Genomic DNA, 72,089 nt, shown 5'->3' with positions numbered 1-72,089 from the left:
TAAATACTGAACCCGACCAATAATGACAGTGAAAGATTGTTCATCATCGGGTTTGGTTTTGGGGAGATATTTTTAGGTGTCTACACCTGCGCTGCCTTACATTGAGCCTGCCTTCTTTGGAGGGCAGACGACTTACAATTTCCAGCCTATGGACTGGCAGCTCCAGCTGCAAAACCTTGGAGAACAACCCTCTGCGTTCTCCAAGGAGATAACCAAGGCCGAACAGTCGGCCAATGTTAAAAATGTGTTGGTACGGTGGATACCTGTGACGGTCACACCAACCCAGGAGATGACCTTCTGGCATACACCTACCTCATGTATCTACAAGGGTTTAATGATGTCGCATAGTGTCGCTGCTTCCCAGCTACCCTGAAGAGCATAGCCCAATAGTGGTTCGGCAACCTACTAGCTTTATGTATAAATAGCTTCAAGACGCTTGCGTTCTTGTTTGCTTCAAACTTCTCTATGAATATCTCTACAAAGAAAAAAGCCTCGATTTGAGCAATGTGCAGCAGGGAGATAGAGAAGGATTACGCTCCTACGTCAGGCGGTTCAATCTGGTGAGAATCCAGATTCAAGGGTTGTCTCACGAGGTAGCCTATATAGACTTCTTCAAGGGTCTGAAGGATGGGTCGACCTTCAAGTTCGACCTCGTCGGAAAGAAATTTTTTTACCCTATAAGGAACTCTGATGGAGGCGGAAGCTTATATACAGGCGACTGGACTCTGCTCCTCTAATAAGCAATCGAGCCTAAAAAGTCTGATAAGAAGAAAGAGAGTCGGACTACTCAGCCGGCTTAGAAGTCGTCTGAAAAGAGAAAAAAGAGAAAAGAGATCTGGGCGGTTGATGACTCTGATCAGCCGTCCCAGAAGAAGAACAAAGAATTTAAACTGTACGTTCCAAGGTACGAGTAACAAGGACAGCTACTCCATCCTCATGGAGATAAAGGATCATCCGACTATAAAGAAGCTGAATTTAATGGAAGGTTCTGCTGAATCAGAACAAAAACAAACACTGCCATTACCATGAGGATGTCAACCATGACACCAACGGCTATTACAACCTCAAGTGGATGCTTGACTGTATGGCTGACAAAGGAGCGCTGAAATTCTATATCTTTAAGTCCAAAATGACTTCCAAGACGAATCCGAGGCAGTCCTCCGTACAGACTCCTTAGCCTGCTTGTAGTTTGGACACCAATGAGGAATCGGTCTACACTATAGCAAAAGGATTCGTTGGAGGTGGCCCGACCATTCGGGGCACCAAGGACTATCTGAGAAAGATGGTCAATTCTGTTGATGAAGGGAAGGCGTCTGCCACCAGCGCCTTCCCAAATATCCTCATCACCGAACGAGACTAGGGCAAGGTCCACCGGCCGCATGACGACCTGGTGGTCATTGAATGTAAGGTCGCCAAACAATTGGTTGGCCGTATCCTTATAGACACATGTAGCTCCTCTGAAATCATCAGATTCAAGTGTATGTCCAAGCTCAAGTATAAGGAGGATATCCTGTGCACCGTCTCCCACCCTCTCATTGGTTTTGAGGGAGGAGTCATGCACCCAGTCGAACAAATTGACCTGCCCATATGGCTGGGGGAGAAGGAGAAAGGGTGCAATATGCTTCGAACTTGGCTAGGTATGTCTAGAACTTGTGAATGTGGAATTTTGTAAAAGGGGGAAGGCTTAGAAAGAGGGAGAAAGAACAAGCTTCTAGCTTTTTAGAGAGAGAAAGGATAGAATTAGATGGTTGTGAATGAACAAAAACGGGGAAATACGACCCCTATTTATAAGACAATAGTCCATAATCGATATAAGAAAATTAGAATTTTAATCAGAATGAAACTGACATATGTCGCCAGCGACAGATCCCAGCGCGAAACGACAAGGATCACGCATGGCGACAGGCTTTGTCGTTTGGCACTGGGATAGTTTTTTGCGGATTTTATTTTTATCATATATTTTGATCCAGATGTCCAAATAAGGAATATAATATGTCGTTGGAAAGATATTGAAGTATACTTTCCAACCCAATTAGAATCAGATTAAATTATTTTGTAGAATAAAAGATATGGCCAAAATAGTGGGACTGTGTTAGTTTTTGACAAAGTTTCGTATTTCTTTCATATCTTTTTCATTATAGCTCGGAATTAATATTATAACATATCATTGGAAAGATAATTTCAAGATCTATCCAACCATATAAGATTTGGATAAAAATTATGAGGCAAAAAAAATAATATCTGAACATCTTCCATTTCGCACAGAACAAGGACTCTCAAAAAGAGAAGTTTTATTTATTTTCGAATTCTTTGATCTTATATTTTCAAAAAAGGATAATTAAGATCTTTTAGAAACTTATAGAAACTTCTAGTTAATCCTAATTAGTTTAGGAATGGGATTAAGCCCTTGGACCCTCCACATGATCATTGGGTCGTAGGTAACATTCGGTTTGAGCCAATTAGTTTAGTATTTTGGTCATAACTTCCTCATTATTCATCGGAATTGGGCTTATAATATATCATTGGAAAGGTCTTTTCAAACCCCATCCGACTACACCATTACTAGACCCTTATAATGGACCAAACTAAAATAGAATGGACGTTTTTCATAAATAGAGTAAGAAAATAAGTGGTTTCGAAAACAGAAAGAAATATTTTATTAAAATGACCGCATCACAAGACTTTCGCACTTTCACTTCGTTCAATAATTAAACGACGTGAAAAGTATTCATCACTAATTTAATTTTTAGGGAGTCACATTTAAGTGTCTACAGTAATAAATATTGCAAGTAAAAAGAAACAATATTTTATAAGATTTTTCAGTGCGTGTTTAGCAAACTTGGCTTTAAATATGATACTCATCTTCACGGTCTAATGTTGTCCCATTCCATTTCAATTAGCCGTAAAGTAGATAGTCCAAAAGTTATTATAGTGGTAATAATAATCTTATTTTCATCAATGAAAAATAATTTTGATTTTATAATCAATAGTGGAAAAGTCAAGGGTCATAGATTCTAGTCGTTAGTCATCTAGTGTATAGTCATACAAAGAAAGAAGAAAGAAGAAAGAAGAAAAAGAGGTGATAAAATATTAATTAGGTAAAATGTTGAAACATCACACATCATGTGACCACCCTTAGCTTTCTTTTTTCCTTATCTGCTGCATTGCCATTTTTATATGTTCCCTTTTCTTTGGGCACTTTCGTTTTAGTTGGGTACATGATTCATAATCCTAATTAGAGTAGACCATAATAGTGACCATTGAATCACCATTAAAGAATATATATATATATATATATATATATATATATATATATATATATATATATATATATATACTTTATTCCTTTTTTAGGTACATCACTTTTTATAAATGAAAGTTTCAATTTGGATGTATCACTTTATTTTTTAATTACTCGATTCGATTCATAAAAATCACAGCACTGTAACTAGCACGTGTCAATATACAACTTTAATCATTAATATTCGTAATTTTACATTAATTACATGTATAAAAGGTTAATATAATAAAATTATACTAATGAGTAATGACTACTCCAAAAAAATGTTATAGAGTACATGGCAACATATCTTTTTTACAAGTTGATTAAAAATGTAGTCAAAATAAACATATGAATAGTAAAAAAGTCAAACTGTTACAATTATTACATCACGAAGGTAGTAATAAATTTTAATTTTTCTATCTTTTTCATAATTCATAAGTCCTTATTTTCTTTTTTCTCTCTATCTCTTATCAACAAAAGTTCGTGCCTTCTGAAATGATACATCTAAAAATAAACGTTGGAAGTATTTGTATTGCAAGATTAATAAATTATTTAAGCACATTTGGTATGATTAGTTCATGTTGTTCCCAATGCCGCTTAGACATGTGAAGGCAAATCAAAAGTGGATAAAAGTTTTGAATGTCTTGTGTGAGAGCTAAGACTAATCATTGTTATTATAATACTGATGATGAAGCTTTCTTGGCTTAAGCTACTTCAGCCATGTTGTATGCCGAAGTATTCGATTATTTTAAGCATAAGTTGATTGCACCTTTGACTTATTAGCCTTTCTTAGCTAGTTTTAGGGAGACAATACCCCACCTCTTTCTTAATCCTTTTCAATGCGCATAATGTGTTCAAAAACTAAATCGCCAAAAGTACCACCTCACCATGGAGTCGGGTCCTCAATTACTGAATGAATAGCCAAAGCATGCTTAATTAGTGGAATGGGGAAACTCCTGTGACTTTCAGGTCGTAAGTTTATTTTGATGTTTACTGTCTACATTTATTGCTTGAGTGTATGCAAAAGGATTTCTTTACTTTTACCCTCTACTCTAAATTCTCAAGTGTCATTGATTAAGTAGGCTATCTAACATTGTGAGAGGTGATGGTTTAGTACAATTTTTTTACTAAAATAAATTAATAATGATCGAGAAATTCGATTGTTTTTTATTTATTTTTGTGTTTATATGTAGATTATATATTGTTTTCATACTAAATTACACTTAAAATTCATTCTCTTTATTATAATATATTACAGGTTACCAAACAAGCTGTAAAGGTTATGGAGCAAAATTTTTGGTAGATTGATCATTACATAAGCTAAACTAAACCTTTACACAGGAAATAGTTGTACGTCGTAGAAAGAATTTAGGAAATCCTATGTACTTCACATCTGAATTATACACTGAACTGATCCACGAAGGATATTTATGTCAGCATATATAACTATTTCACATAAATCATTAACAGTACATGGTATTAGGTTTACATACCTTAAAAGGAGGAGGCAAATCCAATAATTGCATGTATTGTTTTCGGACAGTTATTTGTTAAAAAATATAATATTTTGTACTCTTAGGTTATTTTGTTTGTTAAGATTTTTCCATTTCTCTCCCTTAAAAAATTGCAAAGCAAAGAGGAACGAAGGAAGTAGTACGTAGTAGTTTTAATAGTTTTCAATAAGTTTTTTGTTCTTGTTTTATTTTTTCAAATTTATATATGTTGTGATTAGTCTTGATTTACTTTGACTTATATTATTTCAAACAAGCTAAATTTTTTTGTTTATAAATTATATAATAACTCGTGTTTAGACAATAAAAGTTTAAAATAAGTACTTCAGAGAATTTTACACAAAGGAAAGTTTCATTAACAATTCCGATCCATATGCAAAATAAAAAGGTTTGTATTAACAAACCTTATAGGTAGTTCGTCGTTGCACATTCTTTTCTGTAGCCGTGAACGATACTGTGTCAAGCCATTAGACCATTATTTGTATTTTTTTTTTTGAAACAATTATTGTATTTTCTTATGGTTATATATCTTATTAGTTATAAATTAGGAAAAATACACTTTATTAATCCTAACTTTGTCCAATTTACTATGAATAATCCCAACTATCGATTATTCTGCAATAATCCCTACTTTCACCTCCGTTTTCTTCTAGCGCGCAATCCCAAACCGGTCAAAAAAAGTCAACAACCTTCTATTGTAGGTTGCTGGACAGGTGTCTGCTTGCAATTGGTCAGAAATAAATTAAAAAATAAAAAGAAAGTTTTCAAAAATAAAATAGAATAAAATAAAAAGAAAAATTAATGCAGCCCCAGCCGTCCAGCCCCAACCGCCACCTCCTACCCTGTACCTGTCGCACGGCCGCACTCCTCAAACTACTCCCTTCCTCGCACCGGTAGCTGACGCTGTCGGTGTAGTCGTCTTCGAGGAATGAATCTAAGTTCTCCATCGAAAATGGTGGGTAGAGAGTGAGATTGGAACAAAGTACTGAAGGGAGTGGTTTAAGGGAACGGAGGTGTGGGCTTGCGGTTGTTCGACAAGGGGGTGGCGGTTGGGGTGGCTATAGGGGCCGATTATGGAGGCACAGGAGTTAAGAGGTGGTTTTCGGTGGGTCTAGGGAGGAGGAGATGGCGCTGGGGAAGGTGGTTTCCCGGTGGCAGTGGTTTTTTTTTTCAATTTTTTTGTTTTTTAATTTTGTGGACCGATCACAATGTGACACGTGGCATTTACATTTTTTTTAAATAAACCTTTTCAACAAGTAATCGGTTTTCGGGATTGCTAGAAGAAAACCGAATTGAAAGTTGGGATTATTGCAGAATAATCGATAGTTGGGATTATTTAAAGTAAATTGGTAAAATTTGGGATTTAATAAAGTGTATATTTCCTATAAATTATTATAAAATTTTGATACATTTTCTTTGAAAAATCACAAAGTCTTATATGTGTCTAGCCACATGGCGTGGCATTTCACATATAAGGCAATTAATTAAGTAACAGAGGGTTACGGTGAAGATCAAATGGGATTACAGTAACATATGTAGGTTACTTAAATGAGAAAAAGGGGATACTTTCTTAAATTAGTGGAATTATTCTTTTGTTTTTTAAAACGAAAAAATAGGGGTTACTTATTTCTAAATTACTTGATTTTACTTCTATAATGAATTTGAATTACTTTAATGGATTACATGGGCTTACCCTTATGAAAAAATGAGGCTACTCATACATATAAATGAAAATTACTCTTATAAATCAATGTGGCCACACCATGTCTGTCACATACAAGACTTGCCCTTGAAAAATACATTTTAGTGTGAATATAACAATACTTGCTCAATTCTACTTTTTGCATTATTCATTTGACCTACTTTGACTAATGTTTGTGATTTATATATAAGGAAAAATATAGTCTTGTGGGTACTTGTCGGAATTGTCTCAATGAATAGATTATTAATTTTCAATTTTTAGAGTTTATACTTATTGATAATTAAAGATATTATTGGATCAAATATTAGCATTGACATACATACTCAAAAGAAATGGAGCAAGTATTTAAAAACGAAGGGGGTATATTTTAATATATTTCTCATAGAATCAATACAACAAAGTAAAATTTTAAAATCAATAAATAATTTCAAATCATTTCGATTAAATAGCCTTAGGCCCTATTCTTTTGAGCTTCTGGACATAGTAGAATAGAGCAGGGGTCAGCAGAGCAAAACAGTTAAATTTCAACACAGCAGAGCAGATTTTAGGATAGTAGAGCAAAGAAGATTTCAACATTATTGTTAATACTATATTATTATTATTATTATTATTACTATTATTATTATTATTATTATTATTATTATTATTATTATTATTATTATTATTATTATTATTATTAAGTGAATATACCATTGATTTAGGTGAGTGAAAACATAAATAAATGTGTACCATATTTAACATATGTTACCATTGATTTAGGTGAGTGAAAACATAAATAAATGTGTACCCTATTTAACATATGTTAATAGTAGAAAGATAAAATACAACAATTTATTATATTTATTTCACAAAAATTTTAAAATAAAATGATTCAATGAGAAATAATAATTTTACTTATAAATATGTCTTAACCATATATTTTTAACCCTCAAAATAATAATGATATACAAAGTATTAGTTGAAAACAACCTCTTTTTTAAATTCTTAAATTGTATGGAAAGATTTGAAAAATAATTCAACTCAGTGAACTAACAATTAATACCCACATAAAATGTTTCTACACATTGTGATTCTAATATCAAATGTTTATAAAAAGAAACTGTTATTAACTGTTATTATTATTATTTATTTATTTGAAAGAATTTTTATAATTATTAGAAATTATTAATTAATAATATTATTACATATTAATTCTTAATAGTTTGAATTATTAAATATTATTATTGATAACTATTATTATGATTAATAAATATTATTTATTATTAAAATTACTTTTAATATTAATAATTATTCAAAATAATAAATTATTATCATCAATAAAATATTAATTATAATTATACAAAATAATAAATTATTATCATTAATACAATATTAATTATTATTATTATTAATTATTTGAAAATAAAACAGAGCAAATTTCTTTGGAGCAGAACAGATTTGATTCCAGCAGAGCAGAGAATGGCTCAGCAGAGCAGCTCTAAAGAACGGGGCCTTACTCCTACATTTGGGCTCAGGTCTGTTTCATGACAAATGGCTAGATTAAAGCACACTTACAAAGTACAACATAATTTTTCGATAATCATATAATTAAGAGCTAGTATATTAATATTACTATCTTGCATGTCTTGATTAAAAAGCCAAAAATTCGACTTTATTTACTCACGGATAGAAATGAACTAAACATACTTGTTTGATCTTGTTAGGTCTTGTTAAATGCTTTAATGTGTAAATTTAAAAGATCAAATATTCCTAACTTTTAATTAACATAATTAATGATGTACATTGTAGGATTAGAGGGATTCTCAATAAACTTGTCAAAACATATTTAACAATATAAAAGGTGTCTAATTAAACATTTTTTCTTTTTCATTTGTTTACAAAAAAAGGAAAAAAAAAAAAATAGCAACTGCTCCATTGGAAAAACTTGAAGCAAACAAATAGATTTTGCAATACCAACCATCTAATATTGCACATAACCTGGTAATACTGCATTATGCATGTGCTCATATAGTCATATGTAGAGAAATACATTTTAAAAATCCAACATGTTAACTTTTAAATATAATAGGACTCTCTTAGATATGCCAGGACAAATTATAATTGTTGCTTTTTAATTTGTTTGTGCTTATTCAATTTAACTCTTATGATCATAGGGCTCTAGATAGATATCTAAGCTAGATTTAGTACTTGTATGTTGTATCTCCACGCAAATTAAATTCAACTAGCATAAAATATATCAAGCCTAAGCTTTATGTATCTCATTTTTATATTCTCATCTCTTAAAGCACCCTTCTTTTCTAAGGTATTAGCTTCATATTGCCATAAATTTTCATTAATCATATTATATTAATTGATGTTGAAAAATAAACCCACAATAGTAATTATTTAACTAAATTTTACATCCCACAAGTAACTTCATGAACATACAGTCACATTTCTTATTACCATCTTAGCTAATAGAATTTATGTCGTCTAAGTTCACATAAATAAATAAATCTTTAAGTAAGCACAAATTTTAACAATTAAAAAACAATTATGTAGCTTAAAAGAATGAATAAAACGGAATATTTCAACAATTTCAAGACATACAGTGGAGAATTATTCTCTTAAACTCATCTATTTTAATAATATGATGTATTTAAGTAGTAGCCCAATGCAACGCTCAGACCACATACTGATATAAGAATATTATAAGATTTTTATTTTACCTTTTAAAATATTAGAAAAAATAAATGTTGTAACAAATTAAACTGGAACGAATAATATACAATCAAATTGATCTGGTGTACAAAAAATTGATATAACTAATATTATTATGTACATTTCACCTTTAAGAAAAAAAAAATTACTACTCATTTTCCTTAGAATCAAATGCTTTTAGATTACGAAAGAAAAATTCATAAAAGACTTGTAATCCCCTGTATTTTTTAAATATTTTATAAATGAAATTTTATTTATTTATAATATTTATTTGTTATTTTCCAAAATTTAATTTCAGAAGTTTCAAATTATTAATCTGGTTGAAAATTATTTGAACAAATTATTTTATGCACCTTTATTCTACAATTTATGCCCAATCAAACAAGCCTAACCCATTTGTTTACTTAATTGACCCATTATTTTTATGAGGCCCAATCTTTCTATTTATCCCACAACATTCTCTCCTATAAATACCCCATGAATCCCCAAAAATTTCCCACACAAAAAGGTTACTCTTATTTTCTCCTTTGTTTTATTAATTTGTGTAATTAAAATTATTGATTTATGGGTTTTGATTTTATTGTTTGAAATTAATTTAATTAGTATCAAATTGTATTTTAATGATTAAACTTTATAATTTCAGATTTTATAAATGTCATAATTTTCAGATTTTGTAAACTTTATAACCTAGGGTTTTTAATTATTGAAAATCACGATTTTAGGGTTTTTATGAACAATTGATTTAGGGCTTTTACAGTAATGATATTTTGAATTTTGATGATTATAACTAATGAGTATTTTAACTTAATTCCAGATTATTTTGAACACGTAAATTTGTTTTTTACTTTTTTGATTTCCGTTCGTTAATATTAATCCCGTTTTAATCCCGATCAGATTCTTAACTCATCTGATTTTGATGAAAAAGTAGTGTTTTTCATGTGAAAACAACGTTTTAAGAATATGATTTTAACGAAGTTTTTCATGTGAAAACAACGTTTTTCATCTGATTTTGATGAAAAAGTAGTGTTTTCGTGGCCAAATTCAGTCTCTAAATATTATTTTCCGGCAGTTTTTGATTTTAACGAAGTTTTTTTATACTTAAAATATTATCCTTGAGTTTGATTAATAAAATTAATTATGTTTAAAGTTAATTAAGCATAAATATATGTTTTATTGAAGTTTTAAGTGTTGGAAATAGTTTCTAAGTATTACTTTTGATGTTTTATAAAGAGGGTTTAATCACTAATTAAAAAGGGAGATTATTAGGGGTTTTAAAATAATTTTAAGATTTTTATTAAACTTTAAAGTTGTTGTAATTTCACGTATAAGAGTTTATTTAAGGTTTTTATGATGAAAATTTAAAGAACTATATATAAGCCTTTAATTTTAACTCAAGAGAAGGTTTTAAAGTGTTGTTTAATTTGGATTTTGAAGGTTTTAAAGTAAGTTTGTATTGCTGTAAATTTGATTGATTGGGTATTGATTCAGATGTTATTGTTTGGTTTAGGAGAAGAGTTTATTGAAGGTGATTTCTAGTTAGTAAAGTGGCATACCAATTCGTTTGCTCAAGGTACGTACAAGTTACGAAACCATTCTTTTAGGTGCATGTTTAAGGACGGATCGAGAACTTAGTATCATGTATAGGGATGACTGAGTTAAATTGTTTGGTTATACATTGTGAATTTCATATGATGTGCACTATTTTATATTGCAAGTATTACTTGAGCTCTAATTATGCAAGGTGCGCTTAGAGGCAAATGTATGCAATTGGTGTAAAAATTAATTTATTACTCATTCATGATTATGCAAACAGGATGAGTAAAGGAAGAATTCAAATCTTATAAGACGAGGTTAAGGTTTTGGGGTGCCGTATGCACTCAAGGTGTTTATACACCGAGGTAGTAAAGGAATAAATAATAAGTGTTGTTTGTCACTAATAAATCAAGAATTGAAATTGGAAACTTGTCTTGTTTGATTGGATTGTGTTTAGAATGTTTGTATTGTTATGCATATGAGTCATCACCAAGTCTAAACCTGCAAATCACGTAAAGTGCAAGATGGAGGAGCAATAAAACTCTAGATTGGTGCACTTCTGGAGTAATGACAATCAGGGGTTGGGGTACACGGGGTATTAGTCGTGTACTTTTATCGAGGTCGTCTGATCTACGAGTCTCCTATTTCAAATATTTTTTTAAAACTAGGAGTTAGGTGAGATCTCATACTAACTACGGTCACGGAGTCGCGCCCGTGGTCGTTGGATGTTTATTGATGTTTCCAAAAGGAGGCATGGGGTTTTTCTTTTATTGATGTTCCAAATGGGACATGGGTTGGGCAACCTTGTCTATTGCTAAAATCCAATGAAATAAATAAATGAGTTAGTTAATATCAACTAGTGAGGTCTTAATAAATTTGATAATTGAGCCATGTGTTGAGTCTGTATTTTAATGATGCTTCTGCTTGATTATTAGTAGCATGTTAGGTATTTCTTAATTTATTTTGCAGCTTGTATGTACCCAGCTTTGCTAATTGCGTGCTTTTGTGTGTGTCTTTCTTTGGTCATGGCCTTCGCCTTTCAATGACCCTGTGACGATCCAATTTTTACACTTGTAATATTGGGGAGCAGATTAACCACATGTTCTTACACATGTAGAATTCGCATCAGGGTTGTGGGATTTTGAGTGGAGAGTTGGTCATTATTCGCAGTTTATTTATTTTCATAAGTTTGAATTTATTTAAACTCTGGTTTTATTTATTTACTACTTTTGTTGGGTTTTGAATAAGGGCCTTAATGGTTCTAGCTTGTATCATTTAATTTTAATTTGTTTTGGTTATTGGTTTTGAAACTTATTTATAACTGAGTTAGTTTTTACGCTGCTAATTTCTGATATAGCCTTAACATTTGAACACGTGGCGGTAGCACGGCAGTAATTCTCTTGAATTTTGTTTAGGGTATTTACAGGTTTTAAGAGAGAATTATTGGGGTGTTCCAAGACTAGATCATATATTTTTGTGTTTGGTTATGCTACATGTATATGAAACTTCATATTATTGAAATTATCTACTTATCTAGGTACGTAGTATAGTACAAAAAGTCCAATTTACATTTGTTTTAGCTAGGTACGTTAGAAGACAAATTATCTTATTGAACCACAACTTTTCACAAGTTAATCTGGTCAAGTTTTCGGACTGGTGAACAATTTGAGAGTAGGGGGAATAGGGGAAGGGGAAGGGTAAGGAAAAACTCCACCCTTAAAGTATAGGTCGGGATTTCAAAATGGTTTCCCAATCGCATGCGGCACGACATAGGATAGTGATCAGCCGGTCACCGGGGACGGCTGAATCTAGAACTAGCAGTGCCGAATGCTTGGCCTAAGACCCTGCTTTGCGATCTTCTCCGAATCCGACCGTTTCCGTGTCTGTGCAGGACACTATGGCCAGAACCAAAAGAACAGCAAGACAATATAGCTCCGATGGAACTTTCTACCATTCGGATGGGTCGACTGTTTATTCAGACGGCTCAATAAGAGTACCTCGAAGTGAGAAGTCGGAGCATCCTAACATCCCTTCTTATCTTCCTCCAACCCCCACCTATTACCATTTGCCCACATCTAGTGGAACTCCCAGTGATGGAATCCTGGAGGAGGCGGATGAACAATATCAACACGGGCCTTCTGGACAGGCGCCGGAAGAGAGTCTGGGGGAGGACCCCGCTGGCACCAGTCGGCGGTCCCCTAGTTCTGATGAGAGCTCTGATGACGAGTCGGCCTCATCATCTTCTTCTGAGAACGCCTCCATAACTTTGGAGGAGGCAAGAACGAAAATAGATTCTGCCAGGGAGTCCCTGGCAGTGGATAAGGGGGAAAGATGGGCCGAGCCAAGCGCTTCCAGGCGCTTGGAGAGAGCCCCCTACTATCATCATGTTCCGCACAGCAGGCGAAACTCCATGGAATCCGGCCTTGCCAATTTTAGGCGCAAGGTCGTTCTGGGCTATGGCTATACTTTGTCGGTCCCTAACAAGGACGACACCATTACCTGGCCGAGCCTGGCCAGCTATGAGGACAGAGCATTCAGCTGCTATGAAGCGGCCTTCCAAGCCGGCCTCCGCTTCCCTCTCTATCCAACCGTGGAGAGGATCTTGGATGGATACCAACTAGGTATCTGGCAACTTGTACCCAACTCCTGGATTAATATTCTGGGGTACGTTGCCGCCTGTGAGATGCTGCAGGTGGAGGCGAGCTTTGAAGCGTTCGCCCACATGCACTATCTGAGCAGGGCGCCTGCTAGGGGCGGTGAGGGCTGGTACACCTTGACCACTTGCAAGGGGTACATGATGGCTATTGGCAAAGAGAACAAGTGGAAAGACTGGAGGACTAAGTTTTACATAGTCAAGTCTGCCGACAGACGCCTGAACCAAAAGTATATAACAGGTGGAATAAGAATCCACCTCTCCTAGCAGGCAGGAGTGCATTGCCGCCTCTTCCTAAGCGGGCAAAGGAGGAGATCATGGACAAAGGGTTGTTTACCGTGTCCGTGAGGACGAATGATGAGGGGGACAAGGAGGTCACCCCTCAATGCTATCTCCCTTTGTACAAATGGTTTGAGAAGGGAACGTTCTTAGCCGCCTGTGGGCTAAGCTCTGAAATGCTGAGAGGTAGTCGGTCGTCTGTTTAATATGCAATTTCATTTTGCTTTTCAATATTTGTTTGATGGTGCTAACACTTGTTCATTTTTGCAGACAAGGCAATGGAGAAGCTCTCGGCCTCAAGGAAGCCGGCTGTATCTGCTTGACAAGCGCACATTAGGGCGCGCTTTAAGGCATATAAATGGGTGATTTTGGATGTATTTAGGCCCGTTTTGGTCGTTTATTGCCTTGTTACACTCGTTTCCTTCATATTACGTGCTTCACGGGTTTCGGTCTGTTTTTGGTGTGTTAACAGGTATAGTTGACCAAGTTATGTCGAGTCCCGAACCATTGGTGCGTAATCAGGCTATTATCGATCCTAGTCCACCAAGCTAAGGCTTTGCTGCGGTTCTCAAGGCCTTGAAAGGTAAGTTAAGTAGCAGGCAAGGCAGAACAGTTCACAAATATGACACCTGTTCACTATTTTGCTCACAACTTTCGGTATACAAATGATAATGAAGTGATTCCAATTGAATTGGAAAGTAGACTTGAAGAGCTTTCCAACGATATATTGCACGCCTCAAACGGAGCTCTGGATAAGAAGTTGTGACTGTTTTAAGAAGACCAAAGTGCCTGCAACCTTCCTGCCTATGCTGCACGGCCGTGCCACTTTTAGCACGGCCGTGCCAAGCATTAGCACGGCTGTGCCAAGCCAATTTCCATGCCCGTGCCAGTGCCAGATTCAGCACGGCCGTGCCAGATTCAGCACGGCCGTGCCAAATTCAGCACGACCGTGCCATAATTGAAGATATTGCGGATCAGCTACTGCCATGCTTGCACGGCCGTGCCACTTCCAGCACGGCCGTGCCGATTCACGAAGGGCAGCCTGCGATTTACTTTCCGATTTAAAACATATATATATAGCCCGATTGTAAGGGTTAAGAGACAGTTTTAGAGATAGTTTTGAGAGCCTTTGTAGAGAGTTATTGGAGAACGTTCTTAGTATTAGAGATTCATTAGTTTTCTTAGAGATATTTCTAGAGATTTTAGTTTTCTTGGATTGATTTGAAGCAAGATTTGCGAAGATTCTTTGTATTATTCATTGACGACGGATATCAAAGTTCTGAACTTTTCCTTTGATTCGCATCAATACAATTGGTATTATTCATTCTTGTTTATTAATCAAGCTTTATTATTCCTTAATCAGAATTCATGTTTATATCTATTATGCTTTTGGAATTCATTATTGCTTTGATTATGAATATGTGTGAGTAGTCTCCTAGCTAGGGTTTCGGGATGAAACCCGGCCTAGGTAATCTATGTAATTGAGGGTTGATTTTGATAAACGGATTGTGATTAAATTGATTATATGCGATTGCATGTTAATTCATTATAATAGGAGTAGCTAACCTAGAATCTTGAATTTGATTGCATGATATTCTTGATTTGAACAAGAGATTGTGAATTGAGTATTTCATTATTGAATGTGGTTTGATTATGTATCGAGTAATGTTAAGTGCACGAGAAATCCAAGCTTAGTATTGCCCGTTGTCTTCCTATCACATGATATTGATCAGACTTATAGTCTTTGCATATCCCGTTTGTCTCTGTGATTCCTTGTTGCTTAGTTACCAATGGTTAGGCGGATTCCCGTTCTCCCTAGTGTCTTAGTTTATTGATTTATTCCATCTGATTAGTAGTATTTTAGAACACCATTTTCCATTGATTTCGAACTAGCTTAGGTTTAAGATTGATTTGCAATTACTCTCGTTCCTCGTGGACCGAACCTTTATTTGCCATTGTACTTGGTTATAGGGTGTTCGTATAAGTATTGTTTGATTGAAAGTTAGATTGTAGCGACCGATTTAACCCTCGTGAAAATGGCGTCGTTGCCGGGGAACGGTGTTTGTTAATTGCTTTTTGATTTCTTGAGTCTAGTTCATCATAAAAAAGCACAAAAAGATTTTTCCCTTTTGGCTACACTTGTAGCCCTGCTATTTAATTGGTTTGGTTAGTGTGTATGCGCAGGTCTAAACAGAGAGAATTAATACCCTTCGATCCAGAAATCGAAAGAACTTTGAAGAGCAATCGTAAATCTCGATTGACGTCATCAAACTCTAAAGGAAAGGAACACAACACACAACAGGTTCCAATGGAAGACATACCGCGCCAACCCAATCGGCCAGCAGCACGACCCCTTAAGGAGTTGGGAACTCCTGGGGCGTATAGAGCTTCAAGTGGGATTGGTCCACCCACTACTGAGGCCAATGATTTTGAGATCCGGCCGGCTATGATCACCCTCATCGAGAGAAGGCAGTTTAGTGGTGCCAAGCATGAGAGCCCTTTGGCTCATTTGAACGAATTTGAGAAGTACTGCAATACCATCAAGGTTAATGGGGTGAATCAAGAGTTCGTGAGATTGAAGCTTTTCCTCTTTTCACTTACTGGGAGAGCTCTCGAATGGTTAGAGAAGGAGGTGAAGCCGAACTCTATACACACTTGGGATGATGTCACGACAGCATTTTTGGGAAGATTCTATTCTCAAAAGAAGACGGCCGATGCTAGAGCCTTGATTCAAGAGTTTCGGCAAAGGAGTGGGGATTCGATCTATGAAGCATGGGAAAGGTACAAGGAGTACCAAAGAGAGTGCCCACACCACGGAATCCCAACATATCAAGTTTTACAGATTTTCTATGGAGGATTGAGTCCTCAAGGGAAGACCAGTTTGGATGCGGGAGCAGGTGGCCCAATAATGAACAAAATTGAAGAGCAAGTCATAGATATTATCGAAGATGTGGTACGACACCACATGGATTGGCAAGACGGCGAGCGAGATGCTGTGAACAATAGTGGAGGAGCGGTCTATTCAGTGGACCACCTCAATGCCATTAGCAACCTGACATCACAAATTACGAACCTCGGGAAGGAGATGTCAGTGATTAAAGCCAAGCTCGATTCCGTGCCATTGCAAGATCTTCCCTCCCAATCTAAGGGGAGAGGTATGAATCCTAATCCTTCCGTTTCTAATATGCTTGTAGGATGTATTTTTTGTGAAAACTGTGGGTCTTATGATCATTATACTAATGCTTGTAATTTTGATCCCTCATATGATCCTAATAATAATGATGGTAATAGATATAATAATGAACAAGTCAATGCTATGTCTTATGATAACGGACCTAGGAATGACAATAATAGATATCTGCCACCTAATCAAAGAGGGAATAATTATAATCAGGGAGGTAATGATTTTGATTATCAAAACCAGTGGGGAAATAGGGGCCAAAGGGACCAAAATTCCCAAGGACCCTATAATCAACATGGTGGTTTTGGAAATCAAAACCAATACCAACAGGGTAATCAAATGAATCATAATTCCCAAGGGCAATTCAATCAAGGGGGAAACGACATTAATAACAGGGGAAACTGGAATAATAATAAGGGGTACTCTAATCAAAATCCCCAACAATCTAATGTGCGTGGTTCCCGAGCTACAAATGATAATTATTATGCTCATGGACCACCACAGAGATCTAGCTTGGAGGAAATGATGGAGTCCCAGGCCAAAATGTTCAACACTTTTATGTCCACCACTGATAAAAAAGTTTAGTGAAATGATGACACATAATAAGATGCTTGAAACCCAGATTTTTCAGTTGGCTAGTGCTATAAAAGATGGGGTTGGAGTTTCAAAACTACCGCCTCAAGGTATTGACCCTAAAAACTCTGTAAATGCTATCACCACTAGGAGTGGAAAGACATTGAGGGGGAGCGATGAAGTAGTACCCCCTAGGAGTCAACCTGTGACTCCACCTATCACTGATAATGTTGTAGGAAGTGAGGATGAGAGGACCAGAGAAAAAGATAAAATTAATGAGGTCCCAAAGGAACAGGTGGGAGCACAAACCAATGAACCCGACCTATTACATAGACTCCCCTACCCCCAAAAATATGTGAGACATAAGCTAGATGCCCAATTCGGGAAGTTTTTAGAGACCTTGAGAGAAGTCCACCTTTCTATACCATTCACTGATGCTATCAAGCAAATGCCTAACTATGCTAGGTTTTTAAAAGATATATTGAGTGGTAGAAGAAACTGTGAAGGGGTAGAAACTGTTAACCTCACTGAACACTGTAGTGCTATAATAATTAACAAAATGCCTCCTAAGTTAGGAGATCCGGGTAGCTTTTCAATCCCTTGTGCTATAAACAAAATGAATATTGATAATGCTTTGTGTGATCTTGGAGCTAGTGTTAGTCTCATGCCATATTCTGTTTATCAACGATTAAATATAGGAGAACTTCTTCCCACTAACATATCCCTTCAATTAGCCGATCGATCGATCAAATTTCCAAAGGGTAAAGTGGAAGATGTTCCCCTAAGGGTGGGGAAGTTTTTCATACCTGTTGACTTTGTGGTCCTAGATATGGATGAGGATGTTCATATACCTATAATTCTAGGACGTCCTTTCCTAGCTACTTTGGGGGCCCTTATTGATGTAAAGGGTGCCAAGATTTCATTGAAAGTAGGAAAGGAGGTTTTAGATTTTGATTTAAATAAAACTATGAAATATCCTTGTTCTAATTTTGATAATTTCATGATGGTTGACACTGTTGATTCCATTGTCTCTGATATGCGTAACGAATTATTCTATACTAATCATGATTTTGAGTTGAATGAGAACAAGGAAAACAGGGACATGGAGGAGCAATTTCTAGATGTATTAGATGTGGCCACTGCAAAGGAGGCTAATGAAGCACCAAAGGTAAAGCTTAAACCCCTTCCAACACATCAAGGAAGGGTTTCCCCTGTGTTTGTAGTACCTAAGAAAGGGGCGGTGACTATTGTCAAGAATAAGAATGGTGAGCTTATCTCCACTGCAATGGCAAGTATTGATTATGGGTAACCTGTAATCCATGTGTTGCGTCAAGCTAATTACGTTAAAGAAGCGCTTCCGGGAGGCAACCCGAAACCCAGTCAATGAGGTACTTTTCTCTTTCCCTTTTTGCCTTATAGGTAGTCTCTCGATGCCTGACATTGAGGACAATGTCTATACTAGCTTGGGGGGGGGGTGAATGGTTTCCTTGTTGATTTTCCCTTGTTTTTCTTCATATTCCTATAAAAAAATAAAAAAAAACCGAGTTTCTTTTGGTTTCGTTTTGGTTTGTTTCTATCTAACCTGTGCAGATATGAAGACTCATGGAGGTAGCATTAGGAGCTTCGCCGCATCTCATGTTGTCTTAGTGTGTTTTCAAGAAGCATTTTTTGAAATCTTTCCCTTTTTCCTTTAGTGTTTTTTGTTTTTGTGTGCAATATAGGAAAAGCTTCTGTTATGAGAATGTGTAGTCTAGTTTATATGATTTGCCTCATAGTCTTTTCCTATATTTTTGGATCGTGATAAACTTGTCTAATTGCATAAACATTTGGAATAATGCTCATATTTCGATTTGAAACGTGAATGAATGTGTGTGGAATATCTATTTCTACTTAAGCCAGTGATGAATACACAGTTTGAGTCTATTGTTGATCAATGTAGACGAGTCTAGGCGAAGGTAGTTGGTTAGAACACTTTTGTCATGTGAAACTCTATGCCTTTGGGCTGTGGTAAGATGGAGTCGCTTCCCATTTGTGGATTTGATCTCCTTAATTGGTAGTTGCTTTGTTTTTGAATCCCGTGAGGTTTTATTGTTCTAGCCTTCATCATTCTTCTTGAGTGACATATTTGGATCCTTGATTACGCATGTTTCGATCTTTGTGTTGACTTGTAGCTCCCAAGACCGACTTGACACTTTTAAGGGAGGAAGAGGGCACCTTTTTCATTTTTCTTATTCTTGTTCCTTTTGTTTTGTTACAAATTAATTTTCTTTTTACATCATCTTACTTACTAACCATGTTGAGCCTTTAATTCCATTCTTGGTTACCCATGTTACAAACCCGATGGCCGATGTTTTACCAACCCTTAGTTGTGAAGCGTTTACCTCGCAAGGTTTGTTTGAGCTTATTGTGTATAAATCAAGAATAATGATCGATAGTTGGTTTGAGCAAGTTCGAAAGTGAGCTTAATTGTAAAGATGTAATATGAAAATTTGTTTTTGAAAAAAAAAGAAAAAAAAAAGAAAAGAAAATCAAAATAAAAAAAAAGAGGAGAAAAGCCGTCCGAATTGTGAAAAAGGCGAGGACATATGAATAAAAGCTTTGAAGTTTGAAAAAGGTGATTTGAGTGTGTATAACATAGAGAGTTTGGGATGTGTAAAAGTGTGATCAATGTTTATTGTGGAATGTGAATTGCATCTTTTGAACTATTGTTTTTGAGAATTGTGATTCTTGCGCTTCATTTAGGAATTAACCCCATTTTTTAAATTGTTTTCACCTACCTTACCCATTGACAATACATTACAACCCTTTAAGACCCTTAGACTTTAGAGGTGTTCGGTTCTCAAACGGCGGAGGGAGTTACCTTTCAACCCTATGGAAAGATTATGCGTAATCGAGATGTCGGGATACCTTTGTTATTTCCTCAAAATATCACTTTTTCCGGTTCCTTCGAGGAATCACGAGGGGCCAATTAGGGTGGTGATTTGAAGCAAAAGGGGAGGACGTGGCCGGTTTGGTTGGGTTTAGAGGGAAGCATGACTTCTTTGTTCTCTATGCTTGGTTTAGGTTTTGTTTGCATTTTGATCAACGATACGTTGGATTGTGTGTCTCGTTGCTTGTTTGAGTGAGTTTTCATTCCGTGCATGGTTGTTCTAAGTAGGATCCATTGACTTCATTCCGTGCTAAATTGGATTTATATGTAATGGCAATAGTTTATTTGATCCTGTGTGTGTTTGTATCCCTTAGTTTTGCTCGAGGACTAGCAAAAGTGTAGCTTGGGGGATTTTGACAAGCGCACATTAGGGATAACAGGTGGAATAAGAATCCACCTCTCCTAGCAGGCAGGAGTGCATTGCCGCCTCTTCCTAAGCGGGCAAAGGAGGAGATCATGGACAAAGGGTTGTTTACCGTGTCCGTGAGGACGAATGATGAGGGGGACAAGGAGGTCACCCCTCAATGCTATCTCCCTTTGTACAAATGGTTTGAGGAGGGAACGTTCTTAGCCGCCTGTGGGCTAAGCTCTGAAATGCTGAGAGTTAGTCGGTCGTCTGTTTAATATGCAATTTCATTTTGCTTTTCAATATTTGTTTGATGGTGCTAACACTTGTTCATTTTTGCAGACAAGGCAATGGAGAAGCTCTCGGCCTCAAGGAAGCCGGCTGTATCTGCTTGACAAGCGCACATTAGGGCGCGCTTTAAGGCATATAAATGGGTGATTTTGGATGTATTTAGGCCCGTTTTGGTCGTTTATTGCCTTGTTACACTCGTTTCCTTCATATTACGTGCTTCACGGGTTTCGGTCTGTTTTTGGTGTGTTAACAGGTATAGTTGACCAAGTTATGTCGAGTCCCGAACCATTGGTGCGTAATCAGGCTATTATCGATCCTAGTCCACCAAGCTAAGGCTTTGCTGCGGTTCTCAAGGCCTTGAAAGGTAAGTTAAGTAGCAGGCAAGGCAGAACAGTTCACAAATATGACACCTGTTCACTATTTTGCTCACAACTTTCGGTATACAAATGATAATGAAGTGATTCTAATTGAATTGGAAAGTAGACTTGAAGAGCTTTCCAACGATATATTGCACGCCTCAAACGGAGCTCTGGATAAGAAGTTGTGACTGTTTTAAGAAGACCAAAGTGCCTGCAACCTTCCTGCCTATGCTGCACGGCCGTGCCACTTTTAGCACGGCCGTGCCAAGCATTAGCACGGCTGTGCCAAGCCAATTTCCATGCCCGTGCCAGTGCCAGATTCAGCACGGCCGTGCCAGATTCAGCACGGCCGTGCCAAATTCAGCACGACCGTGCCATAATTGAAGATATTGCGGATCAGCTACTGCCATGCTTGCACGGCCGTGCCACTTCCAGCACGGCCGTGCCGATTCACGAAGGGCAGCCTGCGATTTACTTTCCGATTTAAAACATATATATAGCCCGATTGTAAGGGTTAAGAGACAGTTTTAGAGATAGTTTTGAGAGCCTTTGTAGAGAGTTATTGGAGAACGTTCTTAGTATTAGAGATTCATTAGTTTTCTTAGAGATATTTCTAGAGATTTTAGTTTTCTTGGATTGATTTGAAGCAAGATTTGCGAAGATTCTTTGTATTATTCATTGACGATGGATATCAAAGTTCTGAACTTTTCCATTGATTCGCATCAATACAATTGGTATTATTCATTCTTGTTTATTAATCAAGCTTTATTATTCCTTAATCAGAATTCATGTTTATATCTATTATGCTTTTGGAATTCATTATTGCTTTGATTATGAATATGTGTGAGTAGTCTCCTAGCTAGGGTTTCGGGATGAAACCCGGCCTAGGTAATCTATGTAATTGAGGGTTGATTTTGATAAACAGATTGTGATTAAATTGATTATATGCGATTGCATGTTAATTCATTATAATAGGAGTAGCTAACCTAGAATCTTGAATTTGATTGCATGATATTCTTGATTTGAACAAGAGATTGTGAATTGAGTATTTCATTATTGAATGTGGTTTGATTATGTATCGAGTAATGTTAAGTGCATGAGAAATCCAAGCTTAGTATTTCCCGTTGTCTTCCTATCACATGATATTGATCAGACTTATAGTCTTTGCATATCCCGTTTGTCTCTGTGATTCCTTGTTGCTTAGTTACCAATGGTTAGGCGGATTCCCGTTCTCCCTAGTGTCTTAGTTTATTGATTTATTCCATCTTATTAGTAGTATTTTAGAACACCATTTTCCATTGATTTCGAACTAGCTTAGGTTTAAGATTGATTTGCAATTACTCTCGTTCCTCGTGGACCGAACCTTTATTTGCCATTGTACTTGGTTATAGGGTGTTCGTATAAGTATTGTTTGATTGAAAGTTATATTGTAGCGACCGATTTAACCCTCGTCAAAATGGCGCCGTTGCCGGGGAGCGGTGTTTGTTAATTGCTTTTTGATTTCTTGAGTCTAGTTCATCAAAAAAAAAAGCACAAAAAGATTTTTCCCTTTTGGCTACACTTGTAGCCCTGCTATTTAATTGGTTTGGTTAGTGTGTATGCGCAGGTCTAAACAGAGAGAATTAATACCCTTCGATCCAGAAATCGAAAGAACTTTGAAGAGCAATCGTAAATCTCGATTGACGTCATCAAACTCTCAAGGAAAGGAACACAACACACAACAGGTTCCAATGGAAGACATACCGCGCCAACCTAATCGGCCAGCACCACGACACCTTAAGGAGTTGGGAACTCCTGGGGCGTATAGAGCTTCAAGTGGGATTGCTCCACCCACTACTGAGGCCAATGATTTCGAGATCCGGCCAGCTATGATCACCCTCATCGAGAGAAGGCAGTTTAGTGGTGCCAAGCATGAGAGCCCTTTGGCTCATTTGAACGAATTTGAGAAGTACTGCAATACTATCAAGGTTAATGGGGTGAATCAAGAGTTCGTGAGATTGAAGCTTTTCCCCTTTTCACTTAAGTAGTGACCGATTGTCAGAGTCGGCCTCTACTTCAAACTTTCAAGACAGTCTGCGAAATGCCTCGATGAGGCATACTCAGTCGTATCATGAGAGTCAGTCAGGCGGCACCTCCCGTCAGTCCGGCTTTCATAGCGACCAGGCGGTACCAAACTTACCATTTGTGCCGCAACAACAGTATTTTTTGCAGCCACCTCCGTTTGGTGGACCTGCAGCAAAAAACGTCCAACCTATGGACTGGCAGCTACGGTTTCTTAGACTTGGTGAACAGCCGTCGGCCTTCTCCAAAGAAATTACTGAAGCCGCTCAGCCAGCCAAAGTGAAAAATGTACTAGTAGGCGCCTATGACGGCACTACTAACCCAGAAGACCATCTGATGGCATTCACCAACCTGATGTACCTTCAAGGGTTGGATGATCCCACTTGGTGCAAGTGTTTCCCAGCGACTCTCAAAGGAATTGCACAACAATGGTTCGGCAACCTGCCGACTGGTTGTGTAAATAGCTTCAGGACGCTTGCTTACTTATTCACCTCCAACTTCGCCATGAACATCCCTGCGAAGAAAACGACCCTTGATTTAGGAACAATTCAGCAGGGCGAGAAGGAGGGGCTTCGTTCTTACATCAGGCGATTTAACCTGATGAGAATACAGATTCAAGGGTTACCGGATGAGGTAGCCTATACTGACTTTTTCAGAGGTCTCAAAGACGGGTCTACCTTCAAATTTGATTTTGTTCGAAAGAGGGTGGCGACTCTTCAAGAGGCCTTGATTGAAGCAGAAGCCTATATACAGGCGACTGATCTTTGTACGATAAAACAGTCGGACGGGAAAAGGTTCGACAAAAGAGAAGGACGACAGAAACCGTCGTCAAACAAAGATGAGAAGAGAAAAGAGGTCTGGGCGGCTGATTCCTCTAAACAGCCGGCCCAGAAAAAGAAAAAAGAATTCAAACCATACTCCCCAAAGTATGCGTTTAACAAGGATAACCAGTTTATCCTAAAAGAAATCAAGGGACGGATCTCAATTGAGAAGCCGGTCCCCATGAAGGGTTCTGCAAACAACCGGAACCAAGATAAATTCTGTGCTTATCATGATGATGTTGGTCATCACACCAATGACTGCATCAGTCTTATGCGGTATCTGGACCGCCTGGCTGAGCAAGGTGATCTTAACACTTATGTCAAGAAATCTACGGGGAACACTTCCTCAAAAAATCAGTCGCCCAAAAAGAATCAACAGGCCGACAGCTCCGATACAGATGATGCAGTCGTCTACACCATTGCAGGCGGCTTCTCAGGAGGCGGCCCCACTATTAGGGGCAACAAAGACAATATCAGGCGGTTAGATGTTAATTCCGTTCACCAAGAACGGCCGTCCAAATATTCATTTCCTGAGATTGTCATCATTGAAGAAGATCTAGGAGGGGTAAGGGGGCCGCATGACGACCCTATCGTTATTGAATGTAAAGTGGCCAACCAGAGAGTTGGCCGAATCCTCATAGATACCGGAAGCTCCTCAGATCTCATCAGTAGCAAATGTCTGTCGAAACTAAAATATCAGACTGATTGCATACATCCGGCCTCCCACCCTTTAGTAGGGTTTGGAGGAGGAGTCGTCCACCCACTGGGACAAGTGGATTTACCCATCCGCCTGGGCGAAAAAGGGGAAGGACGACACATGGTAGTCCGGTTCCTGGTATTAGAAGAACTCTCGGCCTACAACATGATTCTGGGTCGACCTACCCTGAATAATTCCAAGGCTGTTATAATCCCATCTCTTATGTGCTCAAGTTTGAGAGGGATAATGGAACAGTCGGCTCCCTAAGGGGAGATCAGAGGATGGCCCGAGAGTGCTATCTCTCGGATGTCAAGCCCACTATTATGGCCACTGGGTCAACCGGTGAAAAAACAGACCTTGACAATGTCAAGGAGAGTGCGCCTGTTCAAGAAGCAGGCGGCAAGAAGAGAAAGGCATCCCAGACAGGGGCCGCAAGAAAAGAAAGAAAATAGAAATCATTGGCAGAGGAGCGGTCGGATGAGTTCCGTCCTCAGCCGGCTGGTGAGCATGCGGACCTGATCTTAGACGACTCATGTCCTGACCGAACAGTCAAAGTTGGGACGACTGCTCTGAGAGACCTTGGTGACGACTTTCACAAACTATTGAAAGAATACAAGGACATCTTTGCATTCGAAGTCCATGAAATGCCAGGCATTAGTCCTGATCTGGCGGTACATAAACTGGCCGTGGATTCGAAAAAGAAGCCGGTACGGCAAAAGAAGCGGAACCATGGCGAAGAAAGAAGTCAGGCGGCAGCCGCCGAAGTTAAAAAATTACTTGATGCAGGGTTCATTCGGCAATGTTACTTCCCAGACTGGGTTGCAAATGTGGTGCTTGTTAAAAAGCCGAATGGCACCTGGCGAATGTGTGTAGACTACACAGACTTAAACAAGGCGTGCCCCAAAGACAGTTACCCTCTGCCTAAAATTGATAACCTGGTCGACTCAACAGCCGGCCATGCTTCGATGAGCTTTATGGACGCCTATTCTGGTTTCCATAAAATTCCTTTATGGAAGAAAGATCAGGAGAAGATGGCCTTCGTCACTGATCAGGGGTTATACTGTTACACGGTCATGCCGTTTGGTCTTAAGAATGCCCCGGCTACCTTCCAGCGAATGATAAACACTGTGTTCTTTGATCAGATTGGGAGAAACGTCGAGGCATACATTGATGGTATGATTGTCAAGACTAAACTTCAGAAAGATCATCTGTCGGACCTCTGAGAAACTTTCGCCACACTCAGGCGGCACCATGTCATGCTCAATCCCAAGAAATGTGTCTTTGGAGTTGAGTCTGGGAAATTTCTCGGATTCCTTATCAATCAGAGAGGAATAGAGGCGAACCCTGAGAAGGTGCAGGAGGTCATTGACATGCAGTCGCCTCGTACCATCCGAGAGGTTCAGAAGTTAACAGGTTGTTTGGCGGCCTTGGGAAGATTTCTAAGCCGATCAGGCGACAAATGCCTATATTTTTTCCAGGCAATTAAGAAAAAGGCAAGGTTTGAATGGGGGCCGGATGCTGAGGCCGCCTTCCAGAAATTGAAAGTTCACTTGCATTCCTTGCCGAGGCTGGTCAGCCCTTTGCCCAAAGAAGTACTCTACATGTACCTGGCCGTCTCTGATCATGCGTTAAGCGCTGTTCTCCTTGCTGAAAGAGACGGCTGTCAGCTCCCGGTCTACTTTGTCAGTCACGTACTGAAAAATGCCGAGTTGAGGTATCCCCTAGTGGAGAAATTTGGTCTTGCACTCTTCATGGCTGTTAAAAAATTGAAGCCCTACTTTTTGGCACATGCAGTCGTCGTGTATACAGACCAACCTATCAAGCGGCCCCTTACCATCATGGAGTCGTCAGGCCGAATGATCAAATGGGCCATAGAAATACAGAGCCTCGAAGTTACTTTCGAGCCTAGAAAAGCAGTGAAGGGGCAAGCCTTTGCTGACTTTATTGTAGAGATGACTCGTCCTCCTGACTCTCAAGTTCCAGACCAAGTATGGAAGGTATATGTGGACGGAAGCTCTACTTCAAATGGTTGTGGAGCAGGCGTCATATGTCAGTCGCCAGAGGGCGACAGGTACGAGTATGCTCTACGCTTCAGTTTTCAGACTTCAAACAATGAGGCAGAATATGAAGCTTTACTAGCCGGGATCCGCATGTGCAAGGCGGCAGGGGCAAGAAAAATAGACGCCTGTTCCGATTCACAATTGATAGTGAGTCAGTACAATGGCGAATACGAAGCAACCCATCCGGCCATGATCAAGTATTTACAGGCGGTCCGACAAGCAGTCGGCTCCCTTGAGGATTTCCATCTAATCCAAGTGCCGAGATCAGAAAACAACCAGGCGGATGCACTGTCAAAATTAGCATCATCCGCCTCCTCTGATACTCCTCGAACTGTTTTTTGGGAAGTAATGGAGAAGAGAAGCATCGAGGAAAACCCTATTGGAATCCTAGACAGAAGCTCAACCTGGATGGATTCAATCAGGGCATATCTGACAAACGGTACACTGCCGGATGATCCTCAACAGGCGGCAGCACTGAAAAAACGAGCCACCTGTTTTGAAATGATAAAGCGAGAACTTCACAAAAGGGGGTACCTTCAACCCTTCTTAAAGTGTGTTACTCCAGAAAAGGGACGAGAGATACTAGACGATCTTCACTCCGGTTACTGTGCTTCTCATATAGGCGGTAGGACGCTTGCTCAAAGGGCAAGGCGGCAGGGCTACTTTTGGCCTACTTTGGAAGCAGATGCAATGGAGATGGTGAAAAAATGTGACAAGTGCCAAAGGTTTGGCAAATTAATTCACCGTCCGGCTACTGACCTCACTACCATTCACAGCCCACTACCGTTTGCTAAGTGGGGCATGGACATTCTGGGTCCATATACGCCTGCTACAGGCGGAAGGAGGTACATACTTGTTGTCGTTGACTACTTCACTAAATGGGTAGAGGCGGAGGCTGTAAAGGGAATCAAGACGAAAGATGTAATTTCATTCATTTGGAAAAATGTCATCACTCGGTTCGGGGTTCCCATGTCTATGGTTTTTGATAATGGTCCCCAATTTGAGACGCCTGTTCTCAAAAGCTGGTTGGGTGACCAAGGAATTGCAAACTACTTTGCATCTGTCGGCCGTCCACAAGCAAACGGCCAGGTAGAAGCCTTTAATAAAATCATCTCTGACGGTCTCAAGAAAAAGATTGAACGAGCAGGCGGCCTATGGGCGGATGAACTACCACATGTTCTCTGGGCCATTAGGACGACTGAAAAAGGGGCGACTGGAGAAACTCCATTCCTCCTAACTTACGGTGCGGAAGCTGTTCTTCCAATAGAACACTACGAGCAGACTCTTCGAGTAATGCTATATGACGAAGAGGCAAACTGGGAAGCCATGCGCCTGGCATTAGACTCACTTCCTGAAAAGAGGGGCAATGCTGTCTTGCGCCATGAAATCTATCGCCTAAGAATGACTAGATCATACAACAAAAAAGTACACAGGCGTCCACTCAAAGTAGGGGACTTTGTACTTAGAAAAATGGAAGCAGTTGGTAGGGCTAATGAGTCTGGCAAACTAACTCCCAACTGGGAATGACCCTACCGAATCTGTGAGGAAGTCAGGGACGGTACCTACCGTCTGGAAACACCAGACGGACAACCGTTGCCTCGAACTTGGAATGTAGATAATATTAAGAAATATTTCTTTTGAATGATGTAAATAGTCAAGAGCTACTTAATAAAAGTTTGCACTTACTATTCAATTTTGTACTAAGAAGGGCACGCCTACTAACAAATAGTCGGCTACTCTCCATGTTTAATTTTTATTCTTACTTAAGAGGGGCATGCCGTCTGTACCTTTACAGTCGGATACTCTCTATTGAGTATTTTTACTCTCTTCAGAGGGGCATGCCGTCTGTACCTTTACAGTCGGCTACTCTCCATTTAGTTTTTCACTCTATCTTCAGAGGGGCATGCCGTCTGTACCTTTACAGTCGGCTACTCTCCATTGAGTTTTACTCACAATAGGGGCATGTCGTCTGGACATATAGTCGGCTACTCTCCATAAGAAGATGGCCGACTGGTTCCAAACACATAACCACCCCCCTAATACTTAGCTAAAAAGATTAGGGCCTGGTCGACCCTGTGCCTAACAGGCGGCTACCCTCCTTTTACTTAGCACCTACGTTCACCAAGAACTTACCAAGGCCACAGGCCGAATGATCAGACCAGGCGCCAAGCCAACTGATCAAATCTACAAAACTAATACGACCTGTCCCAACATCATAGCAGGCGTCCGGTGGCATCCCTCCGGATGAAATTCGTCGCAGAGAGCAGCTCCCTTTTGGGTGGAAAATTGTTCTATAAACTAATTACACGGCACCTATACGACTGTCCCTAAGGGCAACCACGTAGCCGTTTTTGAGACAAGGATAACTCTATCACTAACCAAACCAGTGGTAGCAGTTGACATCTGAGTCAGATGACCGCCTGTATTACTTGGGACAAATGCAGGGGGTACCTCTTGAGTTAATAGCCAACAAACATTGGCGAATCAAGGGGTCTAGCCGGCATCCGCCGCCTGGTACCTCTACTTCTCAAGCAAGAGTGACGGCGACTGAGCAACTCCAACGTTAACTCATAGTCACTCCCTCAAATTTGGTATGGAACCTAAAAGGTTTGAGTAGACCGCCTGTTTTTTGGCAAATAGGGGCACTCAAACCCCTATTCCTACTAGGTAACCTATTGAGTTAATAGCCAACAAACATTGGCGAATCAAGGGGATCAGCCGGCCTCCGCCGCCTGGTACCTCTACTACTCAATCTAGAGTGTGACGGAGACTAAGTAACTCCTATGTTAACTTATAGTCACTCCCTCAAACTTAGTATGGAGCCTAAAAGGTATGAGTCGTCCGCCTGTTTTTAGCAAACAGGGGCTCTCAATCACTACTCCTACTAGGTTAACAAATTATGAGTTAAAAGCCAACAAACATTGGCGAATAAAGGGAAACAACCGGTACCCGCCGCTTGTTATCTCTACTACTCAGTTCCTTGGCGACTAGGTAACACTCATGTTTACTTGGTCAGACCACTTTCCTACTTGGTTAAATTTACAAATGACAGGACCGCCTGCCTAAAAAGGATCCAGACAAAATAGTTCGAATACCGATTGGATAAATGGCCGACTGATCGTCTATCCTGGAAACAGACAACCAGTCGTCCAGGGGCATAGGCGTGCGTGACTAACTATCCGTACTTGTCTGCAACTATCGGCCATGTAAAACAGTCGGTCTAGTGAACAATTGGATATTAGAATATGGAATACTTAGACAAATTTGAGGCAAAACAAAAATTCATTAAAAAGAAGCCGGTCATTAAAGACCGGCAAAATATTCAAAGCCCCGGCCCCCTGGCCGGGTAAATACAAAACAAACGGCACGCAGGCCGTGGAAAGAATACATAAAGCTTAAGAAGGGGGAAGATCTTCAATATTAGCAGCTGCCGCCTGGTCAGCACTCTTCTTGCTGGACTCGGCTTCAGCTGCATCCTTTTTTGATGCCTTACCCCCAAGCGGCACAAGCGCCACTACCGGCTCCTCCTCCTCCAACGCTTCCTCCAACGCCTCTTCCTCAGAAGCCGCCAGGATCTCTTGATTATATGTATCAGAACACTGGCGGTACGTTTTTTCCCAAGAGGCAAAGTCGGCATTGGGGAAGAGGCGGCCCCAAGTCATGCGCTGGATTTGAGCGGAGTCTTCCATCATCTCCCGGACCAGCTCTTTCTTCTCTTGCTCGGCCTTTTCCGAGAGCTCCTGAGTAAGACTCTCCTCCTGGGTCACCAGGTGTTCCTCTACGTTGGCCAAGGATTTCTCCAAGGCTTCTTAAGAGTACATTTTTAGGCGAAGAGGTTTCAGCTCGGCCTTGAGATTGGTGATGGTCGCCTCCAGCTCGCCATTCCTCTTCTGGGCCGCATCTAACTGAGCCCGAACAGCGGCGGTAGCCTGCGCCTGATAATAAAGAATATCAATGGTCAGAACTTCATTTTGGGCAATTTGAAACATTTCCTTATCACAGTCAGAGGCGGCCATAGCTTTTGCAGCCTTTACCTCTTTGTTCTTCCGGTCAAGCGGCTTGCGAAGGCCGTTCACTCGGAGCAGGGCCTAAGTACAAAGGAACAGGCGTCCAGAAATTAAAATACTCAAAAATATGCTAAGTATACCTCAGCAAGGACCCCTGCAATCCCGTCTAGGTCAAGGGTGCCGACACCCCTGACCGCCTCCCTTTCAGCTGGAGGAACTGCCCTGATCATAGACTTGGCCATCTCTACCAAGTCAGGCTCCTGAGGGCCGGCTGCATCAAGCATAAACAAACGGATTAGACCTAGTAAAAAAGGGAGCAAGTCTAAAATTTACAAGGACAACTTCTTACTTCTAGGCGGCCCAGTTGGAGTTTTAGAAGAAGTGGCCGGCTGTTTCTCAGCCGCCACCTGTTTCCTGGCAGAACCAGGAGAGCTCGCAACAGTCGTCCTCCGGGCCTTGGGGTCCGGATGTTGGGAAGATGAAGCTCTTGGAGCACCCGTCTAAAAAAGAAGAAAAAAGTCAGTATATGTATAAACACAACTCCAAAAAGAGGGTGAGGTTCGGAGCTCACCAAGGGTGCCCCCTTCTTGGGGGAGTCGGTTGAAGCTTGTTGCATGATAGAGGCCCGCAACATGGCCGCCGCAGTCTTGGAGCCGGTGATTTTGCTCATGGCGTCAGCTGCAAAAACAAACAGCAAAGTTAATAAAAGTCATAACAAGAAATGTATGGAACAACAGAGCATTCGACAGGCCGACTACCTCTTGAGCACCGACTGCTGAGGCCACAGGCGGCCAAAAAGTACTCGTCGTAGAGCCATTTGAAGCTTGGGACGCAATGCAGGGGTACTTGCTCTCGTACCCCTGAAGTAGAGTCGACCCTCGACTCTACTTTAAAGAGTCCTTTATCAAGGATCTCTTTCTTAGCCTTGGGGGGAACAGGCGGCATGCTACGGCCGCCTGCAAGAAGGGGCGGATTCCTGTTCCACCTATTGAAGCGCTTGTTCAGCTCAATGTCTGAACTCTCAATGATGAGGAAGGTGCTCCGCCAGTCCTTCCACTTGTTTGCTTTACCTCTCGTCATGAGGTAGCCCCTGTGGCTTGTCAATTGATACCAGCCGGTACCGCCTGTCTTAGGGGTCCGGCTGAGATAGTTCATATGGGCGAAAGCCTCGAAGCTCGGCTCCACCCCGTGCAGTTCGCACCCGGCCACATAGCCGAGTACGTTGACCCAGGAGTTTGGGGCTAACTGTCATAACCCCAACTCATACCCATCCAAAATCCGCTGAACAGCCGGATGTAATGGGAAGCGCAGCCCTGCCTTGATGGCCGCCTCGTAGCAGCCAAAGCAGGCGCTATCATAACTGGAACCAGCCGGCCAGACGACTGTGTCTTCTGGATCCGACACAAACACTAGAAAGTCGGGGCCCATGGTGTGGTTTGCAATAAAGCTCTCCACTTTCTCTTGCATGGCTGTGATCTGGCCCCGAGGTACCGTGCATTAATAGGGGGTATTTAGCTCTCGGTGAGAGGCGGATGGCTCCGCCCAATTGTCCCCCTTCTCAACTGCGTGAGAAAGTCTCGCCTCTTGCAGGCGGCTGTTTTTCTCTTCTGTGTCCAAAGAAGCATGGCCAGAAGAGCTTGACTCGGAATCGTCCTCTGACGAGTCCGAAGAGGACGACTCCTCCCCTCTCCGGAGGGGCCCGCCTCCTCTCTTTGAAAAGGAGCAGAATTGTTAACTGTTAAATGGGAAGGGGTCACTATGACTCCTTCCTCAGAATTGCCGGCTTTCAGGCCGCCTTGTTTCACTTCCACATCTGGCGCCTGATCAGATGTTTCACTAAGCGGCACCCTGTGGGAGGAGCCGTTTGAATTTGAGATCCTAGCAGTCTTTTTCGTTCTGGCCATCCTGCTCTGCATAGACACAAATACAGTCGGACTTTGTATAAAGGGCAAAGATGGGTCCGGAAAAGGGCAGGCGACACTCCTAGTCCTAGATTCAGCCGTCCCCGGTGACCGGCTGATCACTAACCTAGGTTGTGTCGTGTGCTTCCGTGGTGCCATTTCAAAAAATAAAAAGAAAATTAAGAGTAAGAGAACTGACAGTTACCTGAACGAGTGACGGTTGATGAAGTTCTGAAAATCCTGTGCAGTCGGCTTGTCAGAACAGGCGGTAGGCAGAAAAGGTCCGAAATGTCAGAGCAAGTTCAGGGGTCCGAATGTTCTCAAAAAGTTCTCAAAGTATGAAAATGACTCAAGACAATCCTCCGTTATATAGGCGAAATGAGAAGGCGAAGGGTCACTTTCAGAATTCAAAATTTGGGCGGGAAAATCTCTCGTCCTTTCGCCGACTGACACCTGTAGAAGGTCGCCGCCTGTTACAGTGCGACACCTGTCTCAGGTAACACGTGACCAATCACGTGCCACCTGTGAGGGGCAAATGATTAGGGGATTTTGCTCCTACTAATCGGAATGCGCCACGTGGGCCAATCAGGTCCTGCCAAGTGTCCCCCAGTTGGAACTGTCAGGGCTTGCCACGTGGCACGCGCTTATTCGTCCACCTTGGACCTGTTATGTCATGACATGTGGCATACTCCATGCCTAATGGAGAAACCGGCCACCCAGGCCCAACTTCCGAGGGAAGCCCAATCGGCCCTAGGTTAACCTAAACCTAGGATGGGCACGTTTCCCAAGGTTATAAATACCTCCCTTAATCCTCATTAAGGGGGATTACGAAAAAAATACATTAATTACACACAGTAATAACCGGCTGATCTCGCTAACAAAGCAGATTACCTACATTAATCACTCTCACCTAGAGAGACCCAATCACTTTAATTTCCGCATTAATTACTCCTTAATCAAGTACTAACTTGACCGTTGGAGGCGGAGCTCCCACCACCAGGAGTCTCCGTTATTTTGCAGGTACAGGCGTCCGGTTCCAGTCTCGGAATTGTAACTCTCCCGCAGGACATCAGAAAACCCCGAAACATTAAGTGCATGAGAAATCCAAGCTTAGTCTTTGCATATCCCGTTTGTCTCTGTGATTCCTTGTTGCTTAGTTACCAATGGTTAGGCGGATTCCCGTTCTCCCTAGTGTCTTAGTTTATTGATTTATTCCATCTTATTAGTAGTATTTTAGAACACCATTTTCCATTGATTTCGAACTAGCTTAGGTTTAAGATTGATTTGCAATTACTCTCGTTCCTCGTGGACCGAACCTTTATTTGCCATTGTACTTGGTTATAGGGTGTTCGTATAAGTATTGTTTGATTGAGAGTTAGATTGTAGCGACCGATTTAACCCTCGTCACTGCTGCTCGATACAAATCAAATGTCCTAAACAGGGCAGAGGCAACCACCCACATCAAGGTGGATAAGCAGAAAACTGGCGGCACCCCCAAGGTGAGAACTTGTTATACTTGCCATTTCTAACTAATGCTAAATTTGTCAGAATGATTTCTGACTTGTTTTATCTTGTGTTGATGTAGGGTGCCCCTACCAAATCTCCCTCAAAACCATCCGACCCTAAAATCCAAAAGACAAGGGCGGGTTATGTGAGCGCATCCGACAAGGGCGGCCGGAAGCACATTGCTCAGAAGCCCAAGAGAGGCCTAGAAGCCTCTTCTCTTGAAGCTGATAGGGGGATCAGCAAACCGGATGTCCAGAGGACATCGAAGGGTGGCTTCAAGCAACCCACCACTGGTGTCGGCTCAGTAGGAGAGAGGAGCAGTTTGGGGAAAGAGGAGGAACCACAGGACGGCGGTAAAAACCATTCGCTTTTTTTGTTCTTCCATTTAGATATATTTGTGTTATTTTTCTAACTCTCTTTCCTTCTCAGTCCCTGTGTAGAGGCCGATTGTAATCCAGATGGCCAAGTCCATGCTGAGGGCGGTTGATCCTGACGACAAAGCGTCTGTCAGAGGGGTCGACACTCTGGACTTGGATGGCATCTTGGGGAACCTCTGCGAGGTATGAGTCTTAACTTAAGCAATTCTTCTCTTTTTTTTTTTTTTTTTTTGCTCAAGTCTTTATCCGCCTGGTTTTAACCATTCGGCTCTTTTTGCAGGCCATGCTGCGCGTCCAAGGGCTCAGGCAACCCCTCAAGGACAAGTCCAAAGAGGTAACAGCCGCTAAAGCTCGGGCCGAGTCCGCCTTGGATCGAGCTCAATTTGATATTGCTCAAAATGAGCTTCTGACGCTTGATATGATGTATTCGCAGGCGGAAGCCAATATGCAGGTGAGGAAGGACCTGAACTCGGCCCGCCTGCACATCACTTCCCTTAAGAAAGAAATCACAAGTCTTAAGGAGAAGCTCGAGCCTCTTCAGGATGCCAAGGAAGAGGCCGAGAGAGCCAAGCAAAGGGTGGGCCGCCTGGAGTAGCGCCTCACCAACCAGGAGCATCAGCTGAAGACCAAGTTTGAGTCCGTAGCTTAACAAGAGAGAGAAGCTTTTGTTAAGCAAATGATGAGCGACTAAGATGCCATCATGCGGGACACTTGGGCGGCTATGCAGCCGGACTCGGACTATCAGACTTGGAAATCCAAGTTTGATGAAGCCAGCAAAGCATTTGACGCTCGCCTTCTTAACGAGGCTGAGAATGAAGCTAGGGCTGCTGCTGAGGCCGAGGAAATTTCTGGGTCCGACTCTTCTGGGGAGTCGTCCTCTGGTGAAGAGGAGGAAGATCAGGTGGAGGAGCGAGAGAAAAATGATGAAGAGAAGCCGAAGGGCAATAGGCCGGCTGCCAATGAAGAGACTCTCCCCTGATCACTTAAGCTTTTTATTTTTTCTGCAGCCGAATGGCCATGTACTTGCTTTTCCGGCCTGCGTGCCGAGTATTGATGCTTCTTTACCAACCGAGGGGTCGGGTACTTTGACAATTTCTCTGGCTTTGCCAAAAAACAATCTTAACCAGTCGTCTGATGGCGATTGGTCTTTTTAATTTTAAATCATTCGGCCATTTGGCTGAAGTTATTTATATTGTTGTCCTTTGCATTTTTGAATTTTTCATTTCATATTTTTGGCTAAGTATTATAACCTGTATACCATGCGAATGTTCTTGCCCCTGGACGGATGTCGAGTGGTTTCGGTTTATTGGATTGATTGACTTAGAAATTATTGATACTTAGAAGAGTATTCATGGTTTCTAAGTCAATCAATCACTGTGGTGATTGCCCCAAACCACTCGGCAGACGTCCATCCAGAATTGGCAACTTAAAGTTTACATTCGGCCATTGGCTTAAACAAAACTCAAATTTCCAACTTAACAAATTTTACTAGGGGAAAACTTCCGCCTGTTTTGCCCCGTGAGCCAAACACAGGCGCATCCGGCCATAGGCCTCTTTGAGATAAGATAAGTTTATAACTTCGCAAATGGTCTTTAAAAAGAATTGTCCGCCTGTCTTGCCCCAAAAGCAAAGAACAGGCGTCATCCGGTCAAAAGCCTCATTAGGTGCTTAAGTAGTTAACTTGTATATTAACAAGAATGTTCCGCCTGCTTTGCCCCTGGGCAAAAACAGGCGCATCCGGCTTAATGCCTCTTTAGCCTCTACATATGAAACAGTGACCATTTTCGAGCTGTGCTAGAACAGTTAGAAAATTCAGGCCTTTTAGATTTCACTTTCGATTAAAACAAATGACTGCGAATGCTGCCTTAGCATTCGGTAAGGCCGCTTGTTATATTTGTAGAGCAATGTGCCACCCAAATGGGAGATGCTTCTCCTCGACAAATTCGCTCGAATGGATGTCGCCGGTTATCTGTCTCATGTTGGAGCAGACGGTCATACTCATGTTGGAGCAGACTGTGACCATTCGATCTCTTTTATTTATTAATATCCGGCCATGGGCCTCATCATTATTTTATCTTAGGCCTCTTAAATGGTTGAGTAAATATTTGTTAAGTGTCGATATTAACTTAATGAATTTTGTAGGAACGACTGTTCTAAAGCAATCGGCTCCTTCAGAAGGATTGGGGCGTCTGCTGTTGGGACAAACACTTTCCAAACGCATTGGTCGTCTTTACTTTGTACAGGCGACACTAAGAAACTTAAATAAAAAGATAAGTTAGGAAATGAAGGCATATTCTCATTAACAAAACTTGAGATAACAAAATTGAAGTCTTTACATTCGTACTTAGAAGTAGTACTTTTTCAAGATGTCTACATTCCAAGTTCTAGGCACCTGCCTGCCGTCTGGGTCTTCCAGGCGGTAGGTGCCGTCTCTTACTTCCTCATAGATTCGGTAGGGGCCTTCCCAATTTGGGGTTAGCTTTCCCTGTTCATTCACCCTACCGACTGCCTCCGTTTTCCGTAGCACAAAGTCCCCCACTTTGAGAGGACGCTTGTGTACTCTCTTGTTGTAAGCTCTAGTCATTCTCAAACGGTATATCTCATGACGCAAGGCAGCATTGCCCCTGCGCTCCGAAAGTGAGTCCAATGCTAGGCGATGGCCTCCCAGTTCGCCTCTTCATCATACAACATGATTCGAAGAGTCGGCTCATAGTGCTCAATGGGCAGAACAACTTCTGCTCCATACACCAAGAGAAACGGGGTTTCTCTAGTTGCCCCTTTAGCAGTCGTTGTGATGGACCAGAGGACGTGTGGTAATTCATCCGCCCAGAGACCACCAGCCCGTTCAATTTTCTTTTTAATCCCGTCTGAGATTAACTTGTTTAAGGCTTTGACCTGGCCGTTTGCTTGAGGTCGGCCGACTGATGCAAAGAAGCTTGAGACCCCTTGCTCTCCTAACCAAGTCTTGAGTTGAGGCGTCTCAAATTGAGGACCATTGTCAAAAACCATAGACATGGGAACCCCAAAGAGAGTGATAATGTTCCTCCAGATGAAGGAAATGACATCTTTTGTCTTGATGTTTTTGACTGCCTCCGCCTCTACCCACTTGGTAAAATAATCCACAGCCACCAATATATAGCGCTTGCCGCCTGGTGCAGCTGTATATGGCCCCAGAATGTCCATGCCCCATTTGGCAAAAGGTATTGGGCTGTGGATGGCCGTCAGGTCTGTGGCCGGACGATGGATGAGCTTGCCAAATTTTTGGCACTTGTCACATTTTTTTACCATTTCCATTGCATCCGACTCCATAGTTAGCCAGAAGTAAAGCCGCCTGGCCTTGGTAGCGAGGGATCTGCCGCCTATATAAGAGGCGCAGAATCCCGAATGCAACTCTTCGAGGACTTCCTTACCCTTCTCAGGGGTTACACACTTCAATAGGGGTTTCAGAAAACCAGCCCTAAAGAGTTCTCCTTGTCGCAACTAGAAGTTAGCTGCTCGTTTTTTCAGAACAGTCGCCTCCTGTGGTGAGTCAGGGAGCGTGCCGTCTTCAAGATAGGCCCGGATGCTGTCCATCCAGGTTGAGCTTCGGTCAAGAATTCCAATGGGGTCTTCCTCAGATATACTTCTTCTTTCCATGACTTCCCAGAAAACTGACCGAGGCGTTTCACAGGAAGCGGATGACGCCAGCTTGGACAGAGCATCCGCCTGATTGTTTGAAGACCTGGGAACTTGAATAAGATTGAATTCTTCAAGTGTCCCAACTTCATCCTTGACCGCCTGCAAGTATTTAATCATGGCCCTATGAGTGGCCTCGTACATCCCATTGACTTGGAGTACGACCAGTTGTGAATCCGAGCAAGCGTCAATTTTCTTTGCCCCTGCTGCCTTACAGTACCGAATGCCAGCAAGCAGGGCTTCATACTCGGCCTCATTGTTAGAGACCTGGAACTTGAACCGTAGTACATACTCGTATTTGTCTCCTTCAGGAGACTGACAAATAATTCCTGCACCACAGCCGTTCGCAGTGGAGCTCCCGTCCACATAAACTTTCCAAACCTGACTAGTATCATCCGGAGCAACCGGCCTTGTCATTTCCACAATAAAGTTGGCGAATGCTTGCCCCTTTATTGTTTTCCTTGGTTCGTAAGTGATTTCCAATCCTTGCATTTCAATCGCCCATTTGAGCATTCGTCCAGAAGACTCCAAGGTTGTGAGTGGCCGTTTGAACGGTTGGTCAGTATAGACTTCTACCGCATGCGCCAAGAAGTAGGGTTTAAGCTTCTTGATGGCCATGTAAAGGGCAAGGCCGAATTTCTCAACCATGGGGTACCGAAGCTCCGCATTTCTCCGAACATGGCTAATGAAATACAATGGGAGCTGAATGACGTCTCTTTCAACTAAGAGAACGACACTGAGGGCATGATCTGAGACGGCTAAGTACATGAAGAGCTTCTCTTTGGGAAAAGGACTGACAAGCCTCGGCAAAGAGTGCAGATGAGTTTTCAGCTTCTGAAAGGCCGCCTCTACATCATCCCCCCATTCAAAGTTTGTCTTCTTTTTGATTGCCTGGAAAAAGTAGAGGCACTTGTCGCCTGACCGACTGAGGAATCTCCCCAAGGCTACCAGACAACCTGTTAGCTTTTGCACTTCCTTTACATTACGGGGCGACTGCATGTCGATTACCGCCTGTATTTTCTCAGGGTTGGCCTCTATTCCCCTTTGGTTAATCAGAAATCCGAGAAACTTCCCAGACTCAACACCAAAGACACACTTTTTTAGGTTTAGCATGACCTTGTGCCGCCTGAGTGTGGCGAATGTTTCTCGGAGATCAGCAAGATGATCCGCCTGTTGTTTGGATTTGACTATCATGTCATCAATGTACGCCTCTACATTCCTTCCGATTTGATTAATTAAGACCGTGTTAATCATTCGTTGGAAAGTAGCAGGCGCATTCTTCAAACCAAACGGCATCACCGTATAACAGAACAACCCCTGATCAGTGACGAATGCCGTCTTTTCTTGATCTTTTTTCCACAGGGGGATCTGATGGAAACCTGAATAGGCGTCCATAAAACTCATCAAGGCATGTCCGGCTGTTGAGTCGACCAGACTGTCGATCTTAGGAAATGGATAACTATCCTTTGGACATGCCTTGTTGAGGTCTGTGTAGTCAACACACATCCGCCAAGTTCCATTCGGCTTTTTTACTAACACAACGTTAGCTACCCACTCAGGGAAATTGCACGACCGAATGAACTTGGCATCTAACAGCTTTTTTACTTCGCCAGCTGCCGCCTGACTTCTTTCTTCGCCGTGGTTTCTTTTCTTTTGCCGGATGGGCTTCTTTTTAGGATCCACGGCGAGTTTGTGGACAGCGAGATCCGAGCTGATGCCTGGCATCTCCTCCACTTCAAAGGCAAAGATGTCTTTGAATTCTCTGAGTAGCCGGTGAAGGCTTTCACCCAGCTTTGCAAATGCAACCGTCCCCACCTTAACAGTCCGTTCTGGACGGCTATTGTCCAGAGGGATATGAATGTGTTCACCAGTAGGCTGAGGACGGAGGTCATCCGACTGTTCCCCGATCAGTGATTGTTATTGTTTTTCTTTTTTGACCACCACCGGCTGATCAGTCTTTCTTTTCTTTCCGGCTTGTGGGGCCGACTGTTCTTCCTCGACATCATCGAGGTCAATTGTTTGCTTGCCCCGACCGGATGCTACGGCCGCGGGCTTGACGTCCTAGAGGTAACACTCTCGAGCCGTCTTTTGGTCCCCATTAAGGGAACCGACTGTTCCATCATCCTTCTCATACTTGAGTAGCATGAGAGCAGGGATGATGACGGCCTTACACTCGTTAAGAGTGGGATGGCCAAAGATGAGGTTGTAAGTTGTGAGCTCTTCAACCACTAGGAAACGGATGGTCATGTGCCGACCGTCTCCCTTGCTTTCCCAGGCGGACAGGTAAGTCAATTCGTCCGACTGGGTGCACAAGTCCTCCCCCAAACCCAACAAGGGTGTGAGAGACCTCCATCATGCTATCCGGTTTGTACTTGAGATTGGATAAGCATTTGAGGCTGATGAGGTCAGAGGAGCTTCCTGTGTCAATCAGAATTCGGCCAACCAACTGGTTGGCGACCTTGCACTCAATGACAACAGGGTCATCATGCGGCCGACGAACTTTGCCTGTGTCCTGCTCGGTGATGACAACTTTAGGGAAGGTGGATGTGCCTGCCGCATCCCCTTCCTCAACAGAGTTGACCATCTTTCTCAGATGGTCCTTGATGCCCAAAATGGTCAGGCCACCACCGGAAAATCCGCCTGCTATGGTGTATACCAGATCTTCATCAGTTTCGGCACTCACAGCAGGCTGGGGAGTCTTTTTCTTGGACTGCCCCGGATTTGCCTTTGAAGTCACTTTGGACTTCACATAGGACTTCAGCTGTCCTTTGTCGGCCAGACGGTCGAGCTCCCGCTTTAGACTAAAGCAGTCGTTCGTGTCATGGCCAACATCCTCATGGAAATGGCAATGCATGTTTTTGTTCCAATTTTCAGCGGAACCTTTCATAGGAGTCGGCTTTTCAAGAGTCAGCCGATCCTTAATTTCCAAGAGGATGGAGCAGCAGTCCTTGTGGAATTCGTACCTTGGGAAGTACGGTGTCCACTCCTTTTTCTTCTTCTGGGCCGATTGATCAGAGTTATCAATGGCCCAGACTTGTTTTTTCTTTTTGCTCTCTTCTGTCTTAGGAGCCGGCTGAGCAGGCCGACTCTCTTTCAGCAGGTCGGACTTCTTATGGTCCGACTGCTTATTGGAGGAGCAGAGTTCAGTCGCCTGTATATAGGCTTCCGCCTCTCGCAAGGCTCCTTGCAGAGTAAATATTTGTTTGCAGACGAGTTCGTACTTAAAAGTAGACCCGTCCTTCATACCCTTGAAGAAGTCTATGAAAGCGACCTCATCAGACAGCCTATGAATCTGGATTCGTACTAGATTGAACCGCCTGACGTAAGAACGCAAGCCTTCTCTATCTCCCTGCTGTACACTGCCCAAGTCAAGACTTGTATTTTTGGCAGGGATGTTCATAGAGAAGTTTGAAGCAAACAAGAACGCAAGCGTCTTGAAGCTATTTATGCAACCAGCCAGCAGATTGCCAAACCACTGCTGGGCTATGCCCTTCAGGGTGGCTGGAAAGCAACGACACCATGCGGCATCATCCAACCCCTGTAAATACATGAGGTGGGTGTATTCTAGCAGGTGGTCTTCTGGGTTGGAGGTCCCGTCATAGGCTCCAACCAGAACGTTTTTAACTTTAGTCGGCTGTACGGCTTCAGTTATTTCCCTGGAGAAAGCAGAGGGTTGATCTCAAACGTGTTGCAGCCTAAGCTGCCAGTCCATCAGCTGATAGCCGTATGCCGCCTGTCCTCCAAAGAGGGCAGGTTGCATGTAAGGTAAAACTAGCGCCTGGTACAATGGTTGTGCCATGTACTGGGCCGACTGAATCATATGAGGACCAGACTGAACCCGTTGGCTGCTTGCTGGAGTCTCATGTACAGACTGGGAACACCTCACAGAGGTATTCCGAAAGCTATCATGATAAGTCGACGTTGAAGCCGACTCTGATAGCTGGGTTCTCTTCTCCTCAATGTATTGCCGAGCGTTAGAGAACGTTTTTTTTGCTATCATCCGGCTGTATGTGCCGGATGGCTTTTCTTGTGCCCATTTCTAGGAAACGAAGCCGAGTAAGGTCAAACTGGGGCCATGCCTTCTTCTTAGGGGCAGGATGAGGAGTTGGCTGACGGTCCCTGACCGACTTCTGTTTGCCAGCTTGGGCTGGCTTCTTGGCCGACTGCTCCTTTCTAGGAGCGGGCGACTTCTTTGAGGTGAGTTGTTTGATTTCACCCCTGAGGCTGCTCAGGAGTGTCATTAGTTCATCTCGAGTGACGGGAGTCGATCCTGCCGCCTGGGAAGGATCAACCGGCCGCCCCGAGGGCTTCTTTGGATGACTAGCAATTTTGCTTAGGCCTGCCTGGTCATGGTGGCGCTCCCGCCTCTCCTTACTGCGGATGTGTTTAGAGATGAGGGATCCATTTGGATTCACAAAGGTTTCGACATCAGCGTCGTCACCTGAGTCATGATCCGTTTGGACCTACGTCTTCTGGAGGCCGATTGGCCTCTGGGTTCGGTACAGGTGCTTGTGAAGCCATTTCAGAGGTACTCTCCCCACAGACGGCGCCAAATATTTTGGGGGTTTTTGTCCCTTGGGAGAGTTACAACACTGAGACTGGATTCAACAAAGGACGCCTGCACCTGCAAAGCAAACGGACCGTCGGATGGTCGGTGGTCCTCCTCCGAAGATTAAGTTAGTAAACGTTCGGTAATAAAACGTGCGGAAGTAAAGTTTATCTGCTCGGATTCCAAGCTCAGGTAAAGTGCTGTGTGTTCCTTGAAAACGGCATCTCTGTGGTAAGTGACGTGTTGTCTCGTATTGTGTGTATATTCTCTGTCTTGTCATAAATGGAAGAATGTCCCTATTTATAGGGTCCTTTTGGAAAGTGTGCCCCTCCTAGGATCTGGTGACCTAGGAATTAGGTCACGCCGCTTTTTAAGGGCTCCTTGGGATTAGGGCCTTGAAAGCCGCCAATCCCAGGGGGCAATATCTGCTCGACACGTGTCACCATCTGGATGGTCCAACTAAGTGCTCCTTCCAGTGACACGTGTCATGCTCTGATTAGGCCACTTGGCAGGGGATAAAATACCCAAATCAAAGATAATAGCTACTTGTGCAGGGGGTGTTGTGAAAGAAGACAAGTAATACAGTTAAAGATTAAATTCCTTTGGAACTTGAAGGAAAGTGACTGCAGCAGGTAATGGAAACTAAAAGTGTAGCAAATAAATCTTCTTTTTAATGGGGTTTGAAAGTAGCCCTGAATCTCTACTTTCATCCATTATTTATTTTTTTTTATTTTTTTAAAATTTAATTTTTTATTATTCTTATTCTTATTATTTTTTATTTTTTTGGTAAAAGATCAATTCAACCCTAAGCTGATGTTTAAGGCTTAAATATAATTTTTACTTTTAAACACACCAAATTTGTAAGAGTTGTTTTAGCAATTATTACAACAAAATATTTTGATGTTTGACGAAATAGACGAGTATAGGAGTTAGGCTCTTTTTGGTTTCTTATTTTGTCTATAATTATTTTATTTTACTACGAGTATATTTTGTGCGATAATTTTTTTTATTATTTTTTTTTATGTCTATGAACTTATATGATTTTCACAAACTTTTATATGTAGCTGGCGGCTGGCCACACAATATGACCAGTCATTTAAGAAGTTACTTAATTTTATAGGCATTACTCGGTCAATGTTGCAAGGGCTACTCAATTTATATATAAAGTCTACTCGATCAGTATTACAGGGGTTATGTACTCAATCAATGTTTGAGGAATAACTTTATTCTTTTACAAGCGGTCACATTGTGTGGCCAGCCACATATACAACAGTAACAACATGCTCTATTATTTCTTAATATATTTTGTTTGAACTTATTTTATTTGATCTGAATATATTTAATTTCATTTATTTAAAGTTACTTTTTATTTTATTTTATTTTTTAATTTATACTCCGTACTATTTTATTTAACTTATTTTTGAAATAAAATAAAATAGATGTTGAAGTATGTTGAAATTAAAACATTAATGTAATCATCTTTTATTTATTTATTAATTTTTTTTAGGACAATGTAATCATCTAATTAAACCAATTAATATGAAGTACCTTTTTATATCCATTAAAAAAAAAAGTGTAACCTTTTATATCTAGTAACTAACAATTAGTCCATTATTTTCCCATTGCAAATAAATGGCTCTAACTTAAAAAACTAATCCCCCTCCGTTTTTTTTAAATACTTGCTCGATCTCTCATTGCACGGAATTTTAGGAGAAATTGATGAAAGTAATAAAGTATGAAGGTAGTGAGGTAGTTGGAAAAATAAAAAATTGTAAAAAGCAAAGTAGTGTTGAGAATTTGGGGGAGAGAATATGAAGTTAATAAAATATGATTTATGTTGGGTCTACTAGGTGAGAGAAATGAATTAAATACTGTAAAAGCTTTCCAAATAAGATAATGGAACAAACATTTAAAAACGGCCGAAAAAGAAAAGTTGGAGCAAGTATTTAAAAACGAAGGAAGTACTTCGTATGATTTTCTCCATTGCAAATTAAATGGCTCACTCTAAAAAAAAAAAAAAAAAGTGTTTTGGAAAAAAAAAAAAACAATTAATACTCTGTAGCATTATGCTTTTGGAAAAAAAAATCATTAATCAACACGAGATAATATAGTCACGTGGAGTTTTGTATTCGTCTCATTCTATAATTTAGTATTATCAAGTTTTTATAATTTTTACACATATAAAAATAGATTCTTATATGTATTAAAACGTGTTTTGAAGATCGTAAAAAGTCAAATGTTAAAAAAAAAGTGCGTAATTACCAAGACGGACCTTCGTATAATGCATGGTATAATACTCCCTCCATCTCCAAAACTTCGACCCTTTTGGCCTAATTTTAGCTCAAAATGATCAATCCATTTGCATTAAAATATCCACCAATTAACAAAAATATTTATGCAAAATTTGCTTTTCCATATAAAATTTTATTTTTTCATTTATTTTTAATACTTTATCTCTCTACTTTTTTACAAATTTCATGTAAATTTATTTTATTTTATTTTTTGAAATAAAACTCATGTAAATTTATCTTTCTAATATGTTTTTATTTCTTTTTATTTAATTTTCTTAATAATCGCGAAATCAACCCTGAATTTTTTGGGACAAAAGGAGTAAGTAAATAAATGGGGTTGATTTGTGCGTGTAAAGAATTTTAGAATCTAGACTGTAGACTCACTAAATGTTTGATCATTCAATTAAATGACATGATTCCATATTTTTTGTATTGTCCTTTTCCTTCTCATGATCACCTTTTTCCTCCCTTTATATAGCCTTCCAAACTTGCACAATCTTCCTCATTCCCAAAACAAAACCAACAAACAACTTCACATTCTTCCTCTCAACATCAAAAAATGTCAACAACAAATACCCCACAAAAAACATTCATGAAACCAGCCTTTGAACAACAACAACAAATATGCTCTGCTTCAATGCTCTTCCCATTCCTCCAAAGGAACACCTCTATATCTCAGACTAATGAGAGGAGAGGTCGGCGAAAGCAGGCCGAACCCGGCCGGTTTCTAGGAGTCAGGAGACGGCCGTGGGGCCGATACGCAGCCGAGATTAGAGACCCAACTACTAAAGAACGACATTGGCTAGGTACCTTTGATACTGCTCATGAAGCTGCTCTTGCTTATGATAGAGCTGCCCTTTCAATGAAGGGTACTCAAGCTAGAACTAATTTCATTTACTCTGAAACCACCCCTTTTTTCCCTCTTCTTTCACCTTTTGATGGTCCTTCTCTTTTACCTTCTTCTTCTAATCATTTCTTCTCTCTTTCTCCTCCTCTTCCTAACAAACCATCCACTTTTACTACAACTAATAATATTGTTCCCACCACTCCACCACCACCACCACCTCTTCATACGGCCTCGGCCGAGTCGAAAATCGACACCTATACTAGTATTAGTACTCATCATACATCCACAAAACATAATGATTTTAGCTTCATTACTAATAATGATAACTCAGGTTATTTGGGTTGCATTGTACCTGAAAATTGCTTAAGACCAACTCCTCCTTCCGAAAATGACCCTCATCATATCCCTAATAATAATAATGTAGGGTACGACCTTACACTATCACATTCTGATAATCAAAGCATGCCTACACCAATGTTGTTATCGTCGTCGTATGAACCTAAAGATGATTATTCATTCTCATCTTTCAGCAATAATGCTAATGAAGAAAACATAAGTGGTAACTTGGCATTGGAGATTAGCAGTAATTTCAGTGATTACTGCGATGACCTCGCCACGATAATTAATCATCCATTAATGATGGAAGAAGGTTGCATGATGGAAGGGTTATATCCTATGATTGAAGACATAGCAGCAAGTTCTTATTTTACAATGCCTTGTGCTGGTTTTAGTAGGGCACCTTATTATGATGATATGCTTGACTTGGGATATTCACTGTTTTAGTAGCATAGCTTTAACTTCCAATAAGATAATTAATTAATGCATGATTATATATTATAAAGGTACTTCTATATATAGTTAGATGTTTCATTGTTTTGAAAGATCTTGCTACTGCTTTTTTATATGTAATTACACTATATATTTTGATGTAGTACACATAATATCATGTATATGAGTGGCTGCAGTAGGTCGTGTTAAATAAGACTTCACCCGTTTCAATTTTATTTTATTTTATTTTTTATTTTTTTTTATAGTAATTGACATGTTTCTTATATCATGTTTGTCAATTCATTAATTTACCCATAATATCTCTAATTATCAATTCATACAAGATGATAGTTTGTTCGATGTGTACATTTTTTTTTTTTTTTTGTTTTAGTGAGTAAATGAGTTACACTAGCAATAGAAATTACAAATAAGAGATACTGATTCAAACCATTACAATAAGTAAAATGGCTGCACTATAGATTGAACCTAAGAGGCTAACACCAAAGGTTTTGATAATTAAGTACATTACCATTAATCTAATGTCATTTATTAATTGCATTATAATTGTAATTTAACTATTAGATTTTATCTTACATAATTTTTTTATAAGATGGTACAACCTATTCCACTTAGTTCCCATTGTAGATCCACCTCTAGTAATCCATCATACACACATACTCTCGGTCTTTGTCACTAGGTTGATACCTATTTAACTATCTATGTACTTTATTTATTTATATATATTTCATTCTCTCATATTTTTTATTTATTTAGTATACTATTTTAAAGTTACTTCATATGTATAGTAATTTAGTGGGACAATATATGATGGGTAAATTTATAAAGGTAAAGTTGTAGTAACTTCATATAAACATTTGTAATATACTAATATGCAACACAATTAAAATTATAGGACAAACAAATTAAGAATTGGAGCAAACAATGAAACAAAAAGTGCCAAAAGGGATTAATATTTTCGTTCCGTAGCATCAAAGTTCCTAGTCATCGTAAGGTTTCCAACTAATCCACCAAATATTGAATTTTGAAAATTTGTCGATAAAATTGCATTGAGACAAAAACATTTGGAGTGCATGTGCTTGCAATTAACAAAAATAAAAACGAACTTGTGTTTTGAAATATTTGAAAGCAAAATAAAATAAATAAAAATTAAAAAGTAAAGATTTGTAATAGCCATCCATATGGCCATATGTATTTATGGTTCCATTTTGGGTGGAGTTGTTGTGATAGCAATACACCGGAAAATAAGGGAAAGAGAAAGGCAAGACTGCATTAGATTATGTTTTTCATTTTATTTTCTTTATTTTTTTAAGAAAAAAGAGATAATGATTATATTAAATTAACTCCAATTCCATCAAAGTGGGGATACTTTGAGGGAAAAGACCCAAGCATACATACTTCGAGTTTAAACTCGTATCCCACTGTGTCACGAGGTGAGCGACAATGTTACAAGCTCTTTTAACATGAGAGGAAGAACAAAATTCAAACTAGCCATATCAAACCTAACGAAAAAGTCCAAAGGGAGGGTTGTGAGATACGAATCTCGTGTCTCACAAGGGTAGTTTAGGAATTTTTCCATATTAAAGTACCTATATACATTAAAGTACCACTAGAGGTCACAATGGTATATCTTTAACTCCTAGTAGTACATTGTCATTATCTAGTAGTATAAGTTTATTCATTAGTAGTAAATAATTAATTTAGACCTAAGAGTTAGGAAAAATCTAAGTTAATCTTTAAGGACCTTAAACTTTCAGTAGTACTATTTCAAATTTCAACAGTACAACGTTATTGTCCAATGATATAAGAATAGTATCCAGTGAAAAATCTTAAACAAACTGATTTTTCTTAAGCAAATTTACTAGTTGTCATATTAAAAGCTATTTTAGAATTCTTTCAATCTTAATTGTAGAAGCTGCGTTAATTTGGTATCAGAGTCATACGGTTAAATTTAAACTAAATTGGTAATTAAATTAATAATTAAGTAAAACTGGTGAATACTATACCTTCTATTGAGTGTAAGAAGCCTGATTTTAAGCACTACTATCATATTCTTGAAAATAATAATAATTTTGGCCCATTCCTTAATTATATAGTAGATCAAATTGGTGAATTAAGATCGAAAGTTGATAACATACATGCTCATTATATTAATATCGAAAATAAGATATCAATAACCACAACCGATATTTAAAAAAAAAGTGATTTAAAAGAACAGGTTAAACAAGTTTAACTTGCTTTAACAAACGAAGTTAGGCATCAATTGGGTAAAAGAAGTATCACCTAATAAAGAGAAAATTGTCCTGTATAAATATAAGTAGACTTTTCAAAATTTATATAAAAATAAAATTTTTTATTGTATCACTGCCTAAAAAACCTACTAGTAACCTAGAAAAGAATAAAGAAACTAAAGAGGATCCCTCATCTTCAGGAGAAAACGTTTAATAACAAACTACAAATTTTGTTTGATAAAGAAGACAACCCTAATAAGCTAAACGAAATCATGAACTTAATTTCTAAAAAAGGAATTTATCCTGAAATGGAGGAAAATAATTATGTTTCTTTAGAAGAAGATTTATATCTACAAATGGGATTGAAAAAATTAGATGATCTGGACTTTCTACCTATAGAAGTTGTCCAACAAAAGATTGAAAACAAATAAGGTAAAAAAGAGTAATGAATAATAATGATGTTGGAGAAGAAATTATTAATAAAAGTATTAACATAAACAATGTTATCAAAAGACCTAGGTATCAAGGAGAAGAAAGTTGCACACGACCAAGATACATACTAGGGAAGAGTACCCGGTTTAGTGTCAAGGTTATGCCTAATCATATACGTACCTAAACAAGAAGAAGTGACTCTTGAACCTATAAGTCAAACTAGTTATAAGCTTAAATTAGATAGTGTAAGAGATAGACAAGATGTTTTGGATCAGTGAAAAAAGAGTATGAGTAGTAGTGTACTTAATTTAAACACTGAATGGACTTCTGAAAATTTCTTAAATTATATCGAACATAGTCTCTATGGCTGTGTAGAAGACTTATACAATGGAATAGATGAAGAAGTCAAAACCACATTAAGAGCTAGTGAATCTCCTACTAGAATGTGTAGACAATTATGTTAATACATTGAGTTAGAATTCATTGGTTCTAGAGCTGATCCTAATGAAAAACGAATGAAATTAATATCAAAGAAAGTTAAGTAATTTGTCCATTTGTAATATGAAATATGTTGGTAATTACATTATGGAATTTGAAACATATTATTATAATATTGGTGAAAATGAAATAAATCTTGGAATGTTCTATGACAAATTATCCAGTCCCCTTAATGAAGAAATTAGCGAAAAATATCAAGAATGGAGAGATAAATTCTTAGTTAGGGATGCCCTAGGTAATATAATTGCTTTTCTGAGAAAATGGATTGAAAAGAAATGTCGAGAGGTTGCAGGAACTCAACAAATGAAAAGACAATTTCTCACTTGTTGGGATTTCCCAAATAACTATGGATGTGAAAGAAAATACTATAATAAGAGAAGGAATTATAAGAAAAATAAATTTGAACGATCAAGAGGAGAAACCTATAAGAAAAAGTATTATAAACATAAATATGGAAAAACCAAGTAGGTGTTTTTAGAAATGCAACATATTGTCCTGAGAGAAAGAAAACATGCAAGTGTTGGACTTGTGGAGAATTAGGACATTATGCTAATGAATGTAAGAAAGATAATCATAAACTAATAGAAGCTTTACAAAGTTGGGATTACATAGAAATACCAGAAGACAAAGGTTTAGAATTGACTTTAAGTAATAATAAGGGAATAGTAGAAATAACAGAAGAGGAAAATGAGTATAATAAATAATATGATGGAAGGAGAAGTATTAGAAAACTCATAATCAGATGACAATGAGGATAAAAGTAAAATGACTATAGGTCAACTAAAAAGAGCTGAGTATTCATTTGAAGACAATGACCTAGATCAACTAAACAAAGAAAACTGGAATTTCCCCCAGATTACTAAGGATAAAATATTTAAACTTCTTTCTTTAAAACTAGAACCAAATATGTATGCGAGGAAATGGAAGGAAGTATAGTAATCAAAGATTGTGAACAAAAGGCAGCCGAAAATCCAAAATTAATATCATAAACTAGAAAAGTATTAAAAAACATAAAGAAAAAGGAAATTATAGTTATATTTGTATTGGTGCAGTTCAAGTATACATAACTCCTTTACAAGATTTTGGCAAGGATGTTAAATGCTTGAGTTTTATTTGTGATATAAGACATAAGGAATTTTATGATCAAATAATTAGTGGTATCACATGTAACCTAAGTCAAGGAACGGTAAGCTATATATGTGAACCAAGATATTATGTGAGCTTAGAGGATTCATTTGCGTCAAATTTTTTAGCTAGCAAGCTATTAACAGAAGGAGTGAAAATGCATAAAGGAACACGACCCATACAATTAAGATGGAAGGTGGTTTATAAGTTGGTAAACACTATAGATTCATCTCTTAAGAAACAAATAGTCAATGCCTAGATATATGAGCAAGGAGAAGGTAAAAAATTACACCGATAAAAGTAAATCCTAATGAAATTGAAATTAAAAAAAACTTGGGAGGAATTCTTAATGAACATTGCAGTTAGTAATAGATCAAGTAAGATGTTAGTTGATAAATCAGGATTACTTCATATTGGAATGACTACAAAACCTAAAATACAGAGAAATACGAGTCTTAGAGCACCAAATCTAAGCCGACAAAATTCAACAACCGACAAAATTCAATAATAATAAGAATGAAAAAAACAAGGTGATGAAAAGCTAGAAGAGGATGAGGAAGAAATATTAGTTCTACTAAAGAAACGAAATGAAAATATATGAAAGTAAAAAAGCCTTAAGACAAACAGCAAGGCACATCATTGATATGGGGTCATATTCTAATTTAGAGTTTAATGAACATCCAAATAATCCTATTTGATAAAAGGACGGTAATTGGATATAAGACCAAAACGGTGAGTGAACTAGTATATGAAGAAAAAGTTAACATGCAAATGGAAGCTTGTAATGAAGTAATCAGTACTAATCCAAATAGAATTTATATTCCAATTGATATATGCATTGAATAATATAGTAAATATAAATTATGTGCATATATTGATAGTGGTTGTTCTACAGTTCTAGAATTTTTATGGAAAAAAGCAAAAAATCATGTGCAAGTTATTTAGAATTGCTAATAATAGTGTTATGAGGCATACGGAAATAATTGAAAAATTACCAATAGAAATTGGAGGAGTTCGATGTGTTATTCCTACTTTATGGGCAACTAATTAACCTAGTCATGATATGATTATAGGAAATAATTTTCAGAGATTATACTCTCCATGCACTCAAACCATTGATCAAATTATCTTTACTATTAATGGTCATTCTGTTCCCATATAGAAAATAACAAAGCCTTATACTCATCAGAATATGGAATATACGCACAGCCAGCGTGATGATAGGGTTACCCCTAGACAACGAGAGGTTGCACTTAGAATTTAGGAAAAATTGCTCCCATTAATCTGAACTTTGCCTCGTCCGCCGAAATTAATCCCAACTTTCGTTTATTATCTATCACTCCCAACTTTAGGGGGTATTAATTTCTATTGAACCCAAATGACTTGCAACCGGTCAATCAGGTAAACATTTCTGAATTATTATTTTTTGCACACGTGTCAATATGTAATTGGTTGAAAAAAAATAGAGAAAATAAAAAAAAAAAAGAAAAATGTAAAAAAAAAAAATCCTAAAACTAACCTAGTTGCCGCACCTCCACCACCACACCACCACCATCGACAAATGCCCTGCTCACCACACTACCACCACCGACGCACTCCCTTCCTAGCCATTACTACCGAAAAACCCATCAAAGGCCTAACCGGCCGTTTCCCCAGCAAAATTGGGCACCGAATTGAAAGTGGCCACAACGCAACCCCCTCCCTGAAATCGACCACGTAGATTGGCCACAAATTGCCGAAATTGGCCGATGTTGGGGCTGAATACCCTACACCGGCCGATTTCGTGGCTGATTGTCGAAGGGTTAAGGATTGGGCGCTGTTGGGAATGGGGGTTTCGGGGGTGGGGAGGGGGTTTAGGAGGTGGTTGGGCTGTTGGGGAGGGGTTTTCGGGGGTGGGGGAAGGGAAGGGGTGGCTGGGCGGCGGTTTCCGGCAGCGGGGGAGGAGTATTCGGGGATGGGCGCGAATTTCCGACGGGGTGGGGTGGTGATGCAGTGTTTTCCGGGAATGGGGGGTGGTGGCTGGGTTTGGGAGTTTTTTTTTTATTTTTGTTTTTTTTATTTTTTCTTTTTTTAAAATTTATTTTGGACCTATTACGTGTTGACACGTGTCTAGGTAACCTGCTACATCACGTTGGATGACTTGTTGGGTGCAATAGAAATTAATACCCCCTAAAGTTGGGAGTGATAGATAATAAACGAAAGTTGGGATTAGTTTCGGCGGATGAGGCAAAGTTCAGATTAATGGGAGCAATTTTTCCTAGAATTTATGAGTGTTATTCATCATTAATAAATCAGGTAATTTGAATAAGCAGCAAGAAAAATTATGTGAGAATTATATTCAACAAATTCAATAGAACATTGGGAAAAGGATAAGGCACTTGCTAAGATAACTCTAACGAATCCTAATAAGATCATTAGAGTAAGACAAATGATCTAGACCTACAAAGATATACAGAAATTTGATGAAAAAATAAAAGAGTTGCTAAATAAAAAGCTAATTAGGAATAGCAAGAGTCCTCATAATTGTCCAGCATTCATGGTAAGGAATCATGCAGAGCAGAAAAGAGGTAAAGCTAGAATGGTCATTAATTATAAATAGCTAAATGACAATACTGTTTTTGATGGCTATTACATTCCTAATAAAATTGTGTTATTTAATATAATACAAGGAGCCACAGGGTTTTCTAAAATGGATTGTAAGAGTAGCCACTTGTACATAACTAACTTTAAGTAACACCCAAAAAGTGTTACATTGTAACACCCCTATAATTCTCTCTTAATGTGAATAACCTGTGTATAACCTGAACAATTTCAAGAGAATTATTGGCGTGCTACCGCCACGTGTTCAAACGTTAAGGATTTTTCAAAAAATAGCATCGGAAAAACTAAATCAAGTATATAAGTTCAAAACCAATAAGCAAAACCAAATCAACTCTTACAACTTGGAACCCTTAAGGCCCTTATTCAAACCTTAAACCAATAGAAATAGTATGAAAGTAAAGTTGAGTTTAAATAACTTTAAAAGTAATTGATAATAAAAATAAGAAAAGTAACCAACTCTCTACTCAAGATCCCACCATCTAGAAACGGATGCTGCATGTGTAAGAACCTGTGGTTAATCTGCTCCCCAATATTACAAGTGTAAAAATTGGATCATCACATGGTTATTGAAAGGCGAAGGCCATGACCAAAGAAAGACACACACAAAAGCACGCAATCAGCAAAGCTGAGTACATACAAGCTACGAGATAGATTAAGAAATCCCTAACGTGCTACTAATAATCAATCATCATGCATCATTAAACTATAGACTCAACACATGACTCAATTATCAATTCTTATTAAGACTTCACTAGTTGATAGTAGCTAACTCAGCTCATTTCAATTTATTCATTTCATTGGATTTAGCAATAGACAAGGTTGTCCAACCCATGCTCCATTTGGAACATCAATAAAAGAAAAACCCCATGCCTCCTTTCGGAAACATCAATAAACATCCAACGACCACGGGCGCGACTCCGTGACCGTAGTTAGTATGAGATCTCACCTAACTCCTAGTTTAAAAAAAAAATATTTGAAATAAGAGACTCGTAGATCAGGCGGCCTCGAGAAAAGTACACGGCTAATACCCTATGTACCCCAACCCCTGATTGTCATTACTCCAGATGTGCACCAATCCAGTGTTTTATTGCTCATCCTTCTTGCACTTTACGTGATTTACAAGTTTAAACTTGGTGATGACTCATATGCAAACGATACAATCAATCAAATATCAATTCAATCAAGTAAACAAGTTTCCAATTTCATTTCTTGATTTATAAGTGACAAGCAACATTTATTATTTATTCCTTTAACTACCCCGGTGTATAAACACCTCCCCTGCTTAAGGCACCCTAAAACCTTAACCTCGTCTTATAAGACTTGAATTCTTTCTTTACTCATCCTATTTCAATAATCACGAATGAGTAATAAATAAATCATCTCACATATTCACAAACCTTTGCCTCTCAGCGTATCTTGCAAAGTTAATGCATAAATAATATTTGCAAAGTAAAATAGTGCACTTCATACGGAAATCACAATGTATAACCAAACAATTATTCTCTGTCTTCTCTATACATGATACTAAGTTCTTGTTTCATTCCTAAACATGCTTCTAAAGGTAAGGTTTCATAACTCGTACGTACCTTAAGTAAACGAATTGTTTGGCCACTTTACCAACTAGAAATCACCTTCTATAAAGTCCTCTCCTAAACCAAACAACAATAATTCAATCAATACCCAAGAGATTAAATTTATAGCAATACCAAACTACTTTGAAATCCCTTAAACCATTGAAATAATACCTTTAATTTTTCATAATAGTTAAAGTTAATAATTTAATAGTTCAACTATAAGTTTATATGTTAAAATCATGAAAATATAGCTTATAACATGAATTTCCAGCAACTTTAATTTAAAGTAAGGAATATAATCTGAAAATTAAGTTTAAGATAACAAAATAACCTCATAAACATCTCTACTTAAAATAATTATTATTTAGTAGATTAGTATGTTAAAACCTTAAAATTCCATCATAAAACCATGATTTAAAACCTTTAAAACCAAGACTAAAAATCTGAAAATTTAATTCAATAATAGAATGTATAAATACAACAATCTAAACTTGAAATATATAATTAGAATTCAATTAGTTTCATAAAACCTCAATAAAACCTTCAAATTCTCAATTTAAACCCTAAAATAAACATAATTCAAATTTGAAAATTAATTTTAATACTAACAATAAAGATTATATGCTAATATAATAAACATAAGGTTAGTCCAATCCCCTAACACGAATTTAGCCCTAAAATCCCCAAATAATCAAGTTTAAAGCTCTAATTTCACAAATGATCTGAAAATTTAAAATACATATAATAATTTATAAACTTGATAATTTCTCATGCTTTTAAGGAATTCAAACAAGATTAAAGAAATTAAAACTAACAATATAAATTAAAATAAAGATCTTTAATAATAGCAAGAAAGAAGGAGAAATAAGGGTGGAAGGAGGGAGAAAGAACCACCGGTGGTGTGCGGGTGGAGCTGCGGTCGCCGGAGGAAGTTGGGCGGCGTCGGTGGTGGTGCTCGGCAGAAGCAGGTAGCAGCGTTTTAAATTTTTTTTTTTTTTTTTTTTTATCTTTTTTTTTTGTGAGCAGCAAGAGGAAGGAGGAAGAAGTGAAATGAATTTTACGTGAAAATGAGAAAGGGTGTGAGGGTTTTGGAGGTTTTATTTGGGCCTTTGGTTTTAGATTAGGAGTAAAACTTGAGGTTTTGGGTTTGAGTAAGACTTAAGTAATAGGCTAGTAAAATTAAAATGGATTATGATTTAAATTAAACACTTAATAGTTTTAGCTTGAAAATCTTATTGTTTTTACATGAAAATAATTCATATTATAAAATAAAAATAAAAATATTTGTATAAATAATAAATAAATATACTTTAATTAGGTTGAAAATATGGGGGATTACATACATAATACGGTAAAAGTGTTATTATATACAACAGGTAACACTTTAATGGGTGATACATCCGCCCATGTTACCTAAGGTTTTATGTAACACTCTGGGTGACGTATGGTAACATTTTTAAAAGTGTTACTATAAACCTTCTTATCTAACACTTTTCATATTATTAGTATCATTTTTAAAGTGTTACTTATAATTTCTTATGTAACACTTACTTACCTTTAGTATCATTTTTGAATCATACAATAACACTTTATCTGACATTTTGTATCACTTTTGTGATTTAATGTAACACCTTATTGATTATTAGGTAACATTTTTCATTTATTATTATTATTATTATTATTATTATTATTATTATTATTTCAGAAGAATAATCCAACCTTTGTCTCATTCTCCCAGAATAATCCAACCTTTCGATTAACCTTGAATAATCCTAAGTTTACTATATATTTATCCTAGCAACCCCAGCAGGTCACCTTACCCTTTTCAACTGGTTACCATCCATGTGGCAATTTTTGATTGGTCAAATTTTTATTTTTAATTTAAATAATAAATTTAAATTCTGAAAAAAAAAAAAAACTTCTATTACCTTCCCTGACCCTCTGTTTGTTTCCCTATCCTCCTCCTTCCTCCATTATCACCCACCAACACCACTCAACAAACCATCACAGCACTACAAACACCACCACCTAGAACCACCACAAACAACCACTGACATCACAACTCACCACAACATCCATGACCCACCCACAACCGAAAACAATACCCACAATATCAACGGCTTACGGCCGCCCAATTCAACCCAAAATTCAATTGAGAGGGAGAAAAGAGAAGGAAATTGGTGGGAGTTGGGGTTTCGTGTTCTGGGTAGGTAGAATTGGGGTTTCGGGTATGGGTTGGGGTGGGTTGGTGAATTCGGGTATGGCCGTATACGACTAGGTGGGATTGGTGGTTGTGGGTTTGGTGGGAGTGGGTTTGGGTGGGGTTAGTGGTGGCGGAGGTGGTGAGGTGAGGTGAGGTTGTGGGTGGGTCATGGATGTTGTGGTGAGTGGGTTAGGCTGACAGTGGATGGGAGTGGGTTAGGCTGACAGTGAGGTGAGATGAGGTTGTGCACGGTGGCGACAAGGTTGAGAGAGGTGAAGAAGCCATTGTTAATGGCTGGAAGATGTTGAAGAGGAGAGAAGGAAGAAGGTAGGGAAATTAATTAAGGAAAATAAAAAAATAAATAAAAATAAAAAAGTAACCTGAAGTTCAGGTAACCGGTCAAAAAGGCTCGGTAAGAGAAGATAAGTAGTATACTTAGGATTATTCAAGGTTAATCAAAAGGTTGGATTATTTTGGGAGAACAAGTTAAAGGTTGGAATATTCTTGTGAAATTTTCCTTATTATTGTTGTTGTTGTTGTTGTTGTTAAAAATGACAAAAACCTACAAAATCGACCGAATATATGAAAATATGCAAATTTTTTTATTTTTTTAAATATAAAAATAATATAAACATGTACAACAACCAAGAATATGAAAATAAAATACATGATAGACCATAATTTGAATTGATACAATTTCATAGTTTAAAAAAAAAAATTCATCCATAAACACCAATTTGTTTGTTTGGCTAAATAATCTAATAATCAAATAGAAAGAAAATTAACTTCGGTCTCTTGAGGCAAAATAAGTCAGCAACTCAGCACAACAGCAAAGAGACCGCAGTAATAACAACTACTAGTAGTAACAACGAGCGGATAGAAGCAGCTAATAGTACCAGCAGATAGCAGAAGCTACAGGCCAGCAGACAGGAATACCAAGCCAGCAGACAGCAGTAGGCATTAGTAAACGTAGTAACAGCGTAGGAGGTAGCAATAACAACATACAGTAGTACCAGGTCAGCAGAATTGCAGTAGAAAGCAGAGCGTACTAGCTGTGGGCATCAGTAAAAGCAGTCACAACAACAAGTAGTAATAACAAGACTGTAAAAATAAAAACTAACTATTGTTAATATTCTCGCTTTCTTAAAGTGAAAGGAAGACACTGAGGCTAATCTATCACATGAAATAAAAGTGGTTCATAGCACGTTGTATCTCATCTAAAACAATCCAAGTCCACTACTCCCACTGCACATTATTGAAAGATAGTAAAAGAAATCAAACATAAGAGTATTGATCTATGACTGGCAGATTGTCAATTCTCTCTTGCCTTTTATTATTTCAATTTCTTGAAGGAACGAATAGGTCCTGAAGAACTTTATACTGATCAACTGATGTAGACAGAATTAGCAATTCTTGATATAAGATATACTCTTTCAGAAAAGACTAATTACACAGCCTGATTTACTAGGTGAATGAGGAGTGACTGGTAAATCCACAGTATTTTCAGGTAAAAAACAAGAAAAATGGTAGCATCAACATCTGCCATAGCAGTAGAAAATGGGCTTACCTCGCCATTCCTGTTGGGTAGGAAAAAAAGTTGCGGCTCTTAACAACAAAGTCATCACTACAACTAGCAAGAAGTTGTGGCTGCTGTAACTCCTTAAATTGAAATAATATTGACATCTGAAAAATAAAGAGCATTGAAATCATCACCAAATGATGATAGAAACTTGTTTCAATATTCCACGGTAGCATAAGTGTTCTAAATTTTAATTAAAATATAAAGCTCCCCCTTCAACAACATTGGCTATTTTTTTTAAGACAAACACGGGAAATTAATTTATTAAGTCAAAATCCGCCAAAGATATAATACTTTGGGGGATAGAATCCATACAAAAACATTCATTACTAGTTCTCGTATCTCCTCTAGCCATAAAGTGAACTACGGTATTCCCTGCCCGTCGAACATGAACACAATTAAAGAATAGGGTGGAGTGATTCCCACTTATATATATATATCCAGTAATCTTATAAATAATTTCAGAATACTTGTTCTAATTTATTGTGAGAATGATCATCTTAAGTATTACTGCACAGAGGAACACATAAGCAATTCATCTCATTTTCTACGTTAGAGCCTAAAAACATGAAAATATCCATCAAGAGATCAAACTCGACAACATATGCAATTACTTATGATCGTAGGGGCTACAACAAGATAATGATCTTGGCATCAAATGCCACTTTCTTTGCAAAGAAAAATACTTTCCTAATAAATTGGATGCTTTTAACGGTAAATAATCCACCTTCAATTGACATTATTAGGGAATTGTGGAAGATCAGAGCATAAAACTTTAGGAATGAATCATATATATAGAATAATGCAGAAATTATTCATGAAGCTTAAGAGTTAGTGAACCCAGCAGTGGGACTAAAACTAAAGTTTAATGTAAAAATGTGAAGCAAATTAAAACAAGCTTGCAGTTATTGTTTTACATAACTTACATCTACTAGTGTAACTGCCATGCGTGTAGTGGCAATTTTTCAACCATCAACACCATGAATTTCAACGCCTCTAACATTCTAGTTCTAGTCCATTACAATAGCCTGTAATTAGCAAAAAAAGAAAAGGAAAAAAAAAGCTTACTATCAAATTGTGAGAAAGCAACAAGACAAGAACCCAAATATCAAAGAAGTCAAACCAAACAGAAGCTAAACGCAATGAACCCACCAACCTAATATCATAACTAAGCTTTGAGGAAACGGTGTCCATACAATTACTTCTCATTCTGGAAATTGATGGAAAGACTATAAGTTCAATCCTTCATGTCATCATTAGGCCTCAATATCTATATGACACACAAGTAATTAAATTTAATTATGCCAATCTAAGTTGGTTATCAAGAAAACATATACAACTTGATTGTAGTGCCCAATCTAGTTCGATTCGAGAAACATACATACTACAAGTACCTCTCAATCTACATACTACGACAGTTTGAGCAATTTCTAATCATTCTAGTTAGTTGACGGGATTTAAAGTGCCAAAATTGCATTTCTAATCAAAGCCATTAGAAAAATTAAAATGAGAGCTAAAGTTAATAAAATCAAAATAGTAAGACTAAAAAATGGAGATAATTTCAGCTCTTTAATTAGCTTATTAATCTAATTAGCTTGGAATGAAAATCAAACTGATTTTAGCACAAAGTATAACTTTTACTTTAAAGTTTTAGTTACTCCAACGTACCACCACAACTCCAATTAGTAATCACAAATTCACCATCAAACAATAAAAATTGTCAAAATCAACAGATAAAAATCAAAGTAAAAATTACAAATAACCCAAAAAAAAACAGAAGAAAGAGAATGAACCTCAATAAGCACCACCATTACTGCCTCTTCGTCGCTGCCAGCACCACACACAATCAATAACTTCTTCACTGTAGTTTAAATGAAGAATAAGTAGTGGGAAGAAAATTTGAGAAGAGATTTATCAATTTGTCACATCACGCACCTTGAAAAACCCTAATTTAGTCGAATCTATTCATACATAGATACAATCCCCTAAAAACTAAGATGAACCACGAACATTAGAGCGGTGGCCAAAATCCTCAAAATCAGCCATTGGAGCGATGGCCAAAACCCTAAGCAGCAGATGTTTTCGCACTAGTAGCCGAAACCCTTTTATATCAGCCAACCTTGCACTGGTGGCCGGCAAGCTGGTTACAATTAAAGCGTGGAGAGGACGAGGGAAAGTTGTTTGAAGGAGATGCAAAAGGGAGGAACATTGTATTAAATTGGAGATTAGAGCGTGAAAAACTAAGTGAAGGAGTTTTTTTTTGTTTTTTTAATAATAATAATAAGTGATGGAGTAATAAATATATGTAATAAAAATAAGGTAACACTTCTTAATGTTACCGTAAAATGTTACCTATTTTAAAAGTTAAAAGTGTTACTTTGTAGTGTTACTTATGTTAAAGGTGTTACAGTAAGTGATACATTCTAAAAAAAATGTTACTAAAGTGCTACTTATAAATCCAATAATTTTACATTTCAAAATATGTTACCAACACGTGTTACATAAACTCAATTATGTACTAGTGGGATACTGGCAAATTAAATGGAAGAAGAGAGCATTCCATTAACTGCATTTAGCTCCCCTCAAGGGCATTATGAATGTTAGTAATGCCTTTTGGATTAAAAAAAATGCCCCACAAATATACCGGAGAAGAATGGACAATATTTTGAGAGAACTTAATCATTGTTTTTTTGGTCCATATAGATGATATTCTACTATTCTCGAAAGATTTAGAATAACATAAGAATTATCTTAAAGCGGTAACTAAAAAATGTGCTGAGCATGGTATAATCCTTGGAGAAGATAAATGTTTTTATGCTAAACAAGAAATTGAATTTCTAGGATTAGAAATTAAAAAGGACAAATAATATTACAAAAGCATATTTTGGAAAAGATTGAAAAATTCCCAGATAAAATTAAAGATGGAAAACAACTAGAAAGATTTCTAGGATGTTTAACCCGTGCTTTTGATTTCATAGAAAATCTTTCTCTATTAAGGAAACCATTACAACAAAAAACTCAAGAAAGAAATAACATGGAACTAGAAGGAAAGTGATTCAAAAAAAGTTCTAGATTTAAAATCTATGTGTAAAGATCTTCTTGTACTAACACTACCTACCAGTGAAGATGATTTAACCCTTGAAACGGATGCTAGTAATGAGCACCAGTGTTGTGTTAAAAATCAAAGAAGGAGAAAGATGTTGTAGATATTGATTAGGGGATTTTTATCCACCAATCACCGTCTGACAAGTGGACCAACCAGGTTCCGCCACGTGTCCTCCACGAAGGTCAACAGGAGCCTGCCACGTGTCAATCACAGATACGTCCTCTACGGACCAATTTAGACACGCCACGTGTCCACCCATGCCAAATGGGAAAACCGGCCATCAAGGCCCAATCCAGTCTAGAGGCCCGATCAGCCCTAGGTTTACCTTAAACCTAGAGAGTGGCACGCTTCTCAAGGCTATAAATACTTAATTAATCCTCATTAGTTAGGTAATCGAAGAATCAAGAAATCAAGCAGAGAAGAACAGAAATATTACGGAATACCAACAACCGGCTAATCTCGCTAACGACGCAGATTACCAACACTAAGCACTCTTACCTAGAGAGATCTTATTACTTTAATTTCCGTATTAATTACTCCTTAATCAGGTACTAACTTGACCGTTGGAGGCGGAGCTCTCAGGAGTCTCCGTTATTTTGCAGGTACAGGCGTCCGGTTCCAGTCTCGGAATTGTAACTCTCCCGCAGGACATCAGAAAACCCCGAAACATTTGGCGCCGTCTGTGGGGAGAGTACTTCAGAGATGGCATCCAAGTCTGTACCGACTCCAGAAGAGAGGCGTCCCCTAGACGACCCTCAAGTTCAGTCGGACCATGATACCGAAAGTGAATTTGAAGTTGAAACTCATACAGCTCCAGACGGGACCCTAAGGGCCCGACGTACCCGTCATACCGAAAGGAGGGAACGGGAGCATCTTCAAACAGGAAGCGAGCCAGCAGGCGCACCGCTTGCTCGGCAACAGCCGACTGATGGGTCTGCTCCCATCACAAGGAATGAACTCATGACCTTCATGAGGGACTTCAAGGGAGAGATTCAAGAGTTGATCAATAAAAAACCGCCTGCTTCAGTCAAAGAGCAGTCGGCCAAGAAACCTTCCACTTCACTGAAGAGGAAGCCAGTTCAAGGGCGAGAGGCGACTCCCCATCCTAAATCCAAGAAGCAGGAGCCACCTGCTCTTGATTTCACAAAACTCCGTTATCCTACGGGAAATAGGAAACCGGTTCGTCATATTCAGGCGGACGGGTCAAAACAAACGTTCACAGATGCTCGGCTCCTGCTAGAGCAGAAGAAGAGTGACCGATTATCAGAGTCGGCTTCTACTTCAAATTTTCAGGACAGTTTGCGAAGTGCCTCGATGAGGCATACTCAGTCGTACCATGAAAGTCAGTCAGGCGGCACCTCCCGTCAGTCCGGCTTTCATAGTGCCCAAGCGGTACCAAACTTACCATTTGTGCCGCAACAACAGTATTTTATGCAGCCACCTCCATTTGGTGGACCTGCAGCAAAAAACGTCCAACCTATGGACTGGCAGCTACGGCTGCTTAGACTTGGTGAACAGCCGTCGGCCTTCTCCAAGGAAATTACTGAAGCCGCTCAGCCGGCCAAAGTAAAAAATGTTCTAGTAGGCGCCTATGACGGCACTACTAACCCAGAAGACCATCTGATGGCATTCACCAACCTGATGTACCTTCAAGGGTTGGATGATCCCACTTGGTGCAAGTGTTTCCCAGCGACTCTCAAGGGAATTGCACAGCAATGGTTCGGCAACCTGCCGACTGGTTGTGTAAACAGCTTTAGGACGCTTGCTTACTTATTTGCCTCCAACTTCGCTATGAACATCCCTGCGAAGAAAACGACCCTTGATTTGGGAACAATTCAGCAGGGCGAGAAGGAGGGGCTTCGTTCTTACATCAGGCGGTTCAACCTGATGAGAATACAGATTCAAGGGTTACCGGATGAGGTAGCTTATACTGACTTTTTTAGAGGTCTCAAAGACGGGTCTACCTTCAAATTTGATTTAGTTCGAAAAAGGGTGGCGACTCTTCAAGAGGCCTTGATTGAAGCAGAAGCCTATATACAGGCGACTGATCTGTGTACGATAAAACAGTCGGACGGGAAGAGGTTCGACAAAAGAGAGGGACGACAGGAACAGTCGTCCAACAAAGATGAGAAAAGAAAAGAGGTCTGGGCGGCTGATTCCTCTAAACAGCCGACTCAGAAAAAGAAAAAAGAATTCAAACCATACTCCCCAAAGTATCTGTTTAACAAGGATAACCAGTTTATCCTAAAAGAAATTAAGGGACGGTTCTCAATTGAGAAGCCGCTCCCCATGAAGGGTTCTGCGAGCAACCGGAACCAAGACAAAATCTGTGCTTATCATGATGACGTTGGTCATCACACCAATGACTGCATCAGTCTCATGCGGTACCTAGACCGTTTGGCTGATCAAGGTGATCTTGACACTTATGTCAAGAAATCTACGGGGAACACTTCCTCAAAAAAGCAGTCGGCCAAAAAGAATCAACAGGCCGACAGTTCCGATACAGATGATGCAGTCGTCTACACTATTGCAGGAGGCTTCTCAGGAGGCGGCCCCACTATTAGGGGCAACAAAGATAATATAAGGCGGTTAGATGTAAATTCGGTTCACCAAGAACGGCCGTCCAAATATACATTTCCTGAGATTGTCATCACTGAAGAGGATCTAGGAGGAATAAGGGGGCTGCATGACGACCCTCTCGTTATTGAATGTAAAGTGGCCAACCAGAGAGTTGGCCGAATCCTCATAGATACCGGGAGCTCCTCAGATCTCATCAGCAGCAATTGTCTGTCAAAACTGAAATATCAGACGGACTGCATACATCCGGCCTCCCACCCTTTAATAGGGTTTGGAGGAGGAGTCGTCCACCCACTGGGACGAGTAGATCTACCCATTCGCCTGGGCGAAAAAGGGGAAGGACGACACATGGTAGTCCGGTTCCTAGTAGTAGAGGAACTCTCGGCCTACAACATGATTCTGGGTCGACCAACCTTGAATAATTCCAAGGCTGTTATAATCCCGTCTCTTATGCTGCTTAAGTTTGAGAGGGATAATGGAACAGTCGGCTCCCTAAGGGGAGATCAGAGGATGGCCCGAGAGTGCTATCTCTCGGATGTCAAGCCCACTGTTATGGCCACTGGGTCAAGTGGAGAAAAAAACAGACCTTGACAATGTCAAGGAGAGTGCGCCTGTTCAAGAAACAGGCGACAAAAAGAGAAAGGCATCCCAGACAGAGTCCGGAAGAAAAGCAAGAAAATAGCAATCATTGGCAGAGGAGCGGCCGGATGAGTTCCGCCCTCAGCCGGCTGGTGAGCATGCGGACCTGATATTAGACGACTCACGTCCTGACCGAACAGTCAAAGTTGGGACGACTGCTCTGAGAAACCTTGGTGACGACTTTCACAACCTGTTGAAAGAATACAAGGACATCTTTGCATTTGAAGTCAATGAAATGCCAGGCATTAGTCCTGATCTGGCAGTACATAAACTCGCTGTGGATCCGAAAAAGAAGCCGGTACGGCAAAAGAAGCGGAACCATGGTGAAGAAAGAGGTCAGGCGGCAGCCGCCGAAGTCAAAAAATTACTTGATGCAGGGTTCATTCGGCAATGTTACTTCCCAGACTGGGTTGCAAATGTGGTGCTTGTTAAAAAGCCGAATGGCACCTGGCGAATGTGTGTAGACTACACAGACTTGAACAAGGTGTGCCCCAAAGACAGTTACCCTCTGCCTAAAATTGATAACCTGGTCGACTCAACAGCCGGCCATGCCTTGATGAGTTTTATGGACGCCTATTCTGGTTTTCATCAAATTCCTTTATGGAAGAAAGATCAGAAGAAGACGGCCTTCGTCACTGATCAGGGATTGTACTGTTACACGGTCATGCCGTTTGGTCTTAAGAATGCCCCGGCTACCTTCCAACGAATGATAAACACAGTGTTCTTTGATCAGATTGGGAGAAACGTCGAGGCATATATTGATGATATGATTGTCAAGACTAAACTTCAGAAAGATCATCTGACGGACCTCCGAGAAACTTTCGCCACACTCAGGTGGCACCATGTCATGCTCAATCCCAAGAAATGTGTATTTGGAGTTGAGTCTGGGAAATTTCTCGGATTCCTTATCAATCAGAGAGGAATAGAGGCGAACCCTGAGAAGGTACAGGCGGTCATTGACATGCAGTCGCCTCGTACCGTCCGAGAGGTTCAGAAGTTAACAGGTTGTCTGGCGGCCTTGGGGAGATTCCTAAGCCGATCAGGCGACAAATGCCTATACTTTTTCCAGGCAATTAAGAAAAAGGCAAGGTTTGAATGGGGGCCGGATGCTGAGGCCGCCTTCCAGAAATTAAAGGTTCACTTGCATTCCTTGCCGAGGCTGGTCAGCCCTTTGCCCAAAGAAGATCTCTACATGTACCTGGCCGTCTCTGATCATGCGTTAAGCGCTGTGCTCCTTGCTGAAAGGGACGGATGTCAGCTCCCGGTCTACTTTGTCAGTCACGTACTGAAAAATGCCGAGTTGAGGTATCCCCTAGTGGAGAAATTTGGTCTTGCACTCTTCATGGCTGTTAAAAAATTGAAGCCCTACTTTTTGGCACATGCAGTCATCGTGTATACCGACCAACCAATCAAGCGGCCCCTTACCATCATGGAGTCGTCAGGACGAATGATCAAATGGGCCATAGAAATACAGAGCCTCGAAGTTACTTTCGAGCCTAGAAAAGCAGTGAAGGGGCAAGCCTTTGCTGACTTTATTGTAGAGATGACTCGTCCTTCTGACTCTCAAGTTCCAGACCAAGTCTGGAAGGTATATGTGGACGGAAGCTCTACTTCAAATGGTTGTGGAGCAGGCGTCGTATGTCAATCTCCAGAGGGCGACAGGTTCGAGTATGCTCTACGCTTCAGTTTTCAGGCTTCAAACAATGAGGCAGAATATGAAGCTTTACTAGCCGGGATCCGCATGTGCAAGGCGGCAGGGGCAAGAAAAATAGACGCCTGTTCTGATTCACAATTGATAGTGAGTCAGTACAATGGCGAATACAAAGCAACCCATCCGGCCATGATCAAGTATTTACAGGCGGTCCGACAAGCAGTCGGCTCCCTTGAGGATTTCCATCTGATCCAAGTGCCGAGATCAGAAAACAACCAGGCAGATGCACTTTCGAAATTAGCATCATCCGCCTCCTCCGATACTCCTCGAACTGTTTTTTGGGAAGTAATGGAGAAGAGAAGCATCGAGGAAAACCCTATTGGAATCCTAGACAGAAGCTCAACCTGGATGGATTCAATCAGGGCATATCTGACAAACGGTACACTGCCGGATGATCCTCAACAGGCGGCAGCACTGAAAAAACGAGCCTCCTGTTTTGAAATGATACAGGGAGAACTTCACAAGAGGGGGTACCTTCAACCCTTCTTAAAGTGTGTTACTCCTGAAAAGGGACGAGAGATACTAGATGATCTTCACTCTGGTTTCTGTGCTTCCCATATAGGTGGTAGGATGCTTGCTCAAAGGGCAAGGCGGCAGGGCTACTTTTGGCCTACTTTGGAAGCAGATGCAATGGAGATGGTGAAAAAATGTGACAAGTGCCAAAGGTTTGGCAAATTAATTCACCGTCCGGCTACTGACCTCACTACCATTCACAGCCCACTACCGTTTGCTAAGTGGGGCATGGACATTCTGGGTCCATATACGCCTGCTACAGGCGGCAGAAGGTATATACTTGTTGCCGTTGACTACTTCACTAAATGGGTAGAGGCGGAGGCTGTAAAGGGAATCAAGACGAAAGATGTAATTTCATTCATTTGGAAAAACGTCATCACTCGGTTCGGGGTTCCCATGTCTATGGTTTTTGATAATGGTCCCCAATTTGAGACGCCTGTTCTCAAAAGCTGGTTGGGAGACCAAGGAATTGCACACTACTTTGCATCTGTCGGTCGTCCACAAGCAAACGGCCAGGTAGAAGCCTTTAATAAAATCATCTCAGACGGTCTCAAGAAAAAGATTGAACGAGCAGGCGGCCTATGGGCGGATGAATTACCACATGTTCTCTGGGCCATTAGGACGACTGAAAAAGGGGCGACTGGAGAAACTCCATTCCTCCTAACTTATGGTGCGGAAGCTGTTCTTCCAATAGAACACTACGAGCCGACTCTTCGAGTAATGCTATATGACGAAGAGGCAAACTGGGAAGCCATGCGCCTGGCATTAGACTCACTTCCTGAAAAGAGGGGCAATGCTGTTTTGCGCCATGAGATCTATCGCCTGAGAATGACTAGATCATACAACAAAAAAGTACACAGGCGTCCACTCAAAGTAGGGGACTTTGTACTTAGAAAAATGGAAGCAGTAGGTAGGGCTAATGAGTCTGGCAAACTAACGCCCAACCGGGAAGGACCTTACCGAATCTATGAGGAAGTCAGGGACGGTACCTACCGTCTGGAAACACCAGACGGACAACCGTTGCCTCGAACTTGGAATGTAGATAACCTTAAAAAATATTTCTTCTGAGAGATGTAAAGTAAAGAGCTACTTAATAAAGTTTGCACTTACTATTTAATTGTATTACGAGGGGCATGCCGTCTGTACCTTTACAGTCGGCTACTCTCCATTGAGTTTTTCACTCTATCTTCTGAGGGGCATGCCGTCTGTACCTTTACAGTCGGCTACTCTCCATTGAGTATTTCTCACAATACTTAGCTAAAAAGATTAGGGCCTGGCCGACCCTGTGCCTAACAGGCGGCTACCCTTCTTTTACTTAGCACCTACGTTCACCAAGAACTTACCAAGGCCACCGGCCGAATGATCAGACCAGGCGCCAAGCCAACTGATCAAATCTACAAAACTAATACGACCTGTCCCAACATCATAGCAGGCGTCCGACGGCATCCCTCCGGATGAAATTCGTCGCAGAGAGCAGCTCCCTTTTGGGTGGAACATTGTTCTATAAACTAATTACACGGCACCTATACGACTGTCCCCAAGGGCAACCACGTAGCCGTTTTTGAGACAAGGATAACTCTATCACTAACCAAACCAGTGGTAGCAGTTGACATCTGAGTCAGATGAGCGCCTGTATTACTTGGGATAAATGCAGGGGGTACCTATTGAGTTAATAGCCAACAAACATTGGCGAATCAAGGGGTCTAGCCGGCCTACGCCACCTGGCACCTCTACTTCTCAAACAAAAGTGACGGCGACTGAGTAACTCCAACGTTAACTCATAGTCACTCCTTCAAATTTGGTATAAAACCTAAAAAGTTTGAGTCGTTCGCCTGTTTCAAACAAACAAGGGCACTCAAACCCCTTTTCCTACTAGATAACCTATTGAGTTAATAGCCAACAAACATTGGCGAATCAAGGGGTCTAGCCGGCCTACGCCGTCTGGTACCTCTACTACTCAATCTAGATTGTGACGAAGACTAAGTAACTCCTAAGTTAATAGTCACTCAAACTTAGTATGGAGCCTAAAAGGTATGAGTCGTCCACTTGTTTTTAATAAACAAGGGCTCTCAACCAATACTCTTGCTAAGTTAACAAATTACGAGTTAAAAGCCAACATTGGCAATAAAGGGAAACAACCGGCACCCGCCGCTTGTTATCCTACTTAATTCCTTGGCAACTAGGAAATACTATTTACTTGGTCAGACAAATTGAATAAATAGTTCGAATACCGATTGAATAAATGGCCGACTGATCATCTACCCTGGAAACAGACCACCAGTCGTCCAGGGGCATAGGCGGCATACTTACTATTTGTACATGTCTTAACGTTCGGCCATACACAACAGTCGGTCTAGTGAACAAATTAAAAATACTTAGACAAATTTGAACCAAAACAAAAATTTGATTAAAAATGAGCCGGCCATTAAAGACCAGCAGAATATTCAAAACCCCGGCCCCCTGGCCGGGTAAATACAAAGCAAACGGCACGCAGGCCGTGAAAAAAAAAAAAAAAAAAAAAAAATATAATACTTAAAGCTTAAGAAGGGGGCAGTTCAGTATCAGCAGCTGCCGCCTGGTCAGCACTCTTCTTGCTGGACTCGGCCTTAGCTGCACCCTCTTTTGATGCCTTACACCCAAGTGGCACAAGCGCCACGACCGGCTCTTCCTCCTCCAACGCACCTTCCAATGCCTCTTCTTCAGCAGCCGCCAGGATCTGTTGATTATATGTTTCCGAACAATGGCGGTACGTTCTTTCCCATGAGGCAAAGTCGGCACTGGGGAACAGTCGTTCCCAGGTCATGCGCTGGATTTGAGCGGAGTCTTCCACCATCTCCCGGACGAGCTCTTTCTTGTCTTGCTCGGCCTTTTCCGAGAGCTCTCGGGTAAGACTCTTCTCTTGGTTCACCAGGCGTTCTTTTACGTTGGCCAAAGATTTCTCCATGGCTTCGTAAGAGTGCATTTTTTGGCGAAGAGGTTTCAGCTCGGCCTTAAGGTTGGTGACGGTCGCCTCTAGCTCGTCAACCTTCTTTTGGGCCACCTCTAACTGAGCCCGAACAGCGGCGGTAGCCTGCGCCTGATAATAAAGAAGATCAATGGTTAGTACTTCATTTTGGGCAATTTGAAACATTGCCTTATCACAGCTGGAGGCGGCCATAGCTTTTGCGGCCTTTACCTCTTTGTTTTTCCGATCAATCGGCTTGCGAAGGCTGTTGACTCGGAGCAGGGCCTAAGTACAAAGAAAAACAGGCGTCAGTTTCCAAACAAAAAAGTTAACAGACGTCCTGGAACTCAAAAGCTCAAAAATATGCTAAGTATACCTCAGCAAGGACCCCTGAAATTCCATCAAGGTCAAGGGTGCCGGCACCCCTGACCGCCTCCCTGTCAGATGGAGGAACTACTTTAACCATGGACTTGGCTACCTCAACCAAGTCAAGCCCCTGGGGTCCGGCTGCATTAAGTGAAAGGAAAAAACAAGTTAGACCTAGTCAAGAAGGAAGCAAGGGTGAGTTTTTACAAGTGAGTGTCCATACATCTAGGCGGCCCCGCCGGGGTTTTAGAAGAAGTGGCCGGCTGCTTCTCAGCCGCCACTGTTTTCCTGGAAGACCCAGGAGAGCTTGCAACAGTCGTCCTCCGGGCCTTGGGGTCCGGCTGTTGCGAGGAAGAAGCCCTTGGAGTGCCAGACTAAAAACAAAAAGAGTTAGTATATGCATAAGACAACTAAAAGAGGAAGAGTTTTCGAAGCTTACCAAGGGTGCCTCCTTGTTGGGGGAGTCGGCATACGACTGTTTCATGAGCGAGGCCCGCAACATGGCCGCCGCAGTCTTGGATGCTGTTATTTTACTCATGGCGTCAGCTGCAAGAAATAAACAACAAAGTTAGTAAAAATCCCAAGTAAACAAGGCGTGAAAAAACAGAGTATTTGTCAGGCCGGCTACCTCTAGAGCACCGACTGCTGAGGCCACAGGCGGCCAAAAAGTACTCGTCATAGAGCCACTTGAAGCTCGGGACGCAGTTTAAGGGTACTTGCTCTCGTACCCCTGAAGTAGAGTTCACCCTAGTCTCTACTTTGAAGAGTCCTTTGTCTAGGATCTCTTTTTTAGCCTTTGGGGGAACAGGAGGCATGCTGCGGCCGCCTGCGAGAAGAGGCGGATCCCTATTCCACTTGTTAAAACGTTTGTTCAGTTCCGTGTTTGAACCCTCAATGATAAGGAAGGTGTTCCGCCAATCCTTCCATTTGTTCGCCTTACCTCTCGTCATGAGGTAACCCCTATGACTTGTTAATTGGTACCAGCCGGTACCTCCCGACTTAGGGGTCCGGCTGAGATAGTTCATGTGGGCGAAAGCCTCAAAGCTTGGCTCCACCCCGTACATTTCGCACC

General features: G+C 40.0%; 2 protein-coding genes across 2 annotated transcripts; both read left to right on the top strand.

The window, feature by feature from the left end:
* Positions 1 to 34,709: 34,709 nt before the first annotated feature.
* LOC110690624 lies at positions 34,710 to 35,749 on the top strand. Its single transcript, XM_021867472.1, has 3 exons — positions 34,710 to 34,953; positions 35,051 to 35,347; positions 35,498 to 35,749. The coding sequence occupies exons 1-3, from the start codon at positions 34,852 to 34,854 to the stop codon at positions 35,747 to 35,749; spliced, it is 651 nt and encodes a 216-aa protein (XP_021723164.1). The 5' UTR covers positions 34,710 to 34,851.
* Positions 35,750 to 45,587: 9,838 nt separating this feature from the next.
* LOC110690625 (ethylene-responsive transcription factor ERF086-like) lies at positions 45,588 to 47,500 on the top strand. Its single transcript, XM_021867473.1, has one exon. It carries the CDS (start codon positions 45,845 to 45,847, stop codon positions 46,913 to 46,915), a length of 1,071 nt encoding a protein of 356 aa, XP_021723165.1. The 5' UTR covers positions 45,588 to 45,844; the 3' UTR covers positions 46,916 to 47,500.
* Positions 47,501 to 72,089: the final 24,589 nt, after the last annotated feature.

Source organism: Chenopodium quinoa, unplaced genomic scaffold (assembly GCF_001683475.1).
Source record: "Chenopodium quinoa cultivar QQ74 unplaced genomic scaffold, ASM168347v1, whole genome shotgun sequence".
Taxonomy (NCBI): domain Eukaryota; kingdom Viridiplantae; phylum Streptophyta; class Magnoliopsida; order Caryophyllales; family Amaranthaceae; genus Chenopodium; species Chenopodium quinoa.
The sequence above is the reverse complement of the archived record's forward strand: the minus strand, read 5'-3'. Positions and strand labels throughout refer to the sequence as shown.

Excerpts from the sequence above, each read along its gene's own strand:
- LOC110690624 (XM_021867472.1), top strand. The coding sequence starts at position 34,852 with ATGGCCAAGTCCATGCTGAGGGCGGTTGATCCTGACGACAAAGCGTCT. Across the intron at positions 34,954-35,050 it reads TCTTGGGGAACCTCTGCGAG|GCCATGCTGCGCGTCCAAGG; the intron begins GTATGAGTCTTA and ends CTCTTTTTGCAG. Across the intron at positions 35,348-35,497 it reads CCGAGAGAGCCAAGCAAAGG|CCGGACTCGGACTATCAGAC; the intron begins GTGGGCCGCCTG and ends GCGGCTATGCAG.
- LOC110690625 (XM_021867473.1), top strand. The coding sequence starts at position 45,845 with ATGTCAACAACAAATACCCCACAAAAAACATTCATGAAACCAGCCTTT.